Source organism: Haemaphysalis longicornis, unplaced genomic scaffold (genome assembly GCF_048455015.1).
Source record: "Haemaphysalis longicornis isolate Haplotype H1 unplaced genomic scaffold, Haemaphysalis longicornis Haplotype H1 scaffold_1, whole genome shotgun sequence".
Classification (NCBI taxonomy): Eukaryota; Metazoa; Arthropoda; class Arachnida; order Ixodida; family Ixodidae; genus Haemaphysalis; species Haemaphysalis longicornis.
In genome coordinates this window covers 219922038-219993740 of record NW_027526203.1, presented here as the reverse complement: position 1 = coordinate 219993740, position 71703 = coordinate 219922038, and the positions used below count along the sequence as shown (strand labels likewise).

The 71703-nt window shown below is 48.4% G+C and overlaps 1 protein-coding gene and 1 long non-coding RNA gene across 3 annotated transcripts; one reads left to right on the top strand and one right to left on the bottom strand.

Moving 5' to 3' along the window:
* The first annotated feature begins 14586 nt into the window (after nt 1-14586).
* On the top strand, nt 14587-65753 carry LOC144142130 (stearoyl-CoA desaturase 5-like). 2 transcript variants are annotated; one of them, XM_077673535.1, is made up of 5 exons: nt 14587-14741; nt 43047-43313; nt 60350-60480; nt 63202-63407; nt 63973-65753. In XM_077673535.1, exons 2-5 carry the CDS (start codon nt 43082-43084, stop codon nt 64430-64432), a joined length of 1029 nt encoding a protein of 342 aa, XP_077529661.1. In that variant the 5' UTR covers nt 14587-14741; nt 43047-43081; the 3' UTR covers nt 64433-65753. The 2 variants fall into 2 exon arrangements, with proteins under 2 accessions (XP_077529661.1, XP_077529658.1); XM_077673532.1 differs by lacking the exon at nt 14587-14741 and adding an exon at nt 38025-38469.
* Nucleotides 46632-49752, bottom strand: LOC144142149 (uncharacterized). Its single transcript, XR_013316864.1, has 2 exons — nt 49427-49752; nt 46632-48025 (listed from the first exon to the last, which is right to left on the bottom strand). It is a non-coding gene; the product is annotated as an uncharacterized LOC144142149 (long non-coding RNA).
* Nucleotides 65754-71703: the final 5950 nt, after the last annotated feature.

Genomic DNA, 71703 nt, shown 5'->3' with positions numbered 1-71703 from the left:
ACTCATCCCCGTACACAGACCCACAGGCGCGCGCCATTTCGGCAGCGGCGCTACAGCGCCTCCGCGATTGCTAGCTGCACTTCGATGAGTGCCGTCTTACTGCTTCGCATGCATTTATTCTGAAAACACTGCAGCATACTAGTGCCTGCTCAGCATTATTGGCTGTAGTAGGGCTTGATTTTCGCTTGTGCGTTGCGCATTCTGCTACAATATTACGGCCACCTCGTTATAATTAACAGACCAGTCGGACAAGGCAGTTGCGTTGTAGTTACGTTACTTTAGGTAACAATCACCAAACGTTTGGGATAATGAATCGTTGGCCTGTTTCAGCATTTCTAGATTTAAGCATTTACCGCGCTACTCGGACAGAGGCCGTATATTTACTCTTCGCTCCTAATTTTTTTTAGTATCATCATTATATATATCACCGACTATCATTTGAGCACACTTGAGGTTCACTGACAACAAGTGCTTGCCAGGTTATAATATGCAGCCACAAGGAATCTTGGGCAAAAAATTAGGCCCCCGCAGTCAACACAACTTATGGCACGGTGGTGGTTCGGAGTGGTGTTTTTTTTTTTTTATTCCAGACAAACATCACCTTATCGTGACATGTATACTTGCAAAATAAGTAATCTGGTTGTCTTGGTTCTTTTACTTTGTAGGAATACTGTTTACCACTTAGCCGGGACAGAACTTCTATCAGGATTGGCCCCTTGTTTTAGTTTCGCCAAAAAAAATGTTTTTTTGAACACTGTCCTGAGCCCATAGGGAAAGAAAACCGACGCGTTTAACGAAACAAGTATTTCCTGAACAAATGTGACTTGGTTTCTGGAATGGAACGAAACATCCCCGGCCAAAGTACAGCAGTATTCCCCATCCTTCCTAAATCTAGAATCTGATGTGAACATTCACGTCCGTCGCATCAAAAAAAAAAAAAAAAACCGCATTGGAGCGGTTTACAAAGTATTTAACGTAGTGCAGTATATTCTCTGTCATCAAGCACAGCCACCTCGGCTGTCGCTTCCGTATGTTATCAAGCATCCCGGCGTGGCATTATTCTGCTTAGGAATACGGCATGATAACGTATGCCTCGTTTGGCGTTCGTGCGTATACTTTTTGAACACGAAAATTGTACAAATGAGTGCTATCAACCACAACAACAACAAGTATCATTCACAAGGAAACACGGCGAAAAGAGCGTGGCCGAGGCGGCAGAATCCGGCCGGAAGTCCAGGTATGACGTTTTTCAGCCGGTTTTCGCCCGCGCTCTTCGGTCTTCCGGCATCGCGCGGCGAGATGGGGGCGGGGCATCGGGCCACTTTTGTTTGCTCATTGCCCCGCTTCTATTGCATGTAATGCGAAAATATTTCGTACACATGAACTATTCAATGTGTACTTGCTGCTAGTCAACTTTTCTTTTAATTCTAAAACCGCTTCACCTTCCCTTTAAAGCCCTCAGGTAGACACACAACAGTACAATCATTTTGAAAGAAAGGTTCGTCTACTCATATCTCCCTTGGACAGAGAAACCAAAATTTCATTCAGCCAACTCCACAGGATGCTAAAAATGCGGATAGCTCCGTAAGTCATATGACGAATTTTATCCAACAAGTGGTGGGCGATGTGGGAGAGGCAACCCCACTGTGCAACCCCATCCGCGTCCAATGGTTAAGCCATATATCCATCAGCTGTCGCACCGCTTTAAATAGGTGGCGGTAAGGCGTGGCATAGGAAGTTGTTGTTTTTTTCGGCCTACTGGGAGGTTGCACGGATGTGCAAATTTATTAACCACGCGCAAAAGAAGCAACGCTGTGACGAAAAACACGCCACTTGTAGTACTTTAATGAATGCACGAACAATGCCCTTCACAAGATGCATTTGTCTCGCGGAATTATATCTACTATATCGGCCAAACAGGTCGTTGCCGAAACGACAAAGCAACAAGAAAGCACAGCCCAGTATTTGCACCTGTACCTGCGGCAATAAAGGATCTTTACAGTTTCCAATGGCGCACGTGCTACTCAACTTTTCAGGCGACACGTGTGTTGTTCTTGCATGGGAATATAACGGGAAATCTGCGGCGCCCATCTGCATTTATCGCGAGTGCAACGGGCGTGTCAGCAGCCTATCTCTGACTACCTCGAGTGAAATACTTTACTATTTTTTACCTTGTCATTTGTAAGCTGCATGTTTTTACTGTCCTTTACATTTTTTTTTTTTTGCTTAGATTTTTGTACCGCTGGCCTGCGCATGCTTTCTGGTATCCTGGTGACTGCACACATTCAACTGCCTTTTATTGTCTTAGCACTGCAAGAAGCGCCTGCCCTGCTCAGTTGCCACCGAGCCCGCCCCTCTTTAGAACATTGTCTTGGAAACAGAACGCCGCAAATGTCCCTTGTGATCTCTATCCTTCCGAGCAATCTTCTCGCATCCTGCATGAAAATTAAAAAAAAAAAAGAAAGAAGTGTCCCACGTGGCATATATAGCGGTAACAAGCCCACGTGCTAGCAGCGATAAACAATGGAATCTTTAACAACAACTTGAAAACCCGCGGCAGTGCGTTATCTGTCTAATCAGTGCAAAGCGAGCACGGAACGCTCTACCCTCGCCGGGCACCGCTGAACTGCGCGCGTGACGGGGTGCACGACGAAAGCGACCCTTGGCACAAACCCTGCTTGTAAGGTGTGCGCGGTCTACGTTGCCCCTAGTTCTTTTTTTGCCCTATAGCTATAGTAATTACGTCGAAGATTGGTACGCAACAACTTGCTTAACTTATATCATTAAATGTCCTTCATTTCTTCGCTTTCTATAGAAATTACCCATGGTAAATATAGCAATCGTAAGTACTGATAGTGTAACGCCGTTACCTGTGCGATCGTTCCTAATTGCTAGTATACGAATGATATGTCCTATAGTCAGCTATCGATACCTTCTCCAGTTGAATTCGATATGATTAAATCGCAGTCAGTTAGATACATTATGAAGTTTTGTTTGACTACTTTTAGAAGTCGCGAACATGGCTGTCGACCCAACTGCGTGCACCGACATCATGACGAAAAAGTGGCCATCCACCAAGCAGAACTCCTCGTTATGGGGGATGTTCTACTGCACACAACTGTACCTCTCCCCGAGGCTTTATCAAAGTACCGTCTACACTGATTCATTCGCTGCTGTCCAAGTGTTTGTAAAACTCTTACGTCTAACGAACCTGTGTTAGAAACGTGGGCGTTTGTCGACAAACGCACGCGTGAAACCTATGAAGCTTTTTGCATCAGTCAGAGGAGCGACAATTGTGTAAGCAAACCGTGTTTGTTACTGTACGATAATGAAATCATGTATGTTTCAAATGAGTAACTGGGCCTCACTCATCGATGAATATGAACGCTTTATGTGACAAGAACTTTTGTTGGTTTTGTGTTATTTGTACCTTTTCCCAATTCCCTTTCTATTGCTTTGTAGATGTGTATTTAAGCTGCCTGCAAGCAATGAAACTTGGTTTTTAATCAGCGTCGTGTGTGTGTCTTCTACTCTGCGTCCTCTTACTTCGCGCTGTTTCCCACGTTTCTAGCAACGATAGCCTGAGTATAACGTCATAGGCAAGGAGTCATTATTAAACTAGATGATCAGATCCTGTGGGAGAATACTTTAGGAGTGTTCGACATCCTAATATATGGGCGTCCGCAGGGTACGGAAAAAACAGGGAAACAGCCCCCCTCCTCCGGGCTCGTATACACATCGACGCCGTAAAGTATTCCAGTTTTTTGTAGCGCTGATGCGTGCACACCAAATCTCATAGTTTACCCGCATTTTTACAGGTATGCATGTGTGAAGTGGCTAACCGATTGTTCGTTCTCCTTAAGAGTAGTAAGAATGTCTTGGTTAACTTATATTTCTCTTCTTTTTAAAACACGTGAATTCCCCTTGGAGCCTTTAAGTCTTTCCCTCTGTTAGGTAAATTTCTGTGGACTTCGCGCGAAGGAAAATTTCTCATGACCATTGTCCGTACCATTGCATGACCTATTGTGGGTTTGTAAAACTTTCCACGAAGTCACCATGTTTTACGTGAGCTATCGGCGACGTATGCCCTTTGCGCTCTGAAAAAAAAAAATCCCTGCGATTTAACGCTTGGCTTGCAAAAATGACAACCAATGTATGTAATATTTCCAGCAAACCGCGCGTAAACAGCTGCTACGTATCCTGAAAATGCAGACGGAAGCTTAGGCTGGGGGAACGGGTCTGTTTTGGAGGTTAAAATGTGCCCTTACCTAACAGGTCGATCTATGTAGTAACGATGCCAAAAAAAAAATGCCAGTCAACAGCGAGTGGCTGAACTGAATAGCGGGACAAAATATTGCTATTCATGTTTCTCTTATTTCCTGCTCCTTCAGTGACACATTTCTGCCTGTTTTAAAGCTAACTCGCAAACGGTATTATCAATATCTATTGTGTCCACCACTGTGCCGCTCTTTCGCCTTCTCTTAGGCCAAGAGACAAATACATTTCTGGCTCTAGAGTTAGGCGCTGCAGGCGGTATACCGAAAAGCCGAAAAGCTTCGAAAAGCTTCGGCCTTATAATGAAATGGCGTGCCGGTGCGGCTGAAGGCCTCACTCGCCAGGCTCAAACTTTGAAGGATAAAACCGTCGTTGTGTTTCCCGCCTCCTTTTCGGTCATCTGACCCCAAAGTCTATTTGAAGGACTCCGCGGACATATGCAACGCGTTGGCTTTGTAGTAATGTATACAGACGCAGCATTTATATGGAAGAGTGCCTAAAAAACATTCCGGCGACAAAATAAGCAGGCACACACGAGTGGTTTCGAAAGGCATTCCCGCGACGTCTGACGTGGCACGTGTGATGCCCAGTAATCGCAGTGCGCCCTCGCGTATTTGCATACTGGCTACCGCGTCCTTCGAGAGTTTTAGCATAGCGGGAACCGTTCGCTAACGCTACGGAGGCGGGTAGCGGAGTCCGACTGGACAGGTGCCCATTCGTTCTGGTAGGGTGGATTAGTTCCGCGGGCCAGCCTTCTCCATGCCCGCACATTCGCTCCGCTGAGGGGCAACCTCCTCGCCCTCCCCGCGCGCGCCTGCGCAGTCGGGTCCCGGTAACCCGCGCCGTAGCGTGAGCCTCCGGTAGCCGTTACGCTAAAACTCTCTCTTTTGTATCACGTGCACGCAGCGGACACGCTGGTTACGTGCGGAGTTTGGCACTAGGGCCTGCCTGACAGTACGGGGAGACACGCCGAGGGTGAAGAGTGCACTGGCCACTTTGCTCTGATTAGGGAGATAACACGCTCCATGGCTTATCGTTGCAAGGACATGGACTTGTTATTGCTATATGCACCACGCTGCACGCGTTGTTATGTTCACGCTCCCTAGATGCGAGCAGATTGCTCAGTACAATCGTGATTACAAGGGACATTTTCGTCGAGGCTTCTCTCAGTGTGCAATGTTTTCAAGTGGAGGTAGGTGGGTACCTGAGCAGGGCAGGAGCCCATTAACGCCCTGAAAAAAAAAAAAGAAGCCCAGAAAGGACAGCGAGGGGCACCGCGTGTGCCGGGAGGAATAAAAAATGCAATCTCTGACGCCAAACTCTGCATGCAATCAGCTTGCAACCGCTGCACGGGAGTAAAAAGACACGGTAATGAGCACTGGAGGGCCCGCACGCGCTCTTCGATTTCCACACACCAAAAGTGCAACAGCCGCCCCCGTGGTGTTGCGTTTTGAAACCGCTCGCATGCCCCGGCTTTTCTTGCCCGCGCAGGTCGTATATCTTCGTATCCGGTGCTTTTCACCTGTTTTCACTCAGCCAGGAATTTAGGACCTTTGAAATGCGGTACCAGTAAGTGTCATGACATGTAAAATTTGCGAATTCGATACGACGAATTTCTCAGTCAGAAGCACGTGACACGAGAGAGCGCTGCTGGTTGAGAAAGCGAGCTGAAAATTTCAAAAGTCTGGAATAGATTTAAGATTGAACGTTAAACGCACCGACGCTACCCCTGGGATGTGAAGCGCGTTGTGGTGAAAGGTTGCGGATTACTTTTGACCTCCTGGGAATCTTTAACGCGCACTGAAATCTCAACACACGGGCTATTTCGCGTTTCGCCTCCATCTGAAACGGGATCGCACCCGCGTCCTTGGACTTAGCAGCACAACACCTTTTCCAGAGCGCAACCTCGGCGGGCATTATTATCGACAGAGAAGACGGAATTTGTCCCTCGGGGTTGCATTTAGAGATATAAATGCCCAATGTGGTCTTAATTTGTTAGGCTAAGCAGTTTTTTAGCGTAACACCCCTTCGTGGCGCCTAAAATATACGAACGGTTTCAAACTTGAGTAAAGGTGTTAGGGGAAGAGGCGGGAGCTGGTGCAACCTTACTTCTATTTTCGAGAAACCAGAGACGCATCGAACCGCGAGCGCAGCACGCAACCTCCAGCGCATGCGCGCAGTGCAGGCAGCGGTAACCTTCACAAGAGAGGCAGTGCGGTATGTAGAACTGCCGAACATTCTATCTATAGCAGACTATAGAAAATAATCGATACTATCGAAGTCAACTTTCGCTACGCCTTTGGCAGCACCGGTGATTTCCAGAAACTATTGACGGCGTTGATTGTGCCGTCGTCTGGATTACTCTGCTCCCGGAGCAGAGTAATCCAGACGACGGCTTCTTTCGAGTGTTAGTTTCTTGGGAGTGCTTTTGAATTACAGAAAACCTTCCGCGAGGTGCGATACCGAGTGGAATCCGGATCTCATGTGCGAGAAACATCATACTTCATGTCACTCCAAAAGATGTATGGTCGAGTGTAAGAGTGTAATAGACAGATGCAGCACTGTAATATTACTCCTTCCTGGTGCTGCGGTCAACTTTTATTTGCACAAGTCAATAAACCTGCGTCAGCGCAATGCAGATCCTCTGCAGCACCCAGCTCACCTTTGCGTACTACGCCGCTATGACTCTAAGCATTAAAAAATCAAGGCTAAGAAATTCTCATAAGGACGGCTGTCATCCGATGCGTCATTCCTTATTTGTGCTCAAATTTCCGCCCGTCAAAAACAAAATTTTTATTTCGCCTATCGTAACCACTCACGGCCAGCTTCTGTTGGAAACCCACAACATGCAAATGACCTAGAAGCTCCGTAAACCGAATCATTGCGGCTATGTAATGCACATCAGGTCGCTAATAGCAGCTGGGCGCGGTGTTTATCGACTTGACGTGCATGACACCACGAAGCGGCCTTCAGCCAAATAAAGATGCTTTCAAATGCATTAAATGGATCACCGATAAGCCAGCGACGCAGACTAAACGTAATTCGTCGGCTAGACGACGGACTTGCTGATGCAAGACGGGGCGTGGTACCCCGCTGCTGCCCAGCATTCTAATTTATAACACCGGAGACGACGTCTCAGACTACTGCATGCGCTTCCACGTGAGCACGCAGTGTTTTTTAAGTGTCTAGCTCCTTAAAAGCAGGCCTGAAGAGTCGGCGATATTTGGACGTATTACCGGAGATCGAATTGCACAGGCGATATGCCCTTTCCAGGACATCCGAACGCCCCTACGAGATGTTCTGCTGCCAACTAGGGCGTTGCGCTCAAAAAATGTAACCAATGGAAGGGCGCTGTTTGGTGCTGTCGGCTCGAGCAGCGCCAACAAGTATGTTTGGGTGGTTTACCCCACGCACGTCCTGTCAACTCCTCAAATGCGCCCAGCTACTGTTGTGGTCCACACCACGTGTTTCATGATGCTCCCGCTAGTGGCTACGTCACTCTGTTCGGCGATATGGGCAGCTAAGGCAGTTATACCACTTACTTGGTGATGAATTTTTATTTGCTTGGTCAAAGAATGCCTTGATGTAAGTTGAACCACGAGAGATAAAAAATAGACGCCATCCCGCCCTGCGAAAGTGGATCTCCAGCGAAGCTGTTGTAAACCACTACACATGCTGATGGAGGAGGGTATGAAATGTCCCTCGTTGTCTCAGCGGCCATGTCGCTTGCACTCGGCTCCTCTGGCGGCAAATTCTGAGCTCCTGACTCATGCACTCGGTGTCTTGGGCGAGAACTGCTGGGTCCTGCCTGGGTTTTTTGTTTACGACACGAAAGTTTCCGTCAAATGAGAGGCTAACAGCTTTGCTATAAAACAAGAACCTGTGGGGAAACCTACGTTTTCTCTTACGATGTGAGAATGCGTGAGCACCACTTCTCGCTCGGTTATGTGACCGTGTTTTAACGGGTTTTCCATAAAACGTGAGTTACAGCCTTTTGCTGTAATGATACTCCTTCCGCAGAAGCTCATGTTTTTGACAGCAGATGCGAGTCCCACAACACTTGCAACTTCACTGTGAACTAATTATGGCAACTAAATGAAACTGGGCGTAATGGTAGAGTCGTCTGAGCGGACAATTGCAGGGTGATTTTTCCATGACGTCTATTCTACTGAGAAAGTGGTATGCACATAGCATTCGCGAGAAAGCTGGCTTTGCCGCAAGTCGCCTGGGTGTGCAGGCACCGGGCACGCTCGAGCCATTGGCAGGTAGCAGTATACAGCTGCGCTGCAAGAAAAGGAACTGGCGCTCACTCGCAACTGGCTTTTAGTCGATATCAAATCACGTGTTTCCGTAAATTCGGTTAAAAAGGCCTAAAAACGCATCCTAAGTGGAACATAACGGCAGGAAATCATCCCTCACGCAATTATCAGCTTACTTAAAATGCGAAAGACGTAGTTAACTTGGTTGGTCTGAAATCCGGCGCCATGGGCAAGACATAGCCCACTAAATGGCCCATATATGACATTCAAAGGAGCCGCCTGATGGCACCCGAGACGGCGGATGGCTCAAAGAATAGAAACCAAACAATTGAACCATTGAACACATATTTTAGCCAAGACAGTTCCAAACTGCTAAAACTGCTGGCATTATTCGAGAACTTCAACATTGTTCAGGGCAAAGCAAACGTTAGGAATATTCTAGAAAAACATATGATTAAGTACACAACCGAGAGCACCTTCGTTCTTTTACTCTCTCATCACACGGTGGCATGAACGAGGAGCGTTGCAACGCGTAGGAAATAGAGCGAAGCCATTCGAAAGCTATTTGGCTGATCCCAAATCAAAGAGTCCCCAGCGGGAAGATTTCAAAGTTCTTCGACAACGCGAGGCGAAACAAGGCGTCTCGGGTGTTCGGCTGGACAATCATGCGTTCGCATTCATGACCCATGAAAACGGCGCAGGTGTTTTCCGATTTTCTTTTTCGATAGCCAACCAAACAAATGAGAACAACGGGCTAAAAACTGTACCGGAAAGAGGTGAGATGAAAGGGAATGCAAAAGCAAAAAACGTCGGCACGAGCTACTCCAAGCACTACCGAAACAACAGATAAAGACGCGTGCGCTGTCCCATCAGATGGCGTGCGAGCAGCGCTATGGGGGGAAAAAGTATTTGAATTAATTGCATTACAAAAAGGATAGTCTATGGCCAAAATGGAGAAAAAGGGATAGTGGGATAAGAAGGTGTCTACATGTAGAAATCATCATTACGAGAGCGCACGTGTGGCAATTGGACGCTAATTTCTGCGCATTTGCAATTAGGTGACACCGCAATAAATTTTCTTTGTGTAATAATCGTCTATATTACGAGTGCATCTCATCACGGCCCCGGCCTTCGATCTGGATCGCGTGAAATAAGAGCCTATATGCACAGAATCGGTAATGGGAAGGTAAATGGGCCCCGGAGCTGTCTTTTATAACAGGTCACGTTCCTTGGTCCCGCCGTTGACACGCCGTCTACTTTGGCCTATGTATACGTGTATTCGAGCTAGTGATATTCCACCGAGTCAGTCTGGCATGCCTTCTTTAGCAAGACTTCTCGTTATAGTTCAATTCACTGGCACGAATGGGCCGACATTGCTACGCAAAGTTTTTCGGTGCACATATTCTGCTGGCACATCGCACCGGTTGGCTGTTTTTGCAAAGGCAAAATGTTGCAGTCTCTGTTTTGTGAAGGATTTTGCGTTAAACGAACACGGGTGGCATCGCCAGAAGCATATGTCAAGGAACAGAACGATGCACAGTGATCATTTCGAAAAGACATATTGGCTGCGACGTTGGCGCCACGTGCGTAGCAGGATTTTGTGTGGTTTTCAGACTTCCGTCACTAATGCTGCGTCGTATTGTATTGTTTCTACACCGATTATTCGCCGCGCGATATGCTAGGGCATAATGAGGAGCCCTTGAGCAGGGCCGGCACCTCTCGCCGGCATCCACGCACAAGAGAATCTGTGCAATGGGCGTGCGCAAGTGAATAGCGGAAGACGTTTGTAGGGAAGGCATCGCGCTGCCCCACAGGCGAGCCTGAGTAGAAGAGCTTGTCGCTGTCATTAATTTTTGGTCATTGTAATCATACCTGCCAGAATTTTTTTGCAACAAAAAAAGTAAAGTGTCATCTGCGAGAGAGAGAGAGAGAGAGAGAGAGAGAGAGAGAGAGAGAGAGAGCAAGACTGCGCCTGTCCCTGTGTTCCACTCTCTCTGCTGTTGTAAGCAGTTTTGCTATTGTTTACGCTTGCTTGCCCTTTTTGTTAAGATGAACGTGCCCTACATCAGGCCCTCAGAAAAAAAAAAAAGCGGGCGCAACATGACGCGGACGATGTGCCTCTCTTTTGTCATCTTAATTTGCTCAGTCTTCTTTCCCTCTTTTTTTTTCTGGAACAATGAGCGAACTCCCTCAGGAAAGCGTTTTATTCAGAAATTCTTTTCGCAGCTTTTGACGTGCACAGCCAACAGCCTATGCTAGAACAGCAAAAGCTAGAACATAGTCATCCTTCCATGGTGGTTCGCGGGTTCGATTCCCGGCCGCGGCGGCCGTTTTTCTGATGGAGGCGAAAAGCAAAAACGCCCGTGTGTACGAGATTTCGGCACACGTGAAAGATCCCCAGGTGGTCAAAATCAATCCGGAGCCCTCCACTACGGCACGCCTCATCACCTGCGTTGTGTCGGCGCGTTAAACCCTACAATCAATCATTCAATCCATAGCGATTCGACCGACTTGAGGGACCAAGTCTTGACAAAGAAAAAAAAATCGCCCCACAACGTATACATGCCCAGTGGCTGAAGTAGAGCATGTCTAAGAAATATCTCCGTTGGAATAAACACTCGCGGCCAGTATTTTGGCCCTCTTCTGGTTTTGCATTGATAGAAAAAATCAGCGTCTGTGCCAGTATATTATGGCCGTGTCTGTACAATACTATATGCTGCCATTGGGAAATGGCTTGACCGGTGACATAAAGCCTGCGGCGCACAGCGGGAGCTGGTCATCCCTTCTCACTATTCGGCATTGCCAATGGAAAGATGTAACGAGCTAGGTGTCGAAATGAATCATCGTCTCCCGTCCAAGAACCCGAAAAACGGATCTAGTCAAGATACCGAGCTACCGCCTGTACGAGAGACGCCCCGGAAGTGGGGAGCGGGCCCAAATGGATTTAGGCCACATGGCAGACGATGCGTGCGCGGGATTTTTCACTATCTGGAAGGACTTTGCCTATTCGGTTAGGAAAAGCAGTGGCGGCACATTAACGTTTATAAATTAAAAACTTGAGCAAATAAAGTAGAAAAATATAATTCCCCGTTTCAGGGAAAATTTTGGTAAAAAATGCCACAAGCGAAGGCCGTGGTGTCAGCCAGCCTGGTGCCGATTAAGGTAGGAACATTGGGCGCAAAAACAAAAATAGAGTAAGGGACGATCACCAAGGCAGAAATGTCTGTCCAGTCTGCGCACGTATGCTGCTACCCTTGTGACCGTCTTCCATTCGTTTTTGTTCCAAACAACACATATTTTAAAGAATACCTACAATTATTCTTCGCATTCAGTACAAAAGCTGAAGTGAGGCACATTATATCCCAGCATTAGCGACGGCAGGGCACATGAAGCGCCACCCCATCGGCACGTATACTTCCGCAGGGAGCTATATAGAGTACGGGAGCTGTATACAGGAACTCGAATCAGACTCAGGCGCCTCTAGCGGCTGGTTGCAATTCCTCGTCGTTAAAGCAGTCGGGGTCGGATCGGAGCTTACGGTGGGGTTGATCGCGTCGTTGATTGAAGTTTTCCGATTTTCGGCAGTGTCGACATGGGACACTGCCAGCCGCATTGTAGATTCCCACACCAAGGTAGATTCCATTTTGGGCTTTTCCAACAAAGCCACCGAAAAGTAAGCCTCGTGAGCTCCCATTGCCAAAATTCGCTTATTTTACATGTTTCCATTTTGGTGAATATTTTCTTTTATCTTTGTTTTTCTTATCATCTGGCTTAGCAAGCCAGCTCTGCGGCTCGGCTATAGCATCGCTGTTTCCACTACCTTTATTCTCTCAACAGCGCGAAAACTGAACACCTGTACAGGTGCCATCAAAAGTAATTGGAACACGGGCTTCTAAATTTCCAGAAATTTCTTCTATCGGAAACTGCCAAGCTGCATTGGTGTGCGTTTGAAGGAGTCATTCCAAATAGAAAAGGCGTACTGTAAACTGACAATGGCTGTCATAAAGGCGGTAAGACAAATATTTTTGTGATATTCCCCAATCTTTGTTTCAATTACTTATCACGGCCCCTGTACAAATAACTGCCAGTAACTTTACATTTAACGTTTTATTTTTAACTTAACATTTTAGCCAGTAACTGCCAGTACCATTGAAGTAGAGAAACATTTTTTAGGATATTAGCATTTATTTGAATGGTCACATTAAAAACGATATACTCCGCAGTAGCCCCGTGCACGGCTGAATAACAATTAAGAAGGCGTTCTGGGTAGTACAACCTGTCCCCTCCCCCTTTTCTCCGCTGCCTATAAGATCAACGAAAACAACGTGGGGATGTTAGATGCGGTTCATTTATGTTTGTATCGTGAGCACCAAGAATGCTCACGATACAAGAATACATGTATCATGAGTGTCAAGAGTGAGTATCCAGAGTGCAGGGTTCATCACGGGGAAGCGATGGATAGGGCAGCTCGGCATAGGTGCATTGTTGCAGGGCTGGCGAGAAGAATACACGTTAGCAGCGTCGGCTGGCCGTCGGTAAGCGTCTCCGGGCGGCGAAACTCGACGACAGCAATAGCGCGCGACGTGGCCAGTTTAGACAGAGATAATAGACAGAAATAGACGGACGCGACAGAAATATTATATCGGCTGGTTATCAGGCGTGTGCCATGGGTTGCTGCGGCGCGGCACCGAGGAAACGCGTCAATAGAGAGAGAGAGTATTAGCTTACCGTTTTCGACGGTCCGCTCCGGTATCGGCGTGCCACGCATGCGCAATGGCGCTCCCGCTTGCTATCACAGCGGAGTGGACCTCAGCTAACTGTTTTTTTCTTGTTTTGCCTTTTTATAATCCGCATCCGTGCCGAAGGAGCAGGTAAATTGTATCCAGTAAAATTCTTTTTTTTTTATTTGCGACACTGACATTCTTACCAAAAAAAAAATACGCGAATTAGTGAATGAGGGGTTTTGTTCGTGTCAAGCCATGACTCGAAGAGGAGCGAGGAGGCCTGAATTTAGTGAGGACAGTTTTTCTTTCCTTTTTTTATTTTTTCAGCTAGTTAGTGGAAACATATGAACGACACCGAGGTAACCGAACGACCAGTGTGTTGCTACACAAATGGGTCGATAAACGGCAGCGACACGAAGGGGCTGCTATACTCGGGTGCAACTTAAGAACGGCAACGGAAGTTGCCTCTGTGCTTCATCACCGCAGCCGGATATTACTTCGCGCGGCGCAAGTAGGGCGTTACTGGGAATATTTTGAACATGGCACGAGCCGTTTCCTTGATTTTTTGGACTTAATAAGCTTATAAACTACTGCATCGACGACAGACTATATTACGCATTCTTAGGAATCGCCTTTCAAAACACGCGCGCCCGTTGACATCTGGATCCGTCGCGTAGGCGGAGTGATACCGTACGTGAGCTATTAGAGAGTTTTAGTATAGCGTTTTAGCTGTGGCGTCAACGTTTGCGCGCCGCAATCGCAAACGGATAGCACCTCGTTACGCGACGGTTAGCGTTCCTGCTAACGCTATGGATGCGCTAAAGTGGTGCTTTCCGCTATACCAAAACTCTCTATTGCCGTTCTTAACCTGTTCCCGAGTACACGTTGCAACTGCTGAAGCCCCCGTCAAAAACGAAAAAAAAAAAAAGAAAAAGAGAAAGCAGGTGCGGGAATTTCGGGGTCGCTGGTTCAGCCAGTGTAAGCAGGCGAGAGGCACGGTAGACGAAGCCATGCGTGTCGGATTAGCGGGCTGGGTGACGGCGGCGAGCAGGGAAACGCGTCAGCACTTCGGGGTGCGTGCTTAGGGCGGGCCTCAGAAAGCCCCCCAACACGCGCACGCGCGCTCACAAATCGCGAAAAAAAGAAGGAAAGCTGCGGAATTGCATAACAGAGAGAGAGGAGGAAATCGGAACAAGCAATGACTAAGGGAGTTCTGAACAGCACGTGTCTTTTCTCTTTTTTTTCTGATTCAAGTTACTTATCTTCAGCAACGCCCACTGATTCAGCTGCAACAAGTTTGAAGCACGTCGTACCCCCTCCCCTCTTTTTTCACGCAAGAAAAAAAAAAACAGGAAGGAAGCGCCAGGAAGCGCTCATGTCTCCAATGCATCGGTCCACGAGGAGACACCAGGCCCCAGCGCTTTACTTCCGAAGGTGCCCACCGGATGAGCGCCGTGGTTTGTTCACGCACCACCCACCTGAGGCAAGTGGCTTCTGCATAAGCGAACTAATGCGGGCTAGTTGATGTGTGATGCTACCCGGAAAAAGCGGCGCTGAAAAGCGAGACGAATGGAAGGAGAGCTCAGTGTATGCCGCTCCTTCCGTGCGCTCGTTCCTTATCGCTGTTTCCCCAAGCGGCTTCTTCACTTTCGCGCGCTTTTAGCGTAGCGTGACTGCAGCTACGCGGCGGCAAGCTCCGTCGTTGCGGATGTGACCACTGCAACCGTGTCGGGCAAGGTCGTCGGCGCTCGGACGAGGCGATGTCGGTTCGCTCGGCGCACAAAAGCGCAAAGTGCGCAGGGGCAGCTTCGACTGCGTCCGTTCTTGTCCGTGACGCGCTGTTTGCCTAGCGGTATGCGGGGCCATGTCGCCATTACCGCGTTTTTTTTTCTACCAGCGCACTCAATTTTTTTCTTATGTAATGCTAGCTGACGCAGTAGGAGGTACTTATCGATTATAGGCCGATGCAACCAGTGAGGACAGTGTGGCAATTAGTAATACTGTTCAGAATCGACTTTCGCAACTGCTGGCGTCGTTTGAACGTCTCGGAAGAAGAGGAAAACAAAAAAAGACTGAAGGCTTAGAGCTGCAGTGCATCAACTTCCCTCTTTATTTCATGCCAAGGCGTCAAGACTTACTGTTTATTGTGTTTTACGTGCAGATTTCACGTTTAGCATATTCGGTAGCGTACACTAAAGCCGGGTTCAGACTGTTGCCGCGAATCGACACAGAAATTCCTGTGCATTGCGATTACTGCCTCCAACACTTTCCAGAAATTTCTTCGGTTGCTGGTTTGAACCCACAACCCGATTAGTTTTGTGGACATTTATTCGCGCACTTTTTAAGCAGATATGAGCACAGTATCAGCAGTCACACACCCTGCAACGCGAGGGCCATCCTCAACGATGGCATGAATATGAATATGAATATGATGGCATGAATCATATCGTGGGACACTGTCTTGTATCAATTTTCCTGCCTTTCTGACTGATGGTTCATCCCGGAATATGAAATTTAAAGGAGTAGTGACACGAAATTTCAAAGCTGAGATAACTGTGAAATGCTTCCTTTTTATCAGGAGATATCTTTCAGCAAGTTTAAACAGTAACCGTTCCGTATAACATATTTTAAATCCATTTTAACCTTTGAGGACGAAATGCGGTCACTGACAAAGTCAAGGTGAAAACACAGACGAGCGGCCGTTCGGCGTTCTTTTTGTTGAAACCGAAACTGACACGAATAAGCGACACCGTAAATGATTTATTAGGCTGCGATCAAGCGTCTAATGCGTCATTCTATGATTAGTAGGTTGGTAGGTACCCATCGCAGCAAAAAAAAAAAAAAAAACGCATCACGAAAATTTCGTGAGTACTCCTTTAAGGGTAAAGTGAAATTGTCCCGATGCCATATTCTTGAGAGCTCTGCATCCTGCACAGCTCTCAAGAATATGGCAGCGCGACGTTTTTTTTTTTTTTTTTTCATAACCCAACGCATGCTCCTGCAGCTACAGTTTCGAGTGCACCTGGCGTCGAAATGTCTTTCAAAGGTGCCGCGGAATTTCTCGCGTGCTGTTCTCCTCACCCGTTCACGTGCGTTTGCGCATGAAGTGGGGAGCACAGACGCCGAGTTCACGAAGCCTGTAGCCGTGGGTTCTAGCGCGTACTAACGCAATCCACTTTGGGAGTGATGTGAAGGCCTTTCGACAAAACGGTCCCCTAGAAGACCATTTATTGACAGCAAACGGGAATTCTTAAGTATTTGCAATTTCACTCTAAACTGCATAATTATGAAAAGTAGATGAAACTCGGCGTAATGTTAGTCGTCTTAGCAGTTCATTGTCATGTTTTTTTTTTTCGGGATAGCTTCGGTAAAAGGCGGGCAGAAAGAATGAATACCCAGGAGAGGCCCCTAGCATCCCAATGCATTGCAAAATGTGTGGAGGAAGTGACGTAATTTTTAATGAGCCCTTAGACAATGCTGCCTAGTTTTTTATGGCTGCGGCGGCTAAATATGGGTAAATGCCATGGACAAATTTTTGTGGCTGCCTCGTTAATCTGGCCACAGAGCGCAGTCGCGGGGTCGGGTCGTCTGCAGTCTGTGCAGTACAGCTGATTTCGCAGCGTTTCTTCGACTGGTGTTTCCTATGTGGCTATAATTTTCCTTCGAAGGCAACATCCGATGGTTAATAATTGGCGTCGTCGGTGAGCTTAGTTGCCGTTATCTGGCGGCGATATTTCGTCGATTCCGAGCGGTAGTTTTCCATCCTTATCGGCCTGCCGGTGAGAAGGTGTACGTTGGCAGCTTTGACAAGTTTTCCCGGTGCGACCGGGAACGCTGCGCCCAACTGTGAGGCATCTTGCAAACCACTGCAGCCACTTATCCACGTGAAGTGAAATCAATTCCAGCTGTGACGTAGCGCACAAACACCGCGGTGCCGCGGTGCTGTACGGACCCTAACACTGCTTCCGTCGTCTGCTTTCGCTTTCGCGAGCTGCGCGTAGCGAGAAGGTGTTATCAAACAGGAAACAGGAGAGGCCAATGGCAAAGAGTGCCGGGCTCAGTGGGCTGAGGCTCGGCGTTGCCAGATGGTGAAATATGGCACAAGATTGTGAAAATCTGGTGAAATAATGGGGTTTATGGTGTTAAGGTGCCGGTACGGTTTCACCAGACACTATCTGGTGAAAAGTGGTAAAAAAATTGTGCCACTGCTTTGAACCACGGTTTCCTTTCCCTGAATGGAAGCTTTTTCCGTTCCCAAAACACTAAGAGCCCTTCCCAGTATTCGACTGCACGCATCTTCTGTGTGGTCGATAAATATTTTGGGTTTTCAGCACTGAGTGAAAGTCTAGGAAACTCCAATTTGGCACTTTGTATTTCGAACAAATCACAGTTAAAACAGTCTGTGGAAATGTTTTATGAAGGACGTACCACCGGCATTCCCTCTCTAATAAATTCCTTACTAATTTTTCCCAGCTACGGAACCTGTGTACGGCATGTAAATTGTCTAATAACCAGCCAAGTGTTAAATGCTCACGTATTAACTTCCGAAAAATATACGTTCCGCCAGATCTTCTTTGAATATACACATAGGCGAAAAGCACAGCGAGCGCAGCAACTTCCTGTGAGACCACGCCTATAAAAACGGAGTAAGTGCTCTATAAAAAGGCGCTGCGACGGATATGAATGCGAAATGTAGTTTCAATTCTCTCAACCCTATTTTGTTAATTTGATGTCAGAGGTAATCAAGTCGCCTTCTCTTTTTTTAATTTTAGAGGTAATCAAGTGGTGGTCAAACCTCCGTGATATGATGGTTTGGTATAGGCACGTGGCGCTGATGTTTGCCGCTGCAGACAGAAGCAACAGTACCATTTTCCATATTTGGGTGGTTCAGGGCGTCATTTCTATTGTGAATGATGCTCATGCCAACCACTCTTCGTAACATTCAATTTTCGTAAGCGTCGCCGCCCTGGCCAAGATACCAACAGCTATAATTACCACGAGTGAAGCCACGGGCGCCCATGCACAGAAGGCTCTCGGTAATGTCATAGCAAAAGCCAAGACGAACCCACAGTTTAAGCTGCGCAAGCGTCAAGATGTCAGTCGTTTATGATGTAGCCGACAAATCAGGTTATAGGTAATGAAAAAGGCAAGCAGCAGTTGATCCATTCATCGATTCACAAACGCCCTTCCCGCTTGACCCGTCCCGTGTGCGGCCGCTCCCGTAACGACCTTCCCATTTGGGCGCTTCCTGTTTTAGCCCGTTCCCAAAACGCCCTTCCCGTTTCAACCCACTCCCAAAGCGCCCTTCTCATTTGAACCCGCATCGTTCCAACCCATTTTAATATCTGAAAATTTGCGTTACCGTCTTCGAAATTGTCTCCCAAAATGTGCTTACAAGCAACGGGTCATGCACTAAAAACTTGTATGCAGCAATTTATTCGGAATCGACCGATATTTCCGGCCGATAAAAGTTTCCGAATGCCTTAGGCTGATACTGCCCTCTTGACACAATATTTGTAGCTGCGAAAGTGTACTAGAAAGATACCCAATATCTTGGGCAATGCACGCATTGGATTTTTATGCAGTTGGTGTCCGTACGCTATAATTACCGCTATTATTACCGTACGCTATAATTACCGCTATACAGCATGCAAAGAGCGGGTGCGTCCTGGTCGGTGGTGTCATCCTCGATGTGCCGTCATTCGTGGGGCTAGAGATAGAGAAAGGCCCGCCGCGGCGCTTCTAAATGTTGCACCGGCCAAGGTACGCAGTGAGGTTCGAATTCGTAACAGGTCTACAGTGTCACTGCTACAACGGATATATGTGACGAGGGACTGACACTGCGGCTTCTTTTATAATGGACACGCCTGGTTGACAAAGCCGGGAATGTCTTCGGCACTGAGCATATTTTCGGCGCGCGTCGCAGGAACAATACTTATAGAGGCCGCCCGAGGGTCGATGGCTAGCGCTCGGAGTAGGTATAGGTCGGTTGGTTTTTATTAGTTATTTACTCGTCCTTTGCCGATTACCTTGAAGCTTGAGTTAAAGTTAGCTCTAGAGTGTGGATAAAATAATTGTTTGTGTCTAAACCTCTGGTTGCCGTGGTCATGTGTGTTAATAGTCCCTCCTCACACTCCTTCGGGGTACGGCCATGATGGCGTCGTTTTAATGTAATAAAACTTAAGTGTCTGGGATTTTCGGGGTGGATTTAAAGAAGCTAGAGACGAGGGTCAGTCGACCGAACAAGAGCAAAGGAGAGCAGACGCCGGGAGACCCTCGCGACCTAAATATGTTTAGTTTAGGTATTTCGCTGTTTTCGAGTAAATTGTGAGAATTGTTAATTGGTATGACTTGAATTGTAACCAAATTTCGTCGTCTGTAGATTCAAAAAGTGAACCCCATGTATGAAAAGCAGTCAAGGACTCTGGCTGTACTGAGCATGCTATCGCAGCGGCTGTGAACAAACGGAAATAAAGGAAGATCAAGATGAAAATGTTTTTTATAGCGTTTCATAAACTGGGTACGTTATTTCTGGGAACGGGCTAAATAGGAAAACATGAAAGGGGAAGGTTCTTTCGCGCCGGGTTGAAATGGGAAGGAACAAACGGGAAGGTTGAAATGGGAATGGGTTCAAACGGGAACAGGCGAAGTGGGAAAGGGCGAAACGGGAAGGGCGTTTTGCGCCGGGTTGAAACGGGAGGGAACAAGCGGGAAGGGTGAAATGGGATTGGGTTCAAACGGGAACCTCCCGCAATTTTATTAGGAAAAATGCTGCACTTGCAGCGGCCTCTGTCTGGTGCAGGGTACCTATAAGAAACAAAAACACGGTCTTCAAGGTTATGTTTTGGCTAACTGCATGTGCAGAAACGATACAGGAGCAGGAAATGCATTATAACGGGTGAATTTTAATGCTGGTGAAATTTCGATGAGGAGCTGGTGTTGAAGCCGCTTTCCAATCTGGCAACGCCGGGCTTGGCTCGTCGACATGGCGGGTGCGCGCGCTTCACAAACGTGACGTCAGTGCCTCTCCTAACCTTTTGTTTCCTCCATGAACAAGGGTTAGAGCCATTTTCTGTATCCATACTCCATGCATAGATGGTCATGCAATCATCATCATTTATTGTACCCTTAAGGGCCCCTTGCGGGGTATTACATAAAAAGGGGGGGGGGCAAAACAACAGTACACACATAACAAGAATACAAACAGTAATACAGGTGATAATTCGGACATACATACATGTAGAGAAAGTAAAGACGTACAGGCATGAAAAAGTTTCTGCAAAGTTAAGATCACTGCAGTTGACAACCTTAAAAAAGGAAAAGAAACAGGAGGAGGGAAGGAGAGAAATGAGCAATTCTATGAAGTTATTCGTTCCCTACTCCGCCGCACAAATTAAAAAAGCTAAAAAAGATCAATGAACGCACTGAGAGCATCGACCGTATGACCTTATGACCTGTCATCAACCGTATGACCTGTAACATGCAAAATACGGAGCAAACACAATTTTGCTGTGTAGTCTGAAGCGACAAAAAATAGACAAAGAAAAATAGAATCATAGCAGACGGAAATTCTGCAACATTTGCAACTTCACTGTGAGCTAATTATGACAAGCAAATGAAACTCAGCGTCCTATCGGCCAATTTCAGTATTTTTTCTCATGATAAATATGCTTATTTCTCATGCTTATTTTTTCTCAAATAAGCACTGGACTAAGAGTTACAGAGCATTCGCGAAAACCTTGAGACGAAAATTTTTCGGTGTCGACACGACGCGTAGACAGACGCACATAGGCCGCGGTCGGAGGGCAGCTAGTGCAGCTTCGTTGTAAATATTTTTTTGGGTGTCTTTCTCAACTGGGAATTTTTTCAGCAGAAGATCCTCAGCCCACGGCATGGCGTAAGCTCCCTTTGCGAACTATTGCCGGCTAACTGTAGTGCGGGAAAAGGAGACCGCCTCCCCACATGTGTTGCAACCGACGCCACAGACTAATGCGAGCGAAGCACATAGTCTAGGCAATTTGCAGCGCCTACGGACAAGGACAGAGGAGAGCAGCGGCGCGTGCTCGCCTGCACGCGCCATGAATATTTTAGATGCAGAGCATCTGATTCACTCGCCTTGTCCCTCCGGCGTCGTCGTCGTCGTCGGCGTTGTCCGCCTCTGCCCCATTCTCCTCGCCGCGCCAGCTGCGCTCTCCGCCGCTCACCCCCTCTCCTCTCCGATAGCGAACACTCTCTCGCGAGGGGCATTGGGTTGGATTGGATTGGATTGGATTGGATTGTGTTGGATTGTGTTGCGTCATAGCCGCGGCACGTTGCGTCATAGCCGCGGCAGACGCACTGGGGCCGGCGCATGTGCAGTACTCTTCCGCGGTTTCCTCTCCTTCGGGCGCGCTGCGCATATAACCGGTGTGCCGTTCTCCGGCAAAGCAACATCCACGCTTGGCTCAAACACCTAGAGTCCACGCCGCTTTACAAGTACGCCAACGTCGTCATCGACTGGGACCGGCTTACGCAGTCCCGTCAACGTTATGCGCGCTATAAAACGCGGTCCCTTCGCCGCTCCGCCTATGCGTCGCATCTACACAGGGGTTCCCGCGAGGGGAGGTGGGAGTTTTTTTGAATTAAGAATTAAGACGAAGCCGTTCAGCAGTCTGTACGTGTAGCGCCCAAACATTGTTTTTTCTATTTATTTGCGCGCTCGGCCTAGTACAAGAGTGCACTTTTTTTGCGCTGCAAACATCGGTGTCGTTTGCCTCACAGCTTTTTACCAAAGCGCCTTATCTTCTCGTGTTGCCGACACGCCCTGAGAGGCCTCACCGCGCCAGGCGATGACCAGCGAATTCCACAGACTTTAAAAACAGAGCTAAATTGAACCCACAGCAAATAAGCTTTGAGCAGTTCCCGAGGAAGAGATGTTTTTGCAACACTTGCAATAGAAGCGGCACGATAAGCAAATAAAAAAAAACCGTTCCTCCCTAGCTTGGCCGCGGTATGGCCAAAAGAGTGTAGAGCGCAAACTCCAAACGGCTGTAAATACCTCCGAACGAAACTTCTGGCAGGTGGCTGTGTTCGGGGGGTCCGGGCAGTTTATCGAACGCCGCTTTATCAACGGGCGTTTTATTGAAGCCGTTTTATCAAAACTGTTCTTTCCGGCCTTTTCGTGTAACAAAATTTGCAGTACGTTTTTTTGTTTCCTCCTCGCTGTGTAATTTATAAATCTTGTCTCCACAGCGAGCCTATTCAACAGAACTTGTAGTCTTTGTACGAGTTGTCTTTTATTTCCTGCGACCTTCTTGTTGTTGTAATGCGGGGAATTAGTGTCCCCAATTTTTTGTTCTGTTCATTGAGCAGGTGGTACTGCCATAACAAATCTCCTTGTCTCTAGTCCCTCCTCTGATCCGAAGCATATCACAGCATTGTGGCGTATAGACTAGAATGCCCCCATATTCTTCGTACTTTTTTGTATACGCCGCTTTTGCGTCGACACACAATCCAATTATTCCGCCACGTATGTTCTGCATAAGTAAGGCACTTCTAGGCGCTCGTGGGTTCAATGTCAAAAAACCGGTTAGAACGCTAGCGAAAGCCTCACCCGATTTTTGCATTTCTAATTCTTAATGGGCACAAAGTTCAGTTTCTAACAGGTTACCTAGCCCTGTCCTACTGTTCTCGATGCCTTGTTTAGAACTAACCAGAAAAAGTTAGTAACAAAATTTGTCACATACTACAGCCCCAGCATGTCTGGGGTTTTAAGCCCATACTCTTTTACCTTTTTATCGTAAGGTTTAAAAAACAGTAAGATCGAAATTGTAAGCACCGAAAATAGAGAAATCGCGAAGGCGTACTCAATACAGCTGCGTCACCCGGTTACCTGGAAATAAAAATGTCAATGAAAAAAACTGAACTAGCAAAGAAAATCTGATATGGCCCGTGTGATTAGCTGAAAAACGTACACAAAACAACAAAGGAGGCGGTCTGGTCTGGCGTGTTCCTCCAAGGCCATTGATGAATCGAAGGAGGGGCGGAAGAGTGTTGACGCATAAGTAGAGAATTATACAAAATCCTGTATTTTTTTATTTGATCATGATTAACGAAAAACGTAAATTGTGACGGGATGGGCAATTGTCTAGTGGTCCTAGGTTACGAGTTTCCCCAGTGCGAGATGACATATGACGACTTGTCCTACTTGACGAGTTCAGCTTTGACGAGTTGGCTGTGACGGCTGCACTTGTAAGGAGTTTTCCTAGACTCCACCACCTCTACTGGGGCCTCACTTTCACTGTCTGAACTCCCCCTGTTCCATTCATATAGCACTAATCTTTCCGAAGTTCTTGGCACGATATTTCTGTAGATCCAAACAATTCTATTACATGGTCCGAGTGGGAGTCGGGTGCAAACCACGTGACTAAAAAAAACGGGGGAGGACAAGACTTTGGATCACGTAATGAACTATGGCGCAAGGGATATATTTGGCAACACCTGCTAAATACACCGGTACACTTATAAGGAATATTGCGCATGGCGTTAGGGTTGCTACTATAGTGGCAAATTCCGTAATATAAACAGGGGGGCCATAACATGATTGAGTACAATCAATGAAGACGCAAAAAATAAAAAAAAATCCAATAAACAAAGGTGATCGAAAACACGGGAAAGACGCGTCAACATATATAGGCAAGTTTTTGTATGTAATGCACGGCAGAGACAATGTAGAAGGAAGCTAACAGCAGGTTAGGTTAATGCGACGGCCAGTTAAACGACATAAGCCCTGAAAATTACAATGAAAGTCGCAAAACCAGACTTTCGATAAAACGGACGTAGGTGGTTCGATAAAACTGCATTCGGTAAAGGGGCGTTGGATAAAACGGGCATTTTTTCGATAAAACGGCGTTATTTCGATATAATGTCTGGGAACCGTGTTCGCGTCTTTCTTCGGGAGTCTCGCCATAGGCAGAGCGCTACTGGGTTGCTTTGTTGTTGAACGATTTTATTTGTGCCGTTTTCATGCTCGAGCAGGGACGAACGCCAAGCGAGACTTCTCGTGACCGTGCCTTGGTCATCGGCGGCACCTTTCTATGCCCAGTGTCTCACTATTCGATAATGTTAGGTGAAGTCGGAGTATGTGAGTAGCGGTTGCCAGGTCCACTCCGACTCTTCTTGAGATGCCCGGTGGGCGAGTTCTCAGGCCAGGATGTGTGCCGTCTGGTTGCCACGAAGAGCACAGTGAGCCGCGGCCCTTATGATTGACCTGTTTCTGTGGGGGTCATTGGAGTAGAAGCTGAGGAGGCAAATAATGCAAGTTATAGTAAATACGCGGCACTACGATGAGGGCTTTGTAAAATGCCCCGATTTTTTAGAGCAGTGGACACAAGTTCTTAGAATTAATACCGGAGATAATAATTGGGGAGGAGGGCGTGATACTGCTGTCTTCAGGCCCCGAAAATATCATTCTGCAGGAAAAAAAAAAAAAAAAGTTATGTTCACAACACATCAGCTTTCTTAGATAAAAACAAAACTGCGCCCGTGTGTCGCGGTTTTGATACACGCTAGATTACCTGGGTGGCCAAAATTAATCCGGAGCCTCAATTGCACACGGCGCATTTCATAAAGGTACGCGCCCACTAGCATCGGACTTGCCGTGCCGCCCTGCCGACGGCCGCCAGCGGCTTCGCGCCGCGCTGCGGGTGAAGGCTGCGGCTCGATGCCGCTGGCGGGCGTGGGTAGGGCAAGTTCGACGCTAGCGTGCAGGTTTGTAGCATTAGTGCGTAAAACCCCAAAAATTATTTTGCTGCAGCTAAAGCTTTAGGAAAGTCCATTTGTTCGTTTATGCAACCTAACCACCGTGCAAGCTATGCGTTTCCAGTATATGAACGCGATATTGTGCGTGTAACCACTTTTTGCTCGTACATCGTTCATGATACGCCGCTAAGTCCCGGGCATGCATGTTCACTTGAATGTTAACAAACAGCTGACGCAGCGCTTCACGTTATACTAAGCAATAAAAACGCTCGCGCTGGTTTCCTGGTTTATGCCCGCTCTAACGATACCCGTCATCCGACGCCGTTCGCGAGCACCATATTCAAGCTCCAAAATGCTTGAACAACCAACATGTGGGTAAAGTAGCAAATGAAGTTGCTTTCAGGCAACATTTCAAGCTAAACTGCGTGGCAGAATTAGGCAAGCGCCACTATATTGAACGATGGTTTCCAATGCTTTTGACAGCGATTGCGACCGGAAATTGTTCCCCGTCCACGTCACCAGGGGCACAGTGAACAGAGACACAAGCGGGAGACCGTGGCTCCTTTGGCTGAGAGGGGGCTGAACGACAGTTTGACTCGCTTATTATAATTTCTTCCGCGATTTTCAGAATCAGTGCGCGAAAAACTATATGAACTACCGTTTAATCTTATATTTTTTGTTGGAAAACAATCCCTCTTCCCTTCAATGAATTCCTCCCCCCCCCCCTCTACCTACTTTAACTGGCTATCTCCCGCGTCAACCGAATTCATTGTTTGTCCCTGGATTCTTTTCTCTCAACCCTCGCCCGAGTTTCACTTCTCCTACCTTGGACTTCATCTAGATCTCAGTGGCCATTCTGGCATCGTGTGGCCGACTGGTTGTCGGCCGTTCGCATCGAATGGCCTGCCCAACTCGCCTCAGATCCGAGGGGGATGTATACGCGCGCCTATCTCCCAATCCATGACTCTACTTTCCTGTCCTTCGGTGTTGGTACGTTCCGCTTCAGTGTTAGGTCTGCCATCCTTTGTCCATGGCTGCATTAGCCGTCCTTGGGTATCTTCCGAGGTGCTTACAGAGCAGAGTTTCTGTCCATTAAGATAGCACGGGTGATACGCATTGGTTGTATATAATGTGTAGTGACCAGGGGCGTAGACAGAGGGTCTTATGGGGCGTCTCCTATAGCTTTTACACCTCCCTCGGCTTCTTTTCCCGTCGTTTTTTGTTACCCTTGGAGCAAAAAGTTAGTGCTTTTAGTTTTCTCAGTTGCTTGGCTTTACTGTAGCACCAAAATCCCCGTCGACTCTACCAACCTGCTATGAGGAGAACCGCAGAGGAGTGCGGGTTCACTTGTACCTCGGTGGGTTGATATGTCGTATGCGCATTGGTGTGTGGGTATAAAAACATTAGGAAACCGACCTCCTAAGCCGGGGATCACACACTCTAAGAATTAAGTCGAGGAGTGCTGGGCACTCCGTCCAGGAGTAAAAACTGTTGTCCCATATTTCACTCCATTTTGAAGCATTGGGCTACTCTTCCCGAGAGTGGCACGTAGCCGCCATAACGAGAGGCGGAATACTCCTCCTGGGAATTACTTGCTCCCTTCAAGGCAGAGTACCTGAACCCTGTATGAGAATTACAAAACAATCTCCAAGCCAGCGTTCCGTCACTCCTTTTAAGATTGAATAGCTCTATTGGCTGCGGCGTTGCCGAATGCCGCAGAAGGGCACTACTATACTCTCTCTTGGAAAGCGACACGCCCCAAGAGCGTTCTGCCATTCTCCGCGAGGCAGCGTTTTCGCGCCGCCTGGTACCACCCCCACCCACCCCACGACGGTACCGTAGACAGTTACAAGCAAGCAGCAAAGGACAAGTAAATTTAAAACATGGAAAAGAACGATAAACGAACGCAGAGTTTATTTTCCAAGGACATATCACATAAAAATTGGTTCATTGTGCACTTTCACACAAAAAAAAATTCATTGGGAACTAAAATATCACAGTATGAAAAACGGTTCCTCCACACAGAAGAAGACCAAGCTCCCATTTAGGACGCATTCGAGAAAAGTTTTAAAAAATTCAGAAAGCAACTGGAAACACTGAAACGACAAACATTAAATTAGAACAACAAAAATGACATTAACACCCACAAATAAAAAGGCACAGACATTAGCACGAAAAGCCGCAGTAGAAATGCGGCAGTGGGAGAATAGTTAACAGTATTTAATTAAAACAATGACATTCTGTACATTAGTGAGTGCTTCACACAGACTGGAAAGCCAGCTACTGTTTAGGACAGCTTAAAAAAACATTTACAAATAAATTTTGGAAAACGAAAATCTGGGACTAAAAACAATGCGGCTTGGAAAACTAGTAACGCATTAAAAGATGCCATCAACACAAATAAGATAAAAAGACTTGACACAAAAACTCCGCAATATATATATATATATATATATATATATATATATATATATATATATATGCTGGTTGCATTAGTAAGAGTTAAAGAGGGCAGAACTTGGTATTAAAAACAAACACGCTCGAGCTGACTGCGTCACGACGTTATTGGCAGCTTTTAGAACTGTAGGGACCAGGGCATGGGCTTGAGCCGAAGTAACGCCTCCAGAAGCAAGAAGGTGCTTTTCGCCTTTGGAGCGTATTGTACACTGAACCACCAAAACACAGACAGCAACAATGAGGTGAAGTGTCTCGAATGCGACAGCCACTCCTGCTGACGCCTCGGGCTCTCTAAAAAAAAATATCTTCGGGCAAGAAGCGTCTTCCCCTGGTTCCTACATTTTCAGAAAGAGTGGGACAGCAAAGATAAATTCAACGAAGAAAAAAAACATTGACGAGGTTGAGCAACGTTAAATGAAGTTTGTTGGGTGATAGTTTAGTTTTTGCGCTAAGAGCACGCAGCGAACCCGTATTGGAATGCAATGTTATTTTGGCGCAATCACCAATCTATATAAGAATGTGCAGTGATCTTGGATGCAGCCACCATTCTTGTATCATTGTCCTATGCATGTGCCTTTACTCATTCCCCGTATCCCTCTCCGCACACCCCCTTGGAATGAACACGTGATTAGACCATCACTTCGCGCAACTGTACATTTGACTGTCAACTGTCAACAGGTGACAGTCGACATTGGATGACACCGCGCAAATGTAAACATATGAGTACACCATATAGGCTCGTTATTGAACGATCTAAAAGCTCTAACATTAAAGGGGCAACCACATGCAGCGACGGCGACAAGCGACGCGAAAGACGTAGCTGAATGACTACAACGAATAGATAGTGTGGGCGACAGCGACAAGTGAAAAAAAAATGCATTGCCGCCAATAAAGTCGGCGGTGCTCCTCAGGACCTTTAAGTTCATTGTCTGTCTGTCTCTCTGTCTGTCTATTGGCGCCAATGCCCTCCGTCGTCGTCTCTGCCGCTTGATTGTGGGCTGCGTCTTGTCGGGAAAAAGCCCGCTGCAGCGACGGCCTGTGTAAAACTTTTTTCGCTTGTCTGTGTCACCCGCAATACATATTTGCTATACACATTGAGTGAGGTTTCTCGCGTCGCTCATCGCCCTAGACGCATGTAGTTGCTCCTCAACAATGCGGGGCGTACGCCTCGAAAAGGCCCGTTTCCGCCCATCGGGCCCTCAATCAAAACGCAAAAAACCTAGCTGTTTGGACCGCATTTCAGTCTGCTGCAGTGCGCGTGGCGGTCACTAAAATTATTGTAATTTTAGTGACTACCACGCACTACACGCGCTCCTATTGCACATACACAATTCTTTGGAGCCTTGCAGGTAGCCACAGCCACTGCACGGTAGCCACTCTAAACTTAGCCGCCGAGCTAAAAGTACAGTATAGCAAGACCGTTCAAAGCGCAAAACGTAAAACGAGGGACGACGAGAGGCACACGGACACGCGCTACTTCCAACTAAGATTTATCAGGAAAAGAAGGCAAATATATATGCGCACACCGGTACATTCTTGAGGTCACGCCACGCACACCCAAGACACGCATGATAAAATCGGAATACGGTGAAACGATAAAACAAAATCACGAAAACCAAAAAACGATAAAAAATATTTGTTCGACAGCAGCTTGTGCGACACGTGCGTTCAGATTCGTATGTTCAGATACGAAAGTTCCTTTTGTGATAGTCACAGATGGCTTGCTCACGCATGCATCCCCTCCGAGGCGGGCCATTTCAGAAGCTTCGATAAGTTCCCTTGTTAACTGGTTGTGATGTCTTGCTATTGTTACAGTCTCATCATCAGGACATACAAGCCACCACGGTAAGGACGGCGTGGTATTTACGTTGCTGGTGCACAGCCTGAAAAACATGCCCTTCCTGGCGAGAATGTTGCGTGCCTAACTGTTATCCACCCCCTAGTTTGAAAAAGTAGGAACGAAATGCCTTCGCCGTGGACTAGAACCGTGAGTGACGGTAAATACCGCCACATAATACGACCATGATGCGCATGAAGCTTGCGACGACTGTTGGACAGCACATTTTGCATAGCTGAATCAAGTAGCTGCAGTTCTTCTTCCAATACATCACAGCTGTCGTCCTCGCTGTCCCCGCTATATCAGCGTGTGCGGCTTACACGAGTTACAAATGGTGCGCCTTGGGGACATACCGACCAAACGCTGCATTTTTTTTTTCTGCAGGATTACAAAAGGCTAAAGTAGAGACCGACGCACCAGCATAGTGTAGTATCGAGATGAGGCCCCCAGGAGTCATAAAGCACACCATAGAAAAGAAAAGGTGTACTTCCTTCCGGTTTGTCGCTAGTCATTGCCACCATGTATCGCCGCGGGGCCAAATTGGACATTTTTTGTGCTACCTACGTAGGAATGTGGATACTGCTTTCGGGGTACACTTTGCCCTCTGCATTTCTATGACGCTCCGTTTTCCGTGAGCGTTGCACGGTACCGATTGGCTTTGAGTGGCGGCCGGCAATACAGCTAAATCAAAGGCTAACCAAGCGAAACCAAGACTGAACCAGACTAAGCCAAGCTCTTCCTTTGCATGTCCACGGTGAGCTGAGCTAGGCCGCAGCCATTTTTTTAGTGCTACCTGCGTAGGAGTGTGGATACCGCTTTCATGGTACACTTTGTACGATGCATTTCTTCCCGCCCCGTCTCCCGTCTCCGGTGAATGTCCGCTTAAGACTAGAAATTGAAAGAACGAAAGTTTGCTGCAGCCCCAAAGTGTGCTGCAGCTCAAGGAGCCAGCGGAGTATACCACGAACTCCAACCAAAAATACACACAGACTAACAACTCTTAGCCCTCATCCTGAGACATCCACTCCGCACTGAGGTAAGGTGCGGACCACACACATTGTCCCCAGTGAAGAAGGAGAGGGATCGTGGTTCTTCCCACCACGCACGTGCGGCGGCCGCTTTTCTGATGGAGGCGAAAAGCAAAAACGCCCGTGTGTACGAGATTTCGGCGCACGATAAAGATCCCCAGGTGGTCAAAATTAATCCGGAGCCCTCCACTACGGCGCGCCTCATCGCCTGCGTTGCGTCGGCGCGTTAAACCCCACAATCAAACAATCAATCAATCAATCAATCAATCTTCCCACCACGCGGCTGGATGACGCGTTTCCAAACGAGGAATCAGGACAGCGGCCATCGAGAGGTCCGCGTGGTGTCGTTCCACTCGTACTCAACCACGTCTGTCCGAGCGTCGGTTACCTATTCGACTGAAAACGACGCCCGGCGTAATACCCGACTCAAAAGCGGAATCGCGCGCTTTTACATATGTCACAGCGTGAGAAAAAATACATATTCCTACTGCCTACTTTGAAAGCGAAGATCACTTTTATATGAGCCATGCAGGGTCGTTTTGACCATTTGAGCGCAACGATGCTCCGAAAAGCGCCCACGTATGTCTCGCATTCGTGCCTCCTCTTGGTCCTGGTTCGCGCTAGACTGGGTTGGCACCTCGAAAACAATGGCCTATTGCGGCGTGCAGTGGTCAGATTCGGAAAGCCCGTGAGCACACATGAAGTTGACACACGCATTCGTACGAATTCATTAAAATGTTCACGCACAGCCCAGTGCAGCTCAAACACGCACCATCGTAGGGGTAGATACAAAAAAGTCCTTCGACAAAGTGCTGCATGACGCCATACCCCTTAGCCTCAAGGAAACCGCGTCAGGGATCCGTATTTTCAATCACATTAAACATTTTTAAACAGACCACACCATCTGCATCTTGGGACACGACGGGAAACCATCTCGCCCTTACCCACTTCATAGAGGCACACGACAAGGATCCGCATTATCGCCTGGTAATGAAGAATCTTCCCACCAAGCTGAAGGCCGTCCAAATCTTCTACACGCGTGCAATCGGAACACGAATTCATATGCTTGCACGTTTAGAATGCGCGGCGGAAGTAATCGGGTGCTTTTTACACAACTGCATTATATAATATATACGTGTGCAAATAAAACATCGCTATGAATTGGTGTGCGTAAATGGCAGGAGTGCATCTCCATGCTTACTCCCGCACTGAACGAGAATGAAATTGCAATTTTACTCCTGCTCCTGGTGAGAGGGAGACGATGCGCAGGTTTACCCTTCACTGGTGGAGGAGCGGAACTGGGGCTGCACTCCGCCCGACACGAGAAGAGTACACGGTCAGTTTTGCACTTCCTCCTCGTGGGGAGCGAACATTGCATTCAACTCCCCGTAGCTTTCGAGGGGAGTGCGCCAACGCTTACAAGAGTACAATGACTGTTGAAGTCTTCAAATACTCCCCCGATTTCTTAGAGTGCACCGGCGAACTGGTTCCCATACAGTTTATCGAACGCCGTTTTACCGAAAAAAATGCCCGTTTTATCGAACGCCGTTTTTCGATAGCCGTTTTATCGAACCACCTACGTCCGTTTTATCGGAAGTGTGGTTTGGCGGCTTTCATTGTAATTTTCGGGGTTTATTTTGTTTAACTGGCCATCGCATTAACCTAACCTGCAGTTAGCTTCAATCTACATTGTCTCTGCCGTGCGTTACATGCAAAACCCTGCTTATATATGTTGACGCATCTCTCCTGTGTTTTCGATCACCTTTGTTTAGATTTTTTAAATTTTTTTTGCGTCTTCATTGATTGCCATCAAGCATGTATGCCCCCTTGTTTATATTACAGAATTGGACACTGTACTATAATAGCGAACCTAACCCTGTGAGCAATATACTTTGGATGTGTATTTAGGTTGGTGTTGCGAAATGATATCCCTTGCGCCAGGGTTCTTCATGACGTAGTAAAAACTCTTGTTCTCCCAAATTTTTCTAGTCACAAGGTTTGCACACAACTCCTACTCGGACCATGTGGTCACATTGTTTGCATCTGGAGAATTATCGTTTCAAGAACTTCTGAAAGATTAGTACTATATGAATGGAACAGGGGGAGGGCCGGGACGGGGTCCGACAATGAAAGTGAGGACCCAACAGAGGTGGTGGAGTCTAGAGAACTCACAAGTGAACCCATCACAGTCAACTCGTCATATGTGAACTCATCAAAAGAGCTAGAAATACATATGCCGCAGCGGGCTCTTACTAGCTGTCCAGTTTAAAGTTTTGACACTGGACGCACAAGCACTGATTTGATTGGTTTAGGTGTTTAACGCGTCCAAGAAAGACCTCGGCAACGAGGCGCGGCGTAGTTGCAGGCTCCGTATTAATTTTGACCACCTACAAATCATTGACGCGCTCCAAAATCTTGACACACGGGGGTTTTCGCTTTTCGCCTTCACCCGAAAAGCGCCCACCGCGGGCGGCATCGAACCCGTGATCTTAGTCTCAGCAGCACAGCGTAGAGTCACTTACACCGCCTTAGCCCTTGAGCCACCGCGACGGGGTTGCTCAAGCGCCAAGAAGTGCGTTACTTACATGAACACACGTGGGAAAATACTTATGTCCATGAGTGAAACTTAAGCGCAAAAATGTTTCACAGGGACGAGAAAGGGAACGACACAGGCGCTTACTATCAACTGAAAGTTTTAATGAAAACGAATACACATTTATACCACCCCCAGACCGAACAACCCAGCACGTGTGCCCTTCGCACATGCGCACGGCCGTACAAGAGAACCGCCCCATTCCCCTCTCGTTTCTCTTCTCCTTTCCCTCATCCTCTACCCCGAGCTCCTTGAGAAGTTGCACTTCTTTATCTAAAATACTCAGCGACGGGTGACTTATACAATCGGGACCCTTAATCCGGATATGGAAGGCTTCTGCAAGTTCCCTGGTGGCACGGTCTCTGTGCTTAAAAACTACTACCGTGTCCGTGAAGTGTGGCTGACAACGTGGCTGATAACCGCATTTAGAACAGTGCTGCGCCAGGTGTGTGTAGGGCTTTCCTTTCAAAGAGGAATGATGCTCCCTCAGGCGTACATTAAGACAGCGGCCGGTCTGGCCGACGTACACCCGGCCACAGGACATGGGAATGCAGTACACAACATTAGTCATGCAACGAACAAATTGGAGCCCGTGTTTTATCAAACAACCTCGTGGGGGGGGGGGGGGGGGAATCGCCCCGGGAATCGAGCCTGTTGCTCACCATGGCGCATAAACTGCCCAGCTTGTTCCTGGCCGAGAACACCACCTTGACGCCGAATCTGTCAGCTGTCTTGAGGCGATGCGACAGCGCATGTACATAGGGAATGACTGCCACTTTTTTGCTCTGGTCGGTATCTGTTATGTGATGCGCGAACCCTTTCAACTGTTTCACAAGACGCTGACAGATTGCCTGGAGGACGGAGAGGGGAAACCCTGCGTTCTCCAGCCGAACTACTTGTGCATTAAAGCTTTGTTGCGCCAAATGATAACAGGACTTGCTGACTGCGGATTTGAGACACGTGTGGGCTATCCCGTTCTTAACCAGCTTGGAATGAAAAGAAGCGAAGTTCAAGAGTGGCTTATTAGAATGGGGCGCGTACATCCAGCATGTATGGTGCCGTGAGAAACGAAGCTCGAGGTAAAGAAATTTCAAGGTGCCTTCAACTGGAACCTCGGTCGTGAACTTCAAACCTTTACCTTTCGCAATGAAGGCATCAAGAACAGCACATTGGAAGGACTCCATTTGTACGTTGCAGCCCAGAACCAAAAAATCGTCCACATAGCGGAAAACCTTAGTGGCAACGCCCTGTAAAGCGAGCTGCAAATCACAGTCAACCTTGCCCAGGAAAATGTTGCTCAGGACTGGAGCAACCTTAGACCCAATGCACACTCCCGACTTTTGTACGTATGCCTTATCTTCAAACCCCACGACAGTACTCTGAAGGTAGAAGCTGAGCAGCTCTAAAAACGCCTCCAGGGGGATTCCACTTCGATTCACAAAGGTCAGCTCATCATTGTCGTTTGTGATGCAATCTCTAGTACGTCTCATCATCACATCGTGAGGCAGGGAGTAAAACAGGTCCTCAACGTCCACGCTAATTCCCGAGACGTTCAAGCAACCAACAGAGGACAGATACTCCACAACCGCCTCAGAGTTCCGCACCGAAAACGGATCAATGATGGTCAAAGATTCTAAATGCTTCTGCAAAAAACCAGAAACAGCCACCAGCCACGACCCTCGCTCTGAAACGATAGAACGGAAGGGTATCCCCGGCTTGTGGGTTTTTGCCGCGAAAAACAGCCTCAGCGTGTGTTCCTTCTCCTTCTTAATAGCCGTGGCTAGGCTATCCAGATTCCACTAAGTACACATGTCCAGGGCCAGGCTACCATGCCACTGACATGTACCTCTTTGAAATTCTTACGCACCGCACCGAGTGCCCTTTCCGCGAATGCGGACTGCTCTAGGACAACAAAATGGCCTTCCTTATCCGACTCGAGTAGACGGGCGCCTTTAGCCACCAAGCGACTGCAGATCGAGCTCAATGAAGCCTCCCTTGGGCCGTGCCTGGCAACAGCGTCAACACTTTCACCGACAAAATGATCCCTTTCCACCTCTGTCACGGCTTTTGCAACACTACGCGCCAGAGCCAGCTGCTCAAGTCTTCAACTGAGTATTCAAACAAAACTTTGGTCCAAGTTTTAACACATTCGCCATGGTGAGCAACAGGCTCGATTGCCGGGGCGATTCCCCCCCACGAGGTTGTTTGATAAAACACGGGCTCCAATTTGTTCGTTGCATGACTAATGTTGTGTACTGCATTCCCATGTACTGTGGCCAGGTGTACGTCGGCCAGACCGGCCGCTGTCTTAATGTACGCCTGAGGGAGCATCATTCCTCTTTGAAAGGAAAGCCCTACACACACCTGGCGCAGCACTTTTCTAAATGCGGTTATCAGCCACGTTGTCAGCCACACTTCACGGACACGGTAGTAGTTTTTAAGCACAGAGACCGTGGTGCCACCAGGGAACTTGCAGAAGCCTTCCATATCCGGATTAAGGGTCCCGATTGTATAAGTCACCCGTCGCTGAGTATTTTAGATAAAGAAGTGCAACTTCTCAAGGAGAGAGGGTAGAGGATGAGGGAAAGAAGAGAAACGAGAGGGGAATGGGGCGGTTCTCTTGTACGGCCGTGCGCATGTGCGAAGGCACACGTGCTGGGTTGTTCGGTCTGGGGGTGGTATAAATGTGTATTCGTTTTCATTAAAACTTTCAGTTGATAGTAAGCGCCTGTGTCGTTCCCTTTCTCGTCCCTGTGAAAAAAATTTTTGCGCTTAAGTTTCACTCATGGAAATTGCGAACCAACTAGCTCGTCTCTCAATTTTGCTTCAATTAATTATGTGGCGATAAAAAGGAGGAGTATGAAAAACTGAGAAGCATATCAGGGCATTATAGCCTATACGCTATAATGGCGTGTATGCTGCGGATCAGATGGGGGAGTACGTATACAGAGACGGAGAGTCGTTATAGAAGTTCCGCCTGCACAATGAACCGAATAAGAAATTGACGGAGAGAAACCTTGCGCATCCCAAAAACATTAAAAGCATGCAGGAAATAAAAGGCGTCTACTATAAATGCTACAAATTTTGGTAAATAAGAAACCGCTGTGGAGACAATCTTTTTTGAAATACGTAGCATAGAGGAAACGAAAAAAATATACTGCAGAATTCTCAAATGAAAAGGTTGAGAAAAACATTTTCGATAAAACGTCCGTCAAAAAAACGGCGTTCGATAAAACGGCGTTCGATAAACTGTCCGGACCCCCACCCCCCCGGCGAACTTACATGCGCAGCAACAGAACGATTCTCCCAAAATTCGTTTTTGAAAAGCAGCCCCGTGCGTTTCGGGGTCGTTAAGTGGTGAAGTTCACCATTTTAACTTCTTTCTTTGCGTTGCAATAGGCTCTTAGATGCACTGCTTACATTGCAGTTTCGGAGGTTTTCTGGGATAAATTGCGAAAATACAGCCACTACTGGGCGCTACATTTCTTTGAGCATAGTGTGTATTGATGCAGCTTTGATTAACCGCTTTGATGCAGCTTTGATTGATTAACCGCGGGGAATAGTTTATAGTGACGCTCTACTTGAGAAACGCGGAATAATGCCACAATGTTTTATGCCAGGCGTCAGGCAAGAATGATTGCTTGAATGATTACATGTACACATCTGAAGTCGTGGCCGCGATCTGTAGGTTCCCGCCCTACTCACATTTCTGAGAATCGAAATGAGTGCGTGTGCTCACCTTATCTGGCCTTTATTATTTTGCAATGTCTCGTTGGTTTAAAGTACCCTCGTTATAGGTCGTTACAAGCGTAATTTTTATTTTTTAGCCCTGCAGGGGTAGTCCACTGAATCACGGGACCCCGGCGAATTGGCCTTGCGAGAAATTTGGGTCTAGAGCGATTCATCAGTGACTGCGAGAGGGTTCACTGCACCGCCTCACCCTGATATGTAAAATTCCCAGTACGAACCTCTCCCAGGCAAAAAAAAAAAAAAATGGGAAAGCTTGAAGTGTAATTTCGCGCGAATATGTTTAGCGCATTTTTCTACGAGGCTCATTTACCTGTGTCAGCCTTCTAATCATAGCTACCAAATTCATCTTTCGGAGGAAAGCCCCGGATGACCCGAGATAACTGTGACGTGGCAATATTTGCGCGCTGGTTAGCTGCGCGAAGAGCGCAACAACAACACGACACCGGGAACGCCAGAGTTACGCCGAACGCAGTTCCACGACGAGAGGTGCAAGCGAACGCCAATCCGTTCCCACCGAGCGGACGACACGAGCTGAGAACAGCGCGACGACAACGGCGGGACTTTCCGCTTACAAAGGCGGCGCACGAGTACGGCCGGACAAACCGCTCGCGCAACGACGTGTGTGTCCGCGCGCACAAACTTTTCCGGCGTGCCGCCACAGCCCGCGCCTCGACTTCAGCTTTTCTGCCAATCACACGATGCTCGCGATCGGAGGGGCAGTGAAACAACAACGTCGGGAAGGGGACCGACTCTCGCCCCTGGCCATCCCCGGCGTTTCCCTGCGCGTGGTTGAGTGACGTAGCCCGGTCATTCATGTGTTGAATAAGGATGGCTTGCCAGAAGAGGGGTACGTGACAACCGCTCGGTTTTCGACGAACAAATAAAAGAAATGCGCGATTTTCGCACTCTTTGAGCGGAGCCTCTCCTCTTCGGAACGTCCTTTCCACGTTCCCTCAAGTCACGGCGGTTGCCGCGCAAGCGCGCGCTTTCTCAAGGCGCGTGCGAACAGCTGCCGGCGAAGGTCTTTCGAGGAGCCACTGGAAATGAGCTTAGCGTCGCCAGCGCCACCGATGTTCTCCACCGCTCTCCTCCTCCTCTGAGCAACCTCTGCGATTGAATTCCTCTCCCCGGGCCCGACTGCCGCTCCCTTCCCCGCATTCGGAGAAGGGGGAGAGGTGGGAACAAAGAAATAAAAGTCGATTCGTGGTGCCCTTTCCGCGCCATGTAAATACTGCTTACTGTTAGTCACCGTCCAGCTAACCCCTTATTGCCCCCTCCCTCTACTCTCGTTCCTTACCCTCTCTCTGGCGATGCCTTTCCCTTCGCTTTCTTTTCGGGGCTGGTGGTTTTTGCTTTTGGTTTCTCTCTATTGGTTCTTGCCCCTTTTCTCATTGCCTGTGGTCGGGATGCGGTATTTAAGAAAGCCAGCCTGTTCCCAGCTTGCAATCACCGTCCACGAGGGTTCCCGAGTACACTGCTGACGGGACAACCTTGGGCGTATGCGAATTGTGTAGCTGGGACTGCTTACTTAGCTTCACCTTGGGTAGGACGGCGTTTACTTTTCGGCAGCTCCCGTTAGCACGGCTCCGTCGCACGCGCCTCGACAGTGACTCTCCCGTGTGATGCTCGCACCAGCCGACAACCAACATCCAAGGATTTACCGGTCGGCGAACGCCTAAAGAACACCCGCTCACAACCGAAGCGAGGGCCACCCGGGCGGGAAATTTTTTTTCGGCGTCCGCAACGACTGTGGCTTGACGCCTTCGTCTTCAGTCACCTGTCGTCAGCTTCTACAATCTCTCCTCAGGTATGGCCTTTCGTGCTCTGCCAACATATTACAGTGAGCATGCTCACTGTATTATGTGTGGGCTGCTCGAACGAAAATTCTTGTGGGGTTATTTTACGTGGCGATACCCAGACTCGCACCCTCCTGCATAAAAAGAAAATCGTCCTGATCACACTATTTTCCGCTGCTAATAGTTCTGTAGAACCTTCGGACCCATTCGATGAGATAACTATTAACTAAACTAAATAATCACCCGTATTAAACAGCGCTTTAAATCGGCGCCGTGAGCCTAATCCGGGAAAGGACTAGGCTGTGTTGCGTTCAAAATAGCAGGTTTGCAGTGAGACCGCAGAAAGTTTTGAGGGGAGTGGAAACTTGCACTCGGTGTAAGCCCGGATATACGAATATGAATTATTCGCAAATTGCCTTATTTATCTTAAAATTTTACTGATTTATAGGTGAACAATGTTCCATGTTTTTGCAATACCATCTCAGGAGCTTACAAGAATCCAGATTTTTTTTTTACCATACTTAGCTATACAGAAGGAGGTCCAAGTGTAACGTGATCTGTTATTGCTTATAGCATGTGGTTTCGGCGATTAGTTCCACATTCATTACTGTCGAGCTCAGTATTAGGATTAGCTGAGGCTATACACACAACTTCGTGTATTCCTACCTCGGCGGCTTCCTACACGCGTTCAAAATTTCAAACAGTGCTTTTATTTGCGCTATTTCGACAGCTACCTTAAAGGTACCACTCTACACCAGCCTTTTAAAAGACCGCTTATGAGCATAATGAATTGTATTGCCTTGAAAAAGTGAGTTCTGAAGTGCAGAGTGCTGCTTCATTAGCTTTGTGCCCAAAGCGATTTAAAAACGCCACTCAATTTAGCGTTAAAAATATTACGCAGCATTCTAGCAAACAGAGCGATTACTTAAACAAAAAACCCTTGAAAATATATTAAAAAAACAGTTTTGGCGGCAACACCTCGACATCAAAAAGCCGAACAATTCCTTGTGAGTAACGCTCAAGATGTCCAGCTGCTTCGGGCACGGGCGAAGCAATCCTATGCAGCTAAATACGGGTGCGGGCTTGCAGCACTCAAAAGACTGAGCACGTGCCGCGCTTCCGCCAAAGCAACGGACTCATCAGAAGCCTCAAAATGGTGATTCCCTGCTTTCGGCACAACGGCATGCTGTAGCCTGAACGATTGTGGTTGGGAAGCTCAGAAGCTGCTGGATCACTTTTTTCTGTTGTTCCGCCGCTGAGTAGCACTGCTGCTAAGTAGAAGCAAGCGGAAAAGCCGTCTGCCACCGTGACCCTTTCAGTGTGTGCGTGCATACAGAAGACGCCAAACCATCTTTCTCTAGTAAAGGAAGGCCTTCAGCCGGAAAACTTTCCCCCGGAAGGGAAATGCTAGTTTTACGTGCAAAAACCAGCGCTAAAACAGCGAGGACGGCCCGGGTGTAGACTGGCACGGATGGACGAACGCATACGACGCCGCGAGTCACCAGGGGCGTCCCGTATGTGGCCATCACACGGCCGTATCGAAACAGCCCATCTGTTTCGTTCAAAATTGATGCGTCTGCTGCAATCAACTCAGGAAGTCGGGAGGCGACGCAGAAGCCGGCAGCCGCGGCGTGTGCGCGATGCGAAAGAAGAAAAGGTTAACCACACGCTGTGGTCGGCGAGCGCAAACGTGATTCGCAGTATTTACAACCCGTTATCACCTCGCCGTATCTGAGCTCACGTACGCTGCGCCCGTGACCGTGGGACGCCATCGCGTTCAGAGATCGCTGTGCCGGCATGCTCCGGCTGGCTACGACATCGGCGAGCCACGCGATCTCCGAACGAGAGCACGCGCGTAACCTTCTCTAATCCTCTGCGCGAATTACGTTATCACCAATGCGCAACTCTTTGCGGGAGTAAAACAATCCCCGCTCCTCTCTCGATTACGCTTCATTTGTCCAAGGTCATTGGTCGTGTCAAAAGATGCGCCTTCAGGCTATACTTGCACGCTCAAGCTTACAGGCGCACCCACCGGACATCAGGTAGTATTTCGGACACGTCGCCGCTGCACTGGGGAGGTTTCTATGCGCTGCAAGCGCTTCTTTGCGGAACGGCTTTCAAATAGGCAGGATGCAAATGTATAAGACCATTTGCTTGACTATCTTCGCTGCAGGCTCGTGTTCATTAAAAGGGCCCTGAAACACTTCCGATGAGCTCTTTCCTTCGCGCCTGGAAGCAGTGCGAATGCCGCAATTATCACCAGCGCAAAGTGGCACGGTGTGATTTGCTTGTCCCACTGGGTACGCCTTCCTGTTTTTGCTTTGCTTTTGTTGCGATTGCCTTTAGTGGTGTGGCTATCAGATGCATCCATTCTTGCAACTGAAAGGAAGCCGACCCATAGCCCCCACATTGCTCGAATGACGCCATTCGAGCGCGCGAACACCACCAAGACCGGGAGAGAGCGGAAAAGGTTCGAGCAAGCGTGTTACCTTAAAGCGTAGGGCAGTAATTGCTAGTTGAGGAACTTCCACATTTAGGAAAGAACCGATCAAACTCGCAGAGTCCCTTTAAGAGGATTTTGTGATTAGGTAAGTCACCGATTTCTGAGCGTCCATGTATCAAGTGATGGAGGATTTTCTATTTCTTTACTATTATCGGTTCGCTTAAAACCTTCCTATCGAAATGCCCGGAGTGCGGGGAAAATTGCCTTACTTTCCTTCCTACGGAAACGCAAGCAAAATTTTCAGCGGTCGCATGCACGCACTTTTAACCCACCGCAGCCAGGTTTGAGGCTCAAGAGCAAATTGATTGCGCTAAGAACCGATTCGCAAACCGCCTTTTCAGAAACCTTAAGGAAGGGACATTATACTTCGCTGTGTGTTTTTGCATAAGCGAAGACGTTCTGAAACACGTTGCAATAAGCGCGGTAGTAATTCGCAGGACTTCATTTGCACGTCTTGTTCACGGGGCCGGATTTGGGCAGACTAACTTGCGCATTGCAAGGCAACTCTCTTTCAATGCGCAAGTTAGTTTGGTATAGTACGTCAGTAATCAGCCGGCGCCCTTCGATGTTACGGAACGACTCGACGCGTGTACCCTAAAGTAAAGAATAGAAGAAATCGCGGCCGACGGAAAGGCTGGCCAGTCCCCCTCCCCCCTCAGTATTAACCTTTGTTTTCAATACTCCCGCGTTGCGCATTTCACCAGTTGCAGCAACTGACCAAAACTGCCGCCATTAACTATCGTCAGCGTGCGTGACATTTGGACGCAGCTTATTAAGTACACTTTAACTTAATAAGCTGCGTCCAAATGTCGCGTAAATTTTTCACTTCACCACTTCTCAACGCGTCCGCATCGCTTGTCGTGGCGGCGCAGGGAGCATCCTGTCATCATGGAACGGCCACCCCGCGTAGTAATTCGTTTACCGTTCTGAACGATCCCGCAGAGCTGCAATAAGCGGCGGCGCGGCCACCGTGCCAAGGTTAATTGTGCGGTACGAGACGGTTCCCGTTCGCTGTAAATATAGACCGCGTGTCGGGTGCCTCCCAGATGCCGGTCGCTCAGGGAGGGGCGGGGGGGAAGGATTTTACAGGGACAGCTCTCCTCGACGTTTGGGGCCAGGCATGGACCGGAAATGTGAATGCGCTGATGATATTTGATGCGAACCACGCGGCTTCGGCTCATTCGCCTGCGTAGGGGGCGCTGCGGTGTTGGGGAAAGCTCGATATTGTTTCGGCTTGCCGATAGCCACGGAGATGGCGCCTAAGTTCGTCGGCAGCACTAATTACCTCAACGGGGCCAAAAACGCGAATTAAGCATTTATAACATCATTTCATTTGCCCGAAGCGACTAGCGAAGCAGTTGTCTAACGAGACGTAGATGGAGGCAACCTACATACTTGACACGACTGGCTGCTCCGGTTTCCACAAGGCCAGGTTTTTCGCGGGCCAAGTAAATTTTGATGCGTGGATGCTGCATTTATTTCAATAGGAGAATGGCTAAGCGAACATGTTCCTGTCTCAATGCTCCGGAATTAGCTATGCGGGATAATTTCAGCCGCGCATATGACTTAGGCCGGCGGTCGTGGCACTAAAATTTGCTTCTTGTTGCCTTTTCAAGGAATGGGGAGCTGGCGAAAATCTGGTCCATGGTGATGAGGTGTTTTAGTGCAGCCACTAGCGCAACGTGTGCGTAGTTCACTTAACGAACCAGCAAACTGGGTAGAAGTAAACGTAACTTTACTGCAGATGCGAGGCGCGAACTGTTCTTCAGCTTCAAACATTGTCCGTTATTCTCAAAGTAGTGCTGTGGCCGTAAGCTTGAGAGGTACGTCGGGGAATACTAAAACAGTTCTGCGTCAGCGAAATCATTGCCCCTGGTTTATAAAAATGCTCAGTCGCGCTACTTCCCGGATACTCAGCCACTGTTATACTGTAGTATAATTCTGGCCACTTCAAACAGCTTCATCGTAAGCTTATAAAACGCGAGGTCGACGTGAGTTTTTTTACCCCTTTTTATGGCGGAAGTGTTCGGAGCAGAGTGGGCGTGTGCTGATCCTTGTCGGCTTCCCTCGCCTCCTCGTACGCAGGGCTCATTCCGTGTGCACAGATCAGCCGAAGAGCCATGGCACCGCGAACCGAGACGACCACCATTGTTACCACCGAGGCGCGCTCCAAGGTTGACCTTGAGCCAGCCTCCGTACAGGACAGCGGACCCGTGGAGATGCAACCAAAAGCGCAGGAGCCCATGGAGATCATCTGGATCAACGTCTTCAAGATCCTCGTTATCCACGTGATGGCGCTCTACGGGGCTTACTTGGCTGTCTTCGAGGCCAAGTGGATGACGCTACACTTTAGTGAGTTTATTCTCCCTTGCCAATGCGCTCCACTATGCTGAGCCCAAGGACGCGGGTTCGATTCCCGGCCGCGGCGGCCGCATTTCTGGTGGAGGCGAAAAGCGAAAATGCCCGTGTGTGCGAGATTTCGGCGCACGTTAAAGATCCCCTGGTGGTCAAGATTAATCCGGAGGCCTCCACTACGGCGCGCCTCATCGCCTGTGTAGCGTCGGCGCGTTAAACCCCATAATCAATCAATCAATGGCTCCTACTAGTTCACAGGTTCTGGTGTTGGCGGCCTTTTCGATTACTACGCACCGTCGTTCGTGGAGGGTTTTGTACAACGTTATGACGGGTTTTAGATTATCTACACCCGTGCAATGCTCGACCCCGTTATATAGATGCAGGTTGCTTTTGTCCTTAATATTCGAACAATGGCAACGATAGAAGTGTTCTCAGTTGCGGGGAAAGTAGTATTAGGGGTTTCCTATAGGGACGTTTGCTTTGTTTTTTCGAATCTGTAATATTCAAAATCGAAGCATCTGTAATAGACTAAACTGATGAATATTTTTTATGCAATGCCGGTAACAAATGCAGGCACTAGGGTCAAAATAAGCGCGAACAGGCAACAACATAATAAAAAAAAAAAAACCTAGAACGTTTCCACATTAGCAAAGGTGTAACACTGGGGCGATTTTTTCTCCTAAAATTCAGTTTTGGGAGTACACTGTTAAGCAGTCTCTGGAAGCCCGCAAATTGGTAGTGAGTCCAGACTAGTTTGTCCAAATCAAACATTCCAAAATATTGCAAGGTAATACAATAAAACGCGTATTCGCTGTATATTCGATTTTTTAAAATGTATTCGCGCCCCTTAATGGAACTTTTAAGGCGACAGTTGTGGGCAGCAACCTAAAGCGGTGTTTTAATGTCCGCCTGATCTATTTTCCGACGTGGAAGCTTTGCAAACAAAGGGTGCAGGTGAGGGAAAGGATTTAAAATGCGGCTCCCAGCCTTCGAAAGAATGGCAGAGTATCCACTCTCCATAAAAGACACCGATCAATAAAGTGTCTACCCAACCACTAGTTAATATTTCGTTCTTCTGGTGTGCGCGAGGTACCAGGATTGGTTCTCTACATCGAGATTGGTAAGGCAAAATGCAGAAACGCCAGCGCACATATTTGTGACTCTATACGCAGGAAATTCGCATCCACTGATTGACTGTCTGGTTTGACACTCTCGATCGTTAGGAAACCAGTCCGTTGCTCGTCTTTCCCGGTTGGTTCGGTGGCTTTGCCAGGACTTGATTTATGACGTTATCAGTTTCTTCAGTGAGGCCAGCATTTCCGCACGCTGCGCAAGACACTTACTGTACGTCACGCCAGCAGTTACTAAAAGGAGGAAGAGAACAAAGGAAGACTCGCGGCAGTGCTCAATCCCATATCTCGACTAGTTTACGGTCGGCTGCAATCCTGCCTTACCTTCGTGGTTTTCGGTCTTCAATCCTCTCGTCCAATCCCGTAATTTTTTTTTATATCTCCTCCAACCCATACGGCCTTTCCGTAGACGTCACCAGCCCCTCTCGATTTAAGCGGTGCACTTTGAGGCTACAGTTGGCCGCATAGATGACAAGCGTCGCTAGCGTTCTTCTGTCTCGTTTGTCAAGCCCAAGTCCTGCAGAGACGTGCTAAGGTGGCCCGAAGTCGCACATGCGGAAGGGTACGGTCAGCCGTTCGCTGCCTGCGTTTTCCTCCGGTGCCCTTCCCTGCGGGCGCATCATTGGACACGCAGTGTAACGTGCCCTCTATATTTCCTGAAAATGCCTCCCATAATCCTGTTACGTGCAAAGCCGCCTTTCGTACTCTTACTTTTACGGCTGAGCTACTCTAAGAGGAGGTAAATGTAGCCTACGACACCTGGAGGATGGCAGAGCTTACGTTATATATGCAATATACATGCATGAAAGCAGCGAGTCATGTAGCCATTCTCGGTAGCAGTCTTCATAGTTACTTTGTTTCTGTTTCCTACTTGGACGTACAAGTCCCCGGTGCCAACGTTCGGATAGTCCACTTTGCATGCTTATTTAAACCTGGAGCAACGCCAATTGTCTTTCGTCCGAGTTAGTTTTTATTTTTTCTTTGCTTCCTATTCTAGGGCTTTCTTACCGAGGTTCATATAATGGTCGCTGTTCCATTCGATGCGTGGCTTGTGTTCCACATTTCACGGTTTCTTCCGCCTGAAGTCGCAGTAAGGCGATGATTGGATTGAAAAACGACCAACGCGCAAGTTTAACGTGATGTGAATGTGCCGCGCGGTCCTACGCTGTCGCAACATAGCTCGGCCAACACATTTACGGTCTATAGGCTGCCTGCGAGGAAGAGCCTCGGGGCCAACCTATCACTGCGGCCAGACGCCGGTGGCTTCGGCATTTCATATAACCCACAAGTCGTGACAGCTTGGTTGGTGATAATGCCGAACAATTTTCTTGTGGCATGCCGTCGACGTGTTTTTCGCTCTTTTCCAAACCTTCAAGTAAACAGCGGTATACTCCCAAGCAGAAAGAGACAAATCGATGACAGTTTATGCGATTCGCACGACCGTACCTTTGGCGTCCCTTCAATTTAGCCGGAGAGCGCTCGCAAGCAAGTCTTGATCAGAATGTTTTTGGCAACTCTCATCGCTCCGCAGTATCGACCGCAGTCAACGCAGCCAGATTAGATTTTGATCCCGTTTTCTCCTCGTTCGTGTTTCCGCACAGCTTATCGGACCAGCCATCTGACGTGGCCCGAAAACCGCTGTGGCGGCGCGATCCAAGCTATAGGCGTCTTAACAACATTGTAGAGCTTTAGCTGACCGTTTTTGACGCTCCGCTATGCTCCCGACGTGCCGCTCAGCACAGCTGGAGCGTCAGCAGCCGAAAGGCTTTTAGCTAAGCCATAGAGAAAGAAATACTGGTAAGAGTGGACACTCCCATAGAGCCCTGCGGCCGAATGACTGTACTGTAGTGTAGCGCACCGAGCGGACGGAGAGCCAAACTACTAACCATACTTTCGTACGTTCACTTTCGGTTTCGGTTTCGCGGACACCGATTTTGGCGGGTAGTTTGAAGGACTGGAAAGCGCTGCTCACAGCGACGGGCATCGGTACGGTATTCGGACGCTTTCATGCAATAATTAGTGTTTATTTGCATATATCATTCTCAGGCTTAGTGCCCGTATGCTTTTACAAAAAAAAAAACTTTTTCTGGAAACGTGAAATTGCAATTTACAGTACCACTCACACTTGGTTAAGAATTCTGTCGCGTGTTCACATGTTGCCGAGCCACATAAAAGAGACACACCATAAATGAAGAAATATTTATTGCATGGCACTAAACGGAACAAGTTCAAATTGTCATCATTCTTTGCAACACACATATAATAATAAACAGTGAGTAATACACAACAGAGAATACACAGTAGTGAGAGAAAAATACGTTTCCAGGAATGAAAAAAAAATGCACAAGTAAAGGTATCACAACCACACAAAGGATTTTTTCTCCACGGTAATTGAAAATGCAGAAAACCCAGAAACTCAGCCATCCACAGGTTTACTTGTATCTACGACACCCTCACACTCTGTGCACTGTTGCAGTCATACAAAAATATCAACCATAACATAACCTAGACACTCGGATACTTGCGACTGTTTACAACCACTATCTCCGCAGATAATTTTCTTAGTCTGGCAATTTCTCCAGTTAGGATGTGAAAGAAGGGAAAAACTTTGGCTTTGATGGCCTCGCTTATTTGATGAACGCTAATGAGATCTATTCCCTCGGGGCAACTTCAAATCAGTAGCAGTAATTGAACAGAAATTCCATTTATGTGCAGATGCACACGCAAAAGGTTAAGAGGAAAAAAATCAACTTCCTATTGGTTCCTTGCAAGGGTGCATTTTCCCAAGAAGCCGGGTTACTTTCCTAAAGCGTTGCCTTCCCAGTAAAGGCAAAGGGCCAGGCGGGGATATTTTAGGTACGTGCACGTAGTCAACCGACAGGTTTCAGGCTCGATTAAGGCCCACAAATTCATGCCTTCCGCTGTCAATACGAACAGTCTAATATAAGAAACAGGGAAGCAGTATATGCTTCTCGTGTATGAGACAATGGTGGCACATTACAGAATCCCATAAGCATTTGACAACCTAGGTCCCAACATGGTTCTCTTCATCTAGGCCAGACCGACAACAGGCAGCACGTATGGTGACAAACGACATTTAGCATGACCTCTTACCCTGGCAGTCTTCATAATGTGAAAGGGTTTTTGTGAATGTACTGTTTTCACAATATTACAACTAGCAGCAACAATAACTTGCGAGTGGAGTTTGGAGACTGTATACGCTGTTAGTGGTTTTAATGATATGAGGCATGTCAGTGATAAAAAACCGTTTGTTCCTTGAGTCAACGATAGTCTTTTCAGTGGTCACGCCTTATTGAGTGCCGAGACTTGCGTTAGATTTTAGGTGCTAATGGCAAGGTTCAATAGATGGAATACAGTTGCGGTATCCATCAGAAGCATCAATAAGATAGCAAGAAGCATTGCAGGCAGTCATCAATACAACTGAATAACTCTGGGAGAACCGTTGGCACGGCCACTTTTGTGAGTCCTGTGAGGGCACGATTCATGAAGTGCTTGCACCATGTTTGGTATGACGAATGCAGCTGGCTGGTTGGCTCTGTCTTGAGGGCACCTGTAGACCTGCACAGGTGATAGGTGGTATAGTACACAAACTGCTTGCGATGACAGATGATATGCGAATAGTCTGTAAATTTCACTGCAACTAGTATTCAAGTATTGCCTCCAGTGCTTGCCACCTATTTAAAACACAAGTTCTCTTATTCTATTCAGCAATCATGCGGTCAAGCTATTAGCAACACTTAAAATATGGGTCTTTGTAATTTCGCAACACTGGTTAGGCACATTCTTAATGCAATTCACCTATTGTTTGGGTTAACAAGAATGATAACGCTGCTCACATAGCCTGAATCCCTTTGTCTTTTTTTTGTAAAATCAGGACGAAGAGCGATAGCGAGCTGAACGTTAAACAAACCTGTTGCCCCACGGGCTCGCGAAAGAAACGCATCCCGAGAACGGGCACCTGGCGAAAGTATATTTGGGCGCTGTGTGGGCACCATGGCAAGCAGCAGTGAGCGTCGTACTGAGTACTACTGACCGCCAAAGGCCATGCCTTAAAAAGATATGACAAGAAACACACAGTTCCGACTGAATAGGTGCAATCTGCGCAATACGTTTTTAATGAAACTAGCCAAAATATGACCAGAGAAAAGAGAGCAAACGCTTGAAAAAACGGCAAGTGTGGAACAGTTGTATGCAATGCCTGCGATACCGGAATTGATATACGATGTAGAACGAAGACCAAATTTGAAGGTTTCAATGCACTGCGCACTCACCCCGCCTCGAGCAAAGCTGTTATCTGCCGACCAAAGACGCGTTTTTACCGTACCTGGCGCGCCAAAGCGAAGCGACGAGCGCGCGTTATCGGCGTCGGCGAGCGGGTTCGCTTTGTACGCAGGCAGCTTGGTATGCACCCATGTGTAAAACTTACGATGAGTGTACGGCTACTGGTTATGCCCAGATAAGCCAAATTAATGCAGATACGGCTACTTCGCCGTGTACGTTAGCCCGGACGGCTTTGCAGCGCATCACGGCCATAATAGCAGTAACAGTTGGCCAAGCTAGCAATGGCTAGCTAGTATAATACAACGCAGCCTGCGGCACGTAATTCAGTGCAGCGACAGCGCACAACGCCTGCTTCGCCTACGGACCGCCGGCCGGCCGGCCACTTCCGCAACTCACAGCCGTCGTTTGCGGCACGTAAACACTACGTGCGACGACGGGCGCGTACCGCTGGCATCCCTCAGCGCTAGATAAAACGGCACAACCAGCCTAAAATACCATTACGTCCAGCTAAAAAATGGTGTCTTACGCCTTTCCGGGGCGTTTCCAAAGCGCTTATCTTAAAGACGCAGCACTAGCTATGCCTGATTCCCTGAGGTTACGCAGTGCTCGCAGCGTTTGCAGTACAAGGAAACGTAAATATGATACGCCACACCAGCACTTTAAAAAAGAAAGTCTCACCTTTCGTTCAGGATGCAAAACCGATGTCGCAAATAAAGCGCTAGGCGTTTCCTTCTCAACAACAGAGGTTAGCACGAGGCTGCAGAAACGCACGTGCAAACGCTGCCGAAAGAGCGAAATGGCGGCTTGCGCTTGCGGCTTGGCCAGGCTTGGCACAAAGAAGCCACAAAAATTTACATTGACAGCCATTCAACTTATTACACAAATAAAAATGTGTAGTCTAATGTGTAACAAAATTTTAAAAGTATAATATTGTGTGTTAGCTTAATTTTAAATATATAGTTTTTTACCACTTGCGCCGACTGCCGGACGGCGCTCGAGTCAGGCCACTCGGCCGCGATAAGCCCGTGTGTCCACTCTTCTAATTTTTTTATTTCTCTATGGCTAAGCGATAACCGTATCTCCCTCGACGGGGAATGATCACGGGGCGGTCGTTTCGCGCGCGCGTGTAAACCGAAATTTCATCCTAAAGGAAACATAAGAATTTGTATTTGGTCGCCCAAACAAAGAAAAATACTGTGTTTCTCGGCCTCATTAAACTTTTTTTTTATCATGTAGTGGCTAACATGGTATAATTTTTCTAAATATCAATAAACAAGCCGATAAACTTTGGAATAGCCAAGCCAAGGCTGTCTTTCTCGGCGCTGCATAAAAGCAGCCCCGCGATTCGGCCGACGTTTTTCGCTTCCATTCTAAGGATCTTTGAGATGTGTGGCACCATTGCCTATTCGGAAGTACTTTCGCGGCTTCGTCGGTCGTGTTTCAACTGAAGAAACGAAGTGCGCCGTAGCGCGCTCGCATCGCGGGGGCATCCTTGTTGTTATTCCGAACGGTAGCGTAAGCTGCCGCGGCGGTCCGCTAAGAGGCCCCGGTTAGCGGAGCGGGTCCCGTTCTGGTATCGCTGGTAGCGCGCCACGCATGCGCAATGGCGCTCCCGCTTGCTATCAGAGCGGAGCAGACCGTCGGAAACAGTCAGCTAAAGCTCTCTATTTTTGGCGGGCTTAACATTTCGGCGGCGACTGCAAGCAATCCCTTGTCCCGCTAGCAGCCTGGCCGGACGTGCCCACGAGATTGTTGGCTAAGTGATGAATTTCCGCGCAACGCATGGCAGCTAACTGCAGGGCATCGGTTTCGAGGGCAAAGTACGTTCAAAATACGCACGCTCCCTGGGCCGCGAATTATCTGCCACCAAAACCATGCGTGGCGCCTGGGACGGCTTCCTCAACTGCGCGGGGCTCGTGGAAAAAAGGAGGCGTGTTCTTCCAGAATCCCCAAAGTGTGGTTCGGGCGGCCGCCGCTAGAGGGCAACGCTACTAGGAAAAGGTTCATTGTGCAAGGTTCTTGCCTAAACTACTCGGCAAGCTGGCGCTGATTGATGATTGACTGATGGTAAGGTTTAACGCGCCGACGCAACGCAGGCGATGAGGCGCGCCGCAGTGGAGGGCTCCGGATTAATTTTGACCACCTGGGGATCTTTAACGTGCTCCGAAATCTCGTACACACGGGCGTTTTTGCTTTTCGCCTCCATCAGAAAAGCGACCGCCGCGGCCGGGAATCGAACCCGCGACCTCGTGCTCAGCAGCGCAACGCCTTAGCCACTCAGCCACCGCGGCGTGTAAGCTGGCGCTCCGACGGAACGGAAAAATAGAGGGGAGGTGGTGGCAGAAGCCCAGTGGCATTCCAGCATGTGACCTATTTCTCTCGCGATCAACAGTGTGGCATCAAAAATTGGATTTGCTTGGCCTACATTTCAATTCTGGAGAGTGAAAACCCCTGCTCGTCTTCGCGTTCTAGGCAATCATGGAAGTGTGCTTGCTTCCGGCGGCTTTTCCTTCGTTTTCTTTCTTTGTTAAAAGGTTGTTCAAAAGTTGATACCATTGCAATACGACTCGACCGCAATCGATATCTTCATCGGAAATAGACTGTGACCTCGCCTACCTTCGCATTATTGCCAAACTTGCGAATACGCAAGCTGTCAGCATTGCACGTCGTATTTGTTGACAGCTGGAGCAATAGTGTTTTCGCTGTGAGACGATTGTGCGGTAAATTATTGGCTGGTCTCTTAAGTTATGTTAGCCTTCCACTACAGTGCGATCCCGTTAGTCCCGGCGTCACTTCGTTGTGCAAGCTTTGTTTTTACTTCCCACGCGGAAGGAGTGCGATCGTGATTCTGTTTCTCTTGCTGTACGGTGGCGCACACCACGTAGATTTCTTAAGAAGCAGTGTGATAGCATTAATAAATTCGAGAATACGCGTACCGTACGGAACATGTAAGTATTAAAAAAAGTGCAATTTGTGCACTTTTCTTGTTTCTTTGGTGTCAATCTGATATGGGCTTCGGCACGTGAAATCCCCAGACATTAAAAAGAAACAAGCATGCCCCGATTTGTTCGAACGTCACGATTTGTTATTACAACCGCGAAATCGAACTCTACGGTCAGGCTCATTTTTGCCTTAATTTCTACCGGAATTAAGCTCTCAAATTAGCGTCTATTTCCAGGTAGTAAAGGCGGTAAAGTACAATCTAAAGGTAGTAAAGTACAATGATGCTGCGGCGTTCTTCCTCCCCCACGTCTGCTGTGCCACGCGCGCCATGCGTCTGACGCATCCACTGCCTAATCCGTTCGACTTTTCTCGCTGTTTTTTGTCTTGCGTAGGCGCAGTGCCTCTGCCCTCGGCACGGGGAAAACTAGCGCGGAAGAGCGGTCACGTCTCGTTGCTGTACAACGGCATGCGCTCAGCAGTGAAAGCGGGACTTTGTATGCATGAATGCGCGCCTCTGGCCCGTGCGTCAAAGGACGATAGAAAACATGAGCGCCATAATAAGGAAGCCGCGCCAGCGCTGTCGGTGTTTGTTGCCTCCCGTGTTGTTCTCTTTGTACTTCTTTAAGGCGTGCCGCGCTGTGACGCGTTCGAGACAAAGGCTTCCGCAGATCGGCAGATGGCAGGTGACTCAGTTGCTTTTGGGCGGTTACGAACCTCAGGTATCCATTTCTTCCCCAGCCGTTTTTTTACCGTCGAGCATTTTGCCTGTAGTTTTTTTTTTTTTTTTTTTTGTTGGGCGATGCGTACATCCACTCTTAACTACCCGCCGTTGTGCCTCAATGGCTCAGGTGCTGCGCTGCAGAGCACGGGTATGCCGGTTCTATCCCAGCGAATGGCTGCCGTTTGGGATGGAGGGGGAAATATGAGAACACTCCGGTCAAGAGCGGGGCATTTGTTAATCCACAGGTGATCCAAAACTAATTTTGTTAGCCGTCCACTACGGCCCGCCTCGTAAAACATCCCTGTTTGGCGAAATTGAATTTCTTAAACTATTTAAAAATTGTTTAGGGTCGCTGGGAAAACACGCAGGATTAAGTAACTTTTCAGTATTAAAACAAGGACTGCAAGTATTTAATTAACGGTATAGAAGGAACAGACGGGGGAAACGAGCCCGTTGCGATTTCTCCACTTCAGGAAAGCAGGCTTGAAACTGACTGCCCTGCGCGGACGACGTCCGCGCCAGTCCCAGCATTTAGCACGAGAGTGCCTCGATATAGGCTCCGTGCGCTGGTATGGTGGCGACACCAGTGCCTGAACAACTAGCGCCATCTACGGCCACTGGAGGCATTAATCGGATGTTGTCATCGCTTGCGCCCTTCCCCGTACTGCCCGTGCTACGCTGCGATGACTGCTCAAACCAGCGCGCTCGTTTTAACGGTTTTAGAGAGGTGGGATATATTGGCTCGTTTTCTTTTTCATATAAGAAAACCTCAAAACGTGGTCGCCAGCTACACGCCGCAAACGATGTTTACTGCATCCGGGAGGAGCTAGCGAACGCAACGGAGCCGTCCGATGTTTCCAGCAATGGCTTTGGGCACATGACAGACGTGACCCTGGGCAGCGACTTTTAGTTAGAGGCGGCTACAGTGAATGGTTGTGAGTTCTGTTGTAAACACGCGGCTCACGCCGCATCTCTGCACTTTATTATGAGTTCAGTGAGTCTTAAGGCCCAAATTTTAAAACCTTCCTTACCTTACCCCATTTGCTCACCTTACTGAAGGAGCCCTTCATGCTCCCTTACAGTGAGGCAACCTTTCAGCTCCGATCCTCATTTTTAAAGCCTCCCTCAACCTCCCTTACCAAAGGGCGCCCTTACCTGCCCTTACTCCCGTCAAGGAAGCCATTCGTGCACATGGGTGCGAGGGTAAGCGCAATTTGTTCTTAAAATGTGCCTTCATTAGCCGTGATAGGCATGCAATTTGTCGTGTTTTACATTTATACGGGCATATATATTTAATGTTTGCTTATTGCGCAGTTCTTGAAACAAGTTGTACCGGTCGGTTACTACAGTTGCTTGTAAGCCAAATCTAGTCTGGCAACATTCTCACGTTGATTTTTGTCAACATCGCATTTAGCGTCGAAACGTGCGAGCCAACGTTTTGTGCGAGCGTAGCGCCAGTGTAACCATGCCCGGGAAAGTGGGAAACGTTGACGAGGTCGCCGACCACCGTCAACCGTCAAAAGAAGTTCCAAGTGCGATATAGTAGGTGTTAGTGCGATGAAAAATTGTGCTAGGGATCGTTATCAGCGCTTATTTAAAGGCGGCGATCAGATATCTGCCTCGATGCTAACACTACGCTGACCGGCCGCGCAGGTTCGCTGGTCTGACCGGTCATCGCGGCGCGCGGTGCGCCGAGCGGCCGAAAGATGGCGGTACCTGCGCGGAAGCATCGAAACATGCTACGGCAGATGTCTCGATCACCGATCGCTCAAACGGAAATTATGGCTGAAATAAACTTTCACATGCGAGAAAGGGGATGATACTGTGGTGAATAGTTGTGTTAGGTATTGTCATTCGCAGTTGCACAGATAGCGGCGATCAAATATCTGCCCCGATGCTAGCGGTAGCGGAATGAAAACTCGTCGTCGCTGTACAGCTCCATCGGGTTGAGGCGGTCTCGCGGCTGCCTCATCGTGAGCGACGGATATCTGTACACGTCGCCGCACATGAAGTCGTCCACCCGCAGGCAAAACAGTGCAAAGTCCGCCCAGCTGTCGTACGAAGCAATAAACTCGGACGCCATAGCTAGGCACTATACCATAGCCGTCGCGTTCCTCTCGCAGCACCGCCGGACGGAGCTCCCAGCGTTCCGCGCGGCCTAACGAGGCGTGTGCCGAGTGCTGCGGAGAAGTGTGCGTCCAGTTGAAAGAGCGGGGTAAGGTCGCATCAAGGTAGCCCGCGAGCGACCTTACAGTAAGGAGACATCAAGGGAGCGTTTCGTAAGGAAGCCTCAGTAGGGAACGTTCCAAAATTGAACTAAGGCCTCCTTGCGAGTTCTAAGGCGACCTTAGTAAGGTAAGGAAGGTTTTAAAATTCGCTGTGTCTAAAGATACGTCGGACGTACCCGCAAAATTTCTTAAGGATACGTCGGACGTACCCGCAAGATTTTTTAAAGATACTTCGGACGTATCCCGGAAACTTTTTTAAGTGCGTCGGTGTATTCGGTTTCACTCGGCCCAAACATGCAGCATGCATGCAGCGTACGTTCAGCGTTTTCTCGCGTCGACGTCGCGTCGCCAGAAATGCATGCCGACACGAGCTGAAACACGAGCTGAAACGCAGCGACTGGCGCGCGACTTCGCCGGTGTCCTGCGGGCCCGCGTGCTGACGCCGAACGACGCCGACACTCGCGCGACGCGTAATTTCGCGTCCATGTGGTTAGGGCTTTAAACAGAAACATATGAGGGGAAAAAAAAGAAAGATACTAGCGTCGCACACGATTTTGTTTCCCTCTTGCGAGAACCCGTAGGGGTCCGCATTCGATCTCTGACCTCAGCGAAGGCTCTAACCGCCCCTTCAAATAAGGCCAACTGGAGAACACGAGGGAAAAAAATGCATTCTGCGTCAGGTTAGGCATCGTTATATTCTTGGCTTATATACAGCAAACGCGTGGTGGTTTTGCCGTGGATGGTTCGAGATAACCACGCTAGTTTCGAGCAACGCCGCTTTCGAGCAACTCTAGCTGGGCCCTGTACGTCCGACGTATCTTTAAGAAATATTGCGGGTACGTCCGACGTATCTTTAATTAATTTTGCGGGTACGTCCGACGTACCTTTAGACACAGCGTTTAAAATTTGGGCCTATTCGTGGGCAGACTCAGTTGGTACACCGAATTTTTCAGATCTCCTCACCTTCCCGCGTGGTCGAGCGTGGTTCGTGGTTCGAATCCTCGCAAAGACTGTTTTTTTTCCGTCGAGGGTTTGATTAGTTTTTTTTTTTTTTTTTTTACAGGGTACAGACAGGGTGCCAGAGTACCCTGCCTCCTACAACTGACGTTCGACGGTAACCTCAGTATCAAGGCAGCGCTGAAATTTGTTTTGCTTACAATTTGAATTCATGAACGTGCAGTCGGTACGCAACATGAAGGTTAAATCAAGTAGCAACTAAAGCAGTTGTGCGAGGTGCGTCTTCGTTTAGCATTCTATCTTATTTTGTTCTGATTTGACCGTGATGGCTCGAGATACATTTTGCAGCTCATTTCAATATTTGCCCGCCAACATACTTAGCAATAAAGACGCCAAGTGATTATTTTTTTTTTTTTTGCTAAACCTAAAGTCTTGATAATTGCAGTTCAAGAAGCGACAATAACTGCTCATAAACGACTTCAACACGATGGCATACGTGTCCAGCAACGCCCGCCAACGCAGCGACTGGCGCGCGACTTCGCCGGTGTCCTGCGGGCCCGCGTGCTGACGCCGAACGACGCCGACACTCGCGCGACGCGTAATTTCGCGTCCATGTGGTTAGGGCTTTAAACAGAAACATATGAGGGGAAAAAAAAGAAAGATACTAGCGTCGCACACGATTTTGTTTCCCTCTTGCGAGAACCCGTAGGGGTCCGCATTCGATCTCTGACCTCAGCGAAGGCTCTAACCGCCCCTTCAAATAAGGCCAACTGGAGAACACGAGGGAAAAAAATGCATTCTGCGTCAGGTTAGGCATCGTTATATTCTTGGCTTATATACAGCAAACGCGTGGTGGTTTTGCCGTGGATGGTTCGAGATAACCACGCTAGTTTCGAGCAACGCCGCTTTCGAGCAACTCTAGCTGGGCCCTGTACGTCCGACGTATCTTTAAGAAATATTGCGGGTACGTCCGACGTATCTTTAATTAATTTTGCGGGTACGTCCGACGTACCTTTAGACACAGCGTTTAAAATTTGGGCCTAAGCGAGGTAGGCGGGAGAAGCTGCACGCGCAAGGCCGGGTGCCACGGCTCGCGTAAACATGCCGAAGCAGTTGCTATGTTCGTCAACTCATAACTGTGAGCACCGGGCAGCTATTGCTAAATTTTAGCGCCGGTATCAAAGCCGGTGTTCCAGCTCTGTCCGAATCAACGAAATGTTAGTCGTATGGAGTTGGCCGCGATATCTGCTTCAAAGCAGCCGCCGAGGCCGCACGGGCAGAACCTCCGCGCGTAGGAAGGGGTAAGCAGCGATGAGCACCATAATACAGATGAATAACCGATACAGATTGGTGAAGCATAAGCAACACGTAATGCTAAAATGCCGGGGAAGCATAAGCTCAGCGACAAAAAGAAAACGACCGACACCGTCACTGCTTCAAGATGATTGACGCGCATATTAATGGCCCATTCGTTTAGCTGCGGTGGTTGCCTGTTGGATCACTGCAGCTTCGTGTCAACCGTTACTGTGCGTCATATTGCGTAGCACTGAGGTGAGATGCTGGCGCGCTGTTTTTGCTCCCGACGAAGCTCGCGTTGCCGGTGCAAGTTTCGCCGGCTGTCGCATGAAGTTGATGGCGGGTGTGCACAGGAACAAGGTCCCACCAGAGCGTAAGCCACATTCACACAAAACAGCAAAACGAACGCTTATGGCCAGAAGTCGATCGGCGTTGTTTACATTGCCCGTCGCACTGCGCGGGTTCATCGCTGTCGCCTTTCCGCTTCATTTCAAGGGAACCGAGATAAACTATTTTTTTGTCAGCCTCCTCGCGACCTTTTTAGAATGTTGCAGAGCCGTAGACCCAGCAATACGTACAGAAATGCGCACTACTAGCTCGACTTTTTCACAACGACTGCGGAATCTCCGCCCGGTAAGCCGCCCTTTCGGGGTTACCAACATCCGATTTTCGACGGCGCCGCTGTTCGGCGGCGCTGCGGTCGCACTCGAAACACCAGCGGCTGAATTTCCTTTTCGTAACACCGGCAGTTGAGGTGTATCAGCGACTGCATCATTAATTTGCACCGAGGTTTAACGTGCGCGCTAGGTAGCCTTTTTTTTTACAGTATCCGTACTTTGAGGGCCGGCAAATACGCCTCGAGGCGAACATTCAAGACGACGGGAACATTTGTGCACCCGTGTCGCCGTCCTAGCATCTCGCACGTTAAATTTTCCTCGTCTGTTCACGAATGAATGTCAGCGGCCGTTTCCGTCCCGTAAGATCACCTTTGCGGTCGATTACTCTCGCATCACTGCGGCACTCTTGCCGTATGTTTGCACTTCCATATGAACAGCCTTTTGTACATTTCGCGGAAGAAATGAACAAAAGAAAGCCATGCGTGTGTTTAAAAAGCCGCGTTTGTTAGCACCGAAAAATTGCAGAGCAATGTTAATTCAATGCAATGTCACCAAAGAGGAATTGTGATGCAGTCTGTCACTTGGCCCATAGCATAATTTTGTCTTTGCGGCACGAGGGCCGCGGCAACAGCGTTCGAATAGCGTCAGGAAGTGGCATTCCTTATGAATACACCTGGCATTCTTATTCACTCAAAACCTGCGCCGGCTCATCATTGCTACCTTCCCCAGCTCATGAAGTTGCTTGGAGGCAAGCGACGTATTCGTCGTGCAACGTCCTCCCGCTTCCTGCCCCCCCCCTCCTCCCCTCCCCTCTTTTATTTGTTAGCGTGGCTGAGCCTTCTATTTTGTTCCATTGGTTCATGATGCGGGCTTTGAAGCCCCTTGAGGTTGCCCAGTGTCCCGATGCCACCCTTCCTTGAAATGCCCCTCTCATCTCTTTCGTTTTCCCCGAATTGCTGCTCTCGGGATAATAGTCGGTCAGTCTCGTTCTATGGAACTCTGCGCAGAATCGACGGCGATCTCCCCGAGAGGCTCCAGGGAGCCAAAAGAAAACAAAATGGGGCCCACTGAGCCCCGCTATTGTCTGCTGAATGGGAGCAGGCGTTCTGTGCCCACCCCCAGCATCCATTGTGTTGTTGAAACCATCCAGAGAGCGCGCCGGGTTCTCCGGGTCCAAAAACTTGTCGGTTGGGCTACGTCATTGTTGCATGTGGAAGGCACCCGAGTGACGATTCGTTCCGTGTTGCCCCCACCCCAGCCCACTTAGCAACATTCCTCTATGCGAGGAAGAAGGGAGAAGACTGCCATGGCCGCGTGGCGCGGGGGAGTCTCGGAAGAGAGCGCGGATGATGCCTTCGTGCAAGCCGGCGCCGTGCGTCGTAGGCGCGTTGACCTTGTGTGCATTGTAACACGGCGGTTCAACTTCGGTCCAACCGTTTCGTTTGAGGCATGACTTTCACAGTTTACTTGCCGAGCGTTTTTCAGAATAGTACGGAGAACCGAGCCATCAGTGCAAGCAAAATTGCAGCCACTTCTTTGAAGGGAAAAGAAATACCTCGAAAGCAGAAACAAAAAGCGAGTTGTCATTGATTTTGACGAGTAACGCAAAATTGTTGGCCGGATCGCAGGTGCGACGACAGAGCTGACCATTATCACCTGTTCTTTCGTCACCATCTGGCGCTCCCCCGTTGTCGCTACTTCGCCGTGTTCGGCAGCGCGCTTTTGCATGGGTTAAGCTGTATTTTCTTAGATGCGCGCGTGTTTTTGACCACCCGATAGGCCACGAGCAGGCCGCTTTGCGTAGTATGTTCGGGAAAAGCATCCCTCCCCATTTTCCCAATTTGAGTGGAAACACGACTATCCGTTGTCACCAGTTTCCTCCACATCTTCCCATATACGTCCCCCACGAGTTCTCCTTGTCCCTGTCCTACCTTTCATTTCTCTTGGCAGAAAACAAAAACTAGAAAAAAACAAGACCAATATTTAATCATGAATTCATCTTCCCCCTCTAGAGCAGCCTTAAATTCCGAGCGCCGCCCCAGACGTCCAGGGGCACTGGCAAAGATCGAACTATTTTCTAGCATATGTGGTCTCTTTTTTGGCGGCTGAGTGCCTTGTCTCCTTCACTTTGGCCCAAGGTCAAGCGCGGTGTTACGCTGGGCGGCGTGTCCTTGTTCCTGCTTTCGCAATCCAATGCCAAGGGTGAAGACACCGACCCCGTCGTTAAACGCTCACCTTGAGGCGCCGCTGAGAAGTAGTTGAAGCGGGTGGCTTTTAAGATCACTGCTCTAAAAGAGTGGTACGGCGGGAACCGCCATGGTATCAGTACCGTTTGCAATTTTCGTGAGAGTTATTATTTCTTGACTTGCACAACTACGCGCAATTTTTTTCTGTCAACTTTAATACATCACAGGTACCGCGTTGTATGTACACGTTGTTGTTAGTGAACTTCTTTGTGGTACGACATTTGTGCTGAATAGGCAGACGCGCACTTCTATGACAGGTCACACACATTTTTTTTTTTTACTTTCTAAACAAACAGGCGGTAAAAAGAAACCCTTTGAGCAGATATACGTATGCGTTTCAACTACTCTGGTTGCAGGACAGATGTGCGCCTCCCCGTCAGTGCATGAAGAAAAAAGAAAATCGCGTGGATTACGTTGTATACAATCTAGTTCGTTTCGGCAGAACGCATCCCCCCTCTTTCACGACCAATGGCGAAAACAAGGCTAAACATTCTACTTGCTCGTCATCTATACAAATTTTAGCTCTCTGCCCAAACGCGGCTTGTACTTAATAAACCCCCCCCCCCCCCCCCTTTTTTTTTTGTCCACTGCAGCCCTGTTCTACATCATCTGTTCTGGCCTGAGCGTGACCGCCGGCGCCCACCGGCTCTGGAGCCACCGCGCCTACAAGGCTAAGCTTCCTCTCCGAATAATCCTCATGCTGTTCAACTGCATGGCCGGACAGGTGAGGCCCCGAGCACCACTCTATCGAGGCGCACGAGCAGGAAAGTAGCGCCAGAATGGACCAGAATAGGGTAGAAAATAAAAAAAACACAGAAATGAACACAGTGCGCCCAATATGGGCTTGACCGTTTGCCGAACCATGGTTTTTCTAAGCCGTGTACCCCAAACACTTGAAATTTACGCGGATTGAAACTAACGTATCGGAAGTTATGACCAGTTGAGTTTCAACAGCATAAAAAAGTGAGCGTTTCTACTTCATCTATAATGTCAGACAGGGGCGGGGTGCAGCAGAAATGTTTAAAGCTTGCCCTCGTTAGAAAATCAATTTAAGGAATTTACCTCTTTTGTGAAGAGGCCATCAATAGCAGCGTAACTTCAGACTTAACGCCAACTTCCTTTACTCTTTTATAACTACGTTCCCCGTACGTCCGCCATTGCTTGAGTGAGGAATAGCAAAAGCGGGTGTCCAGCGCCCCGAGTCAAAATAAACGGAGCTATTTATTTACTCAGTTTCGAAAGTGACCTCTTATTCAGAAAGAGCAGGGGCGTCACAGTGAAAAAATAATCTGCACTTACGGCTGTTCGAGCGAGGTACGGTCATACAAAGTAACAGATAATGTGATGCCACGATGACACAATGGCTCGTAATGTGTGCGTTACCCGGCAATTCGCAATGTTCCCCGAGACGCGTGCGTAGAAAAAACTGGGAAAAAAGTTCTTAGCGCTAGAGATGTGCACTCAGCGTAGTGGGCGGGCATTTACCGTTCATTAAGGCTTGCTTCGCGTAGCATTCACAAGTGCCGGTAAGCGATTGAAGCTTCTTCGTTCGCCGACTTTCCTATATCACATGCTACAACTGACAAAGGGGCGCGCCTCCGTCCGTCCGTCGCAGATTTCTTTCCGTGATATAAATTGTTATCTGAACTACCATTCACCTATCTTCGTGCTTCAGGGAAATCAAGAGTGAAGCATTCATTCCATTTTTCTGTTTTCCGTCGATTCCCGATCTTGTTACTGTTCCGGCGGACTTCCGGTGGCTGTTTCGGTGGCAAGGTTAAGTGCGCGCAAGCAGCCTGCCTGTACGACGTTTTCTCACCGAGGGCAGCTGAAGTTAAAAAAGGAACGTACACGCAATGGTTAGGTTGGCTAGAGTAAAGCTGCCTGAAAACACTAGGCGAGGCATCCCGGCACGATTATTCGATCTGATAGTACGAAAACTCGGCGCGTACGCCCGGTTATTCGACGAGATTGCGCCGACACATGTTCCACATCAGGGTGTCGGGATGGTATCGCTGTACTATTTTTATATCACGATTCACTGCGGTGGTATTACGCTGTTATTGCAATGGTAATACCGCATTATTGCGATAATACTGCGCTGTTGTAGAATTAATGCAACAACTTTGCGTTTCCACAGCTGCGTTACTTTTACAACTCCGCGTTAATATAGCAATGTCGCGATCCCCGTAGCGACAGCACTGGTCACGCGGTCACCCCCGGCTGGAACGCACTACTGACAGCTGGGATTTAAACGTGGTTTTATAGTAGTCTATATATTTGGGAAGGGTGCATGCACTGTGAGAAGCTACCATTTTCTGTCTTGGCGATTAAGCTTCAGATATTGTTTCAATACCTGAAGCTTCATCGCGAAGACAAAAGACTCGGTGGCTTCGTAAATTGCGGACCGACGCGACAGATTAGCACTTATTTATCGTACTTCTACGCCGTCTTGACATGCATCCCCCCATTGACATGTACAAAGAAAGTGGGGAGGAAAAAAAAAAAAAACAAGCACAGGTCAGTTACTCGCAGGTACTGCATCTTCACTGCCCGTCTATCCCTTCGCATTTTGCTTCCACCAGGTGTCATTCCTTAGTAAAGGTGGTAATTCTAGCACAGCAAGGACCTTTCAGCTCAGCTCAACTAATGAACCGACCGTAAGACCGCTCTTTCGACGTCAAGGCAAAAATCTGCGGCCGTAATTCGGAGGGTCGATTGCAGCCCCGAACACGTTGTTACGCGAGTCGTTCTCGGTGGAGCGTCATTTAACCATTCTTGTGCCCTCGACAGGCAGGAAACTGTCGTGGTCCATTAAAGGCGGCGTCCACTTTCGTCCCCGGGGTGCATCGCCATTCGGCCCCTAAACATAGTGTTTCGGCGGCACCGTGCGATGGAGGGGGCGGAAAAGAGGACCATTGAGACTTGTACCGCTCATCGGCGAGAAGCAATTTGCAGGAGAAGTTCTTGATCTAAGGCCATGCATAACAACGCTTTCCCATGCGTGCTGCCCTTGAAGGTCTGTTGGTACCTGTGCCGAAGTTTCCAAATTATTTCGCGCCGCGCCCAAGAAAATATGCAGAAAACATCCGTCCGGCGTCTGGTCATGGGATATTAATAATCTAGTTTTGAGCCCTTGCCTTTCTTTCCATCGTAGCACAAGGGTTAGCACAAAAAAAAAATGTGTGTGTGTGTGGGGGGGGGGGAAGGAAGGGGGGGGGGCGCGGTGCCAAGAAGTCTTCCTGCCCACTTGGCTTGCATGATTCGCGATTTCTGAACCGCAAACATCTGTGGAACGGGTAAAGAAAGATGCTGCATATGTGATGGTTCGACACCAAACTAAATACCGCAATTTCTGGTCCCCCCCGTTTGCCCAGCATGCCCTGGTGAAAAGAAACGCAGCCTCATTTATATGTCGGGCTTTTTTTTTTTTACTTTTACCCAGAATGACATCTACGACTGGGTGCGCGACCACCGCGTTCACCACAAGTACTCCGAGACGGACGCCGATCCCCATAACGTGAACCGTGGCTTCTTCTTCGCTCACGTCGGCTGGCTCATGTGCCACAAGCACTCCGAGGTCACCAAAAAGGGCAAAGCCATTGACTGCTCTGATGTCGCCAACGACCCCGTCGTCAAGTTCCAGAGGCGGTGAGCACGGCTATGAAGCTTTTCAGGGTCTGATCTTCAAAACGCGATAAGCTTAGCTAGTGCGTTGTGCTCCACTAGTACAACAGCGCTCTTAGCACTCTGGTGGGATTGTTTGTTACAAAGCACCGATTGACTAGTCACTGCGACCAATGACGGAAATTCGATTAAGGAAATCTTTGCAGCCGTGAATGTTCTCAACGATATGATTGCAGGGATTTTGGGAAACGTGTTATAGATTGCACGTGTACATGGTTTGATCTTACTGCTGTCCAACATAGAATATTGAATATACCGGCACTAAGCCAATAAATTTCGCGTACAAATCCTCACTCTATAACTGCACACCTTCACTCAGGAAGCCGGGTTCTGTGATATCGCCTAGTGATAACTATGTGAAGCTTTGAGAATGAGTCAAGTCCAAAGTCCAGAATCGGCCCTGAGTCTCATAAACCCTATATTCAGGCTCCCTCCCCCCCCCCCCCCCCAAATGCATGGGTAGACTACCCCACTAAGCGATTACATCTAGCTTTTAAAGCGCGCTTACACGTTGACGGCTTTTCCGCAGGTACCACATCCCGATGACGATCCTGTTCTGCTTCATCGCGCCAACTGTGATTCCGTACCGCTACTGGGGCGAGAGCCGCTGGAATGCGTTCTTCGTGGCCGCCATTCTGCGCTGGGTGTTCCAGCTGAACTCCACCTGGCTGGTGAACAGCGCGGCGCACATCTGGGGCCAGAAGCCGTACGACAAGAACATCTCGCCCGCCGAGAACATACTGGTCTCCTTTCTCGCCATCGGCGAGGGATTCCACAACTACCACCACACCTTCCCCTGGGACTATTCGACCAGCGAGCTTGGCTGGAAGCTTAACCTGTCCACGATGTTCATCGACCTCATGGCCAAAATTGGCTGGGCCTACGACCTGCGCAAGCCCACCCGCGATATGGTCGACCAGCGGATAGCGCGAACCGGCGACGGCAGCCACGCGACGCAGCGGCACAACCACCACGAGCACGAGTACTAACGCTACTGGCGCCTCACTTTGCCGTCTGACGCCCTCGGGCTGGCCACAGCCTTGTGCGGTGTGCATCCACTGGGGACTTACTCTAGCCTATGCGGTTGAATACTTGGCAGGCTGTTTGACCTCCTTGGAGATTTCGAGTCCTGGATTCGGCGTCGTGTTGCCACCGAAGATGCGAATAGCTCATGGGAGTACCGCTGCAGCGTAAATGATTTGGGCCGTGATTCGATGTGTCATGTGAAGTACGGAGATGGGATGGGAAATACGCGCGTAGTCACCGTAAAATTCACTCGAGTGGGACATTTAGTTTTGCCTACGCCATGCAGCAGTGACGCTACGGGACAGTACTGTGTGCACTAACGTGGTTTCTGTTGGTTTTTTCACGGCGGCTGTCGCAATTTTTTTTGCCCGCTGTACAAGCCGCGAGCTACAGCTGCGAGCGTATTAGGGCTTGCAAGCTGTGGCTATTCTTTGAATTGGATACGGTGCAGAATCCGACGTTGTCAAAGAGGGACTACGCGACGACATTTCGCCTTCCGTGTCCAGCATTATGAATTAGGAATGACTGAGCTCTTCTGCTTTCTTGGGGATAACACTCATAACAAACTATTTCTCCAAAAAGATAACAGAAACAACTGTTCGCTTGGTGTAAGGATGGACAATTCAGCGTATTTATAGACGGTTATGCTCTGAAAGACAAACTTCCTTGAAAGTATAGTTGTTACCTGATATGGTTCTCATAGAACCTATGATGTCCTCAACTGACGCAAAAAAAGAAAGAAAAGGAGAAGGTAGCAACCTACTTCCGGCAGTTTATGAAACATTAACCACTAAAAAACAGCATCAATATCAGATACTCCCGTGGCCTCATGGTTTTTAGCTTTTCTGTATGATTGCTCAAAGCTACAACTCGCTTTGACGTGGACACACAAGTGATATGTGATAGAGTGAATCTGAGTGTTTTGTCCTTTTGTGTTTATTTGCCTGTACCTCATTTAAGCGACCCGTATATTTTTTTACATCGCCGAGGGCTAGAGCTTGTGCTGTTGACGCGACTAGTGGCACGCCTGCGACTGATAATTATCTCCCTTCGGCGTGTCCCATCACCAGTGTTTAGCGTCCTAGATGAAACTACGGTCTGATTCCTGATCTGTTAGGTGGGCCAGCTGTCGCTATTACCTAAGTGCAATCTTCAGCCCTAGCGTTACCTTGCGGGCCAGCCGACGGACATGTATGCCTACCCACCACCGCTATTACTCGAGACTTAAACATGTACATACATAGGACGCGATTTTATGTTTGAATAAAGTTTTAGTCAAAGAAAGTGTGCAGATTTCTTTGTGCTCACCAGGAGGGAAAACACTGAGCCCCTTCTGTCCGTAAAGGTGAATGACCAGTGGAGCTACATGAAACGCACATCAGGCACACGATTAGAGAATGCACACGTATGTGTTATCGTTTGCTGATTGAATTTGATTGCTTAAAGGGGTCGTGAAGTGAAAATGCATTTGTCTTTGCTTAATTTTGTCTGCTTGAGCGTCCTTTTAATAACATAAATTACAAATATTTTTACAATTCATTGCTTATGGAACTTAGGAGGCGCCTTTGAAATTCTCGTTTTGAGGCGCATTGCAAGCGACCATGCGGGCGTCGTCGGTCCGCCGCGCAACTATCAGTGACGTCACGTCAAGTACATTCGAGAGTTCAACGTTCTTTGTGCATATTGTTCTGCAAAGCTGCAAACCCGATATTTTAAAAATAATGCATCCTTTATTCATTGCCAAAGACAGCTTTCTATCCACGTGAGTGGTGTCGTGACTGCTTCAGTTGTCTTGCAACCACAGTAGCAGAACGCAGACCTACTGGCTGTTTGTACAGTTTGTAGCCAGTTTCCCTGCTGAATTTCACGTTGTTTTGCCGAACTCTCTCTGGAATCTTACCTTTTTTGTATGAAATGGCACAAAACCGCTAAAGCAAAAAAAAAAGTGCCCCGTGTGCGATTCGAAATTGCGGCCTCCGCGCCAGCCCAGCGTTACGGCCAGCGTAGCCGGACATTTTATCCACTACACTATCTACGTGAGGAGCACGCACGGCGAAAAACTGCTGCATAAAAGCCGCTTCGCATTTGTAACCCAGCACTCTGTCAGGTTTTCATTAATTCTATTCAACCCAGAGCTTTAACCGCCAACTTACTGTTGAACGCTTCTGCAGTAAGCCAAAGGGGAGCGTATACAATCAACGAAACAGCGTTAACAGCTTTGTTTATTGGAGAAAAAATCCCCCACCTGCCCTCGCGGGAACCCCTGTGTAGATGCGACGCATAGGGGGTTCACGTTGCAGCGTTGGACAGCGGAGGAACGGCGCTGGAACGATGGAGCGGAGCGGCGCAGGCACTGCGTTTGATAGCGCGCATAACGGTGAGGGGACGCGCCGGCGCCAGTGCGTCTGCCGCGGCTATGACGCAACACAATCCACTTTATTTCAATCCAAATCCAATCCAAGCCAAGCCAATCCATTCGAATCCAATCCAATGCCCCTCGCGACTCGCGAGAGTGTTCGCTATCGGAGAGGAGAGGGGGTGAGCGGCGGAGAGCGCAGCTCACGCGGCGAGGAGAATGGGGGAGGGGCGGACGCCGACAACAAAGCCGCCGCCGGATGCAGGGACAAGGCGAGTGAATGAGATGCAGTCGCATCTAAAACAGGAAAGCAATTGAGCTGCGTGATGGTGGGACGCTGCGCTGTATCGCTGCTTCTCGCTAGTTAATTTTGCGCTTGATGAGTAAATGTGGATGGGTTTTAAGTTCCGACTACTCGAAGTTCCTTCGATAAATGTGTTTATGTAATAAGTTCTCCTTTTAAGCGTTCGGTCATTTATCTTGTCAGGTGAAAAGTTTCACGTTCGCGCAACTCACATTACAGGCTACGTGAGACAGACGTCGGCAAGCTTGTGCAAGAATATCGGTTAGCAAAACGACAGTTTAGACTCAACCGAAACAGCGTAAACAGTTTACGAATGTGCAGTTTAGATTAAACATGGTTACTTCTGCCTGCGCCACTCGCCCGCGTTGTTGACTGGAAGTTCCACCATGTTGATCATTCGTATCAGAGATCATACATCTCCCGTTCAATTGCAGGGCGAGTTTCATCATGGCGCCGATGTCGTAGCTTTATCTGATCCCTTTGCAAGCCCGCTCTGTGGCGACATATTGTGCAGACAAGGGAGAACTATGATTGGCTTCTTGCTGATTTACTGAAACGTCACTTCAGGACTTGAGGAGAAAGCCTCGGTGAAACCGTAACTGCCTTGGTTTTCCTATATGCCGATATCGGGCAACGAAACGTGCATGTATTGTTTGTTTATCAAGGTTCCACGGTTATAAGTGCACACACAACACAGTTTTTTTTAATCTCTTCACGGAACCTTTAATGGAGCTTGGAGGGACAATAATTTTATCGTAATGGATAAACACGGGGCTGCTCGTTTTCCTCCTGTATAAGCTCGTGTACTGACAGCATACGGGAATCCCACGATATATGCAATTTCACTGTGAACTACACGTAATTATGAAAAGTAGACGAACTCAGCGCAATGGCAGAGTCGTCTTCGCGGATAATTGTCATGAGTAGAGACCGGAACTTTAGCCAAAATGCCTATTTCTTCCTTCAGTCCGTATCAAGCTTACTTAATTTATGAGCACGAACTAAGGGAAGGGAGCATTTTAAACAATAGTTTATAGTGCCTATAGTGCCTACTCTGACTATATTGGGTTTTTAGTGCGTATTTGTACTATATGGACTTTTTTGGCGCCTATAAACTAATGCCTTTTTTGTGGTATACATGCCTTTTTTGTATGGTTTGAGGCCGTGTCGTGCAGGGACTGTTCTCACTTCAGGAGCCCGCAACGGGGTGCTTGTTTGACGCCATTTGAACGAAAAATCCGCGCGTAGTGCCAAACACGCCGAGAAGCGCAATCCGTGCCCAAACCGCAACCACCTCGAACTTGCCACCTCGGCCGAGCCGCTAGAAAAACCCGTGCGCAGCTACACCGAAGGCAAGCTCCCCGACGTCACCCCTTTTCGCACGAAATCTTTGGCTCTGTATGCACTGTGCCCGCAGACCAACGGCGAAAACTTTTGCCGGTTGCCCTATCTATTGCTAACGCAATGAAAAAAAAAAAAAAAAAAACAGCAGCCGAAAAAATGAACGCGAGACAGCCGCGTACACACCGGTCAAGGTGAAAGACGCCTCCTGGGGGAATCCAGGTGCAAATCTCATACACCAAAGTTTTAAGGTGACGCCACGAACACGTGCACTGTTAGCCGCCGAGAACAGGTACACCACCGGTTGGCAAGATGCAGTGCGTGTAGCACGAAGAATGAACGAGAAAGGAATGGGGATCTCAGCACTTTACAAGTAATCTAGTAGTGACACCCGTCATCTCCCATGCCGGCTAATCCTAAAGCGCATTTGGAAACCTAGCGTTAAAGGAATTAGTTCCAAGGAGTCTTGCGTGCTGTCTACTATTGATAATCGTCATATAGTGCACAGTAACTTAATGGAGTTATTCCCGCAGCTTCGCTAATGATCTGCATCTGCAGGACGGAATGGCTCAATAATTGTTAGGGAATTATTGCCCTTCACTGTACTATCCATGGGATTCATCAGTGTTGTGAAGAGCTTGGAAGGTCGTTCTGCTCCGTTAATGAATAATCAGTTGCAGTCAAGATCTTTCTTCGAAGCGCAGTTATGTCTTCAAGCGGCAGTTACCGATTTTGCCTCTTCTACCACCGCCCGTTGCTCCAGTTTCAGGAACTCGGCTGAGTGCTCAAAACTAACAAAACACTCCGGTTCTATTAACAGCTTTGCAACCGCCAAAAGCGTCGCCGCCCAAAATATTTGAACCACGCTACACTTCAATGCGACAGGGCACATTCGTGTGCTTATTTCGCATTCTTAGCAGAAGGCATTTAAGCAGCTGAGAGCTTTGGTGCCACTTTCTCTGCTGAGCTCATTTGGGAGGTCCAGGACAGTTCCGCCGCCATCTCCGAAGGACCGCTTGAATAAATCTGCCTGGCATAAAATTTCTGGAATCCGTGTGGTAAAATATCTGCCGAATGTTCTCTTCAGCAAACGTTGTCATATTCCACATTTAATGAGGTCATGGAGCGTCGAGAAATACAAGAGCGCTCCCCCAACTTCCGTGGACGTTGAGCGTTGATTTTTTCGCACACAATTATCGACTGAAAGGGGGTACAACTTCAAGCAGTAAATCATTGACATTAGCGTCGTTTTTCATGGCCTTCAGCCCTTTGTTTTGGGGGAGAGTCCCACTGAATTTCACGTAAATTTTGAAATGGCAACTCTTGTGTGGCCTATTTTCCCGAATAACATAAAATTGGTTTGTCCCAGCACACGATTTGTCCGCGGTATCGCTGGAAGTAAACAAAAAAAAATGTGCTAAAACATGCTTCTGAAGTAAATACGAATTGAGCCTATATGTGCCTAAAAGAGAGTATTTCCTATATATACCTAAATGGGTATTTTTAGTGCCTATTATAGACGCCTAAAACCTGGATTTTTCGTGCCTAAAGTTCCGGTCTCTAGTCATGAGTTGTTTAAAGTGAAAGCTTACTTAGTGGGTCCGATGGTGTTCTGTCAAAAAAACTAGTGCATTCATCATAGACCGGAAAAGCTGTGATAAGATCTCCGGACACATGGTGCGCGCGTGAAACCGGGCTTCCATGACGTCAAAACGTTTACGTGAACATACCGAAAAAGTAACGGTTCTGGGTAAAACAATACACGCGTATATCTCATAAATCACATAACAAGAACAAAACTGTTTATTTCATCAAAATTCATCACAAAAAACATGTTCACAAGGCCCCTGGATCCATAGCCTGTGTGGCTAGTATTGGATCCATTACAAAAGTATTTGCAAAAATACCATCCTGGGCAAAAATGCTATATTGTCCCAGGCAAGTAAATAAAACACCCCAACCTCCTTCTGTCCCTCTGATCGTTTGTAACTCCGTACTGAGAAGCAACCAATCTGCGTTGCGGTGGGCTTCATGGAACCAGTACGACCCACGAGGTAGCAGTAAACAGGTCTTCTGCCCAGGAAGTGATCCGACACTCGATTTTCTCATGTATTTTTATGAGACCTGTGGCCCGAAGGCAGTACTCAGACTGGCCGGGGAATGTCCAGGACTGGTAAATCGAGAAGGCCCAATATTAGTATCGCTAGGGAAAGCGATGGCGTATTCGCATTGAAAGCCTGTCAGTCCGTTTCAGTGCCCCGAGCGATTTCCGCATTGTACACAATTAAATACACAACAATGTTCTTTGTTTCACAGCTTGGTTCTGCAAGAAGCACCGAGTTCACCGATCTTCCGCTAAACGAGTAAGTCACACTGCGTTCCAAGCGCTGCCGAGCTCATGCCAGCGTGCGAGCGTCGCCGCAGAAGCGTCGCCACAGCGTGCTCACGTTAGCGTGGGAGCATCAAGGCAAAGCGCGGCCACAGCGGGCAGACGTTAACGCAACAAGGCGACAGTGTTCACAGTAGCCTGAATAGTAGAAAGCCTGCTCATAGGCTCACCGTCAAACTCGTTGTTCAAGGCTTCGGCGATGGCCCACATGGCGTGGTCACGCTTGTCCCTTTTGTAGTATTGTGGGTGCCGGCAGTCCCACAGCAGGCTGAATTGACTGTACAGGCCAATAAGCTGGTCCTCTTTGTTCCTCGTCCAGAACGGCTCCTGCCTCATGAGTTCCGGCGTGTTTTCGACGTCCATGGTTGCGCCCCGACTCCCACCACGCATCAACTTCAAAGCGAGGGCTTCGAAGCTCACGCGAAAGGAAAAGGAGAAACGGCGTGCCGCTGCGCGAGAAGAGAGCGCATGCAGGCGCTGGCGTCTCACGCGGGTATACCGGCGTTCGTACAGCGTGGCGCTGGCTGATAGGCTGGCTTTCGCGCCTTTGTTGCTGCGTCTAGTGCCTGTGCCGTCCTGGATGATGATCTTAGCGCAGACCAATACGCTGCATTAGCGCCGCCTGTGTGGAACGCGTGCAGCAGCCGAGCAATAGGTAGCGTCAACATCCCCCTCGCGAGGGGCACGATCAAATGCAGAGCATTTCCGGGGGCGCACGACGTTAAGTAGTTTGCGTTACGTTAATGTTGTCGCACTCGTGGCAACTGCTGACGAGAGAGCGCTCGTCAGCAGTAATTTGAATGAGTCAAGGATATAAGGCGTGCCCGTAGCCTTCCATTGTGTG

What these genes read in the sequence shown, in the direction of transcription:
- LOC144142130 (XM_077673535.1), top strand. Translation starts at nt 43,082, where the DNA reads ATGGCACCGCGAACCGAGACGACCACCATTGTTACCACCGAGGCGCGC. An exon ending in TCAACTGCATGGCCGGACAG is followed by an intron (nt 60,481 to 63,201) that starts GTGAGGCCCCGA and finishes ACTTTTACCCAG; the next exon opens with AATGACATCTACGACTGGGT. An exon ending in GTCGTCAAGTTCCAGAGGCG is followed by an intron (nt 63,408 to 63,972) that starts GTGAGCACGGCT and finishes GCTTTTCCGCAG; the next exon opens with GTACCACATCCCGATGACGA.